Raw genomic sequence first — 72,089 nt, forward strand, 5'->3', positions numbered from 1 at the left:
AAACCTGAAGATCTGACCTTACCAAGCCTTTTAGATCCAACTGACAAATACAATATTCCTACTACGTTGATGACAAAAACTTTCATAGGCATCCATATCCATGTAAATTGGCAGAGAAACTTCCCTTTGCCAACCTACTTGTCAGCCAATACCCGCAGCTTGCTCAGAGCCTGCTATGATGGCAGTCAGGGCTAGGATCTTTCCACATTATCAACACCCATGTATTGGGTCCCAGTCCCTTTTGTGGATATGATTGAGTATTAATCTCTCTGTTAGCAGAAGAGAAATGCATAAAATAGCTACCTGAAAAGAAGTTGAAGCCTCCTCTACTATTTTCTATTTTTATCTTTATCAAATGATAGCTGCAATATGTTTGTATCTATTTCCCAACAATTATTCCTTACAAATTCATAGTTCTTTATACCCTGCTGCTGTAGCTGATGAGCAGAAGTTCACAAATGCACTGTGTGTTAGTATTATTGCCATCAGAAAACAATTTTCAGTCTGTATTCAATATATCCCATTGCACATATTAAGGTATAATTAATTTCATGGCTGGTGCAGAATGATTGAGTATTTCCTTCAATATCCTTAACAGGAACTTCTTTTAGAATGAGCTCAGTCATTTGATGTGCAGAAACAGGCATCCCTCTCAAATTCACATAAAGGTAACTTCAACAGTAAGAAGCATGTGCCTAGCTCCAGCACAGCAAAGGTGAAAAGAAGGTCAGTACCTTTCCTCTGACAGTTTGTATTTTTGCTTCACTGGGGAAGACACACCCATCCACTTCACAATAGCGATCTGCTGTCATTCAGAGATCGCTTCCTCCACATGTCCATTTTGTGTGCTATGCTGGTCATCAGCATGGCTTGTCAAGACCTTGCTTTTGCAGATGATAGGGCAACCAAAACATTGACAGCAATTTCTTAACTTCTCCTTTCTTTTTATGTTTGAAATAAAATTATCAGGTAGTTCTCAGATCAGTCTTGGCAAATGATAGAGAAACCTGTCATTTTGTTTTGATGTTATTTTCTGTATTTTTGCTCCAATGCAAGTACAAGTGAATTAGGCATGGCAGTGGCAGTGGGAAGGCACAGCTTCCAACATACGAGAGGAAATCTCACTGGGAGATGTTGTCTCAAGACATGGAAAAGGGTAGTGTGAGAATTAAAGTATGCATATTCCTTTCTATGGTGCCAGACAGGGAAAGAGTTGTGAAGACCAAAAAGGAAATAAAGCATCTGCTTATATCACACAGGTAAGCAGAAATATTTGCCTCTAAAAAGAGATTTAATGTGGAAAAGAAGGTCTGTATACCCTGAGGTCTAGGAGTCAAAATAACCTGAACAGATGGGTCTGAAGGATGTAACCCTAAAAGAAGGCTAGAGCAAACAGATCTATGGCAGATTTACAAGGTTGTACTGAAAGCAGGAGAAGTAATTTGGAAAAGAAAATTTACTATATGTTTGCACTCTAACAACCAAATTTGTGAACAGTACTTGCTAGATATGTTATTTTTGTTAGTACAAGATTTGGAGTCTGACTTGAAGCCAGGTGAGAAAAGAGAGAGGAATTCTGCTGTGGCAAGTTTTGATGGGGCAGCAAACAGAACTCTGCAAAGTCTTCCCATTTCTAGATACAATCTTTTGGGATTTTAGTAAACTTTATACAGAACATATACACTCCGCTGTTAGCAGGAACTCAAACTATCTCTTAAAGCCCTCTTGCCCTTTAAAACTGTATATCTTTAAATATACTGATACCTTTAAATATATGGATAAATAACTGTATATCTTTAAATATGCAGGAAACTGTTTGTGTAGTATTTCTCTGAAGTATGATCTCGCCTCAGAATTTTACTTCAGAAGACCAATATTCCTTCAAACAGGATTTTTCCACCCATTATCTGGCAGTAAAATCACTAGAAATCAAAGCAAATCCTAGAACTACAATATCAGAACAGCCCCATAATCACAGCAATGAAAATCGAGGTCTATGAACACAAACAGATCTTTCAGAAACCAAACTGGAGAGGTTTATTTTGCCATGTGAAGGTGAGACATGAGGCAAATATGGCTTAACTTTGTTAATTTTTTTTTTCTTCCATGGGAAACTGTAAATACACAATCTAGAAGCTCCTGACCACGCCTCTAGGTTTAAGCAAGTGTATTGAACATAGGTTGTATTGAACACAGGTTGTATATCTGGCTTGATGTTTGCTGACTTATTTCACACTGACACACTGCAAAAAGAGAGGAACTAACAATTAATTAAGAGAGGAACTAACAATTCAGTTCATCATCAGTACACTGTATAGTTTGTTTTACTATACTGCCAGGTACCCCTGCTCACAGTCCACAGCTTCATTTTGCAAGATAGAGAGCACATACAGAACAAGAATGTGGATTCTTCCACTAAACACCTTACAGGCAATGCAAGAGAGGACTGCTTAAAGACACCTAGATGAATAGAAAGGGATGTGAGGGATAAAGGATCCCATGGCTTGTCTACTATAAAGAGTTTTAAAAGGGGAACTTTTAAGCAGGACATGAGAAACACTTTATTCATGTTTATAGAGAATTTCCAGAATAAACTCAAAGCAAGTTTTGATGGCTGGACTAGTGAGAGGACATGATTGTGAGGGCCAGTGAGGCAAGAAACTAAACTGTACCACGGTAGAATGGAGCTGAAGATCACACAGAATTTTATTCAGGGAAGACACAAACTCAGTAATCATGCTTTTGGGGCATTTTTAGATAAGCTTATAAGCATGAGGAAATGGGCAGTTATAATCATCCCTCAATAAGGAGGTCACTGACATCTGAGCATGAGGGGCCTTGAGAAGAGGAGAAAGACATTCAACAGACAATAAGTCAAAATTAAAGACAATGCTCTACAGGGTTTACATACCAGGTACCCAGGAGATAATAGAAGGGTCAGGTGAGATTGAGTGCCCTTTAAGACAGAGTGAGTGAGAGTATGTGAAAATAAGAAGACTAGAAAGGAAAAGCTGTTGCATCTTCTCTCTGGTCTTCCTGCACTAGTGATCTTGAGAGGGAAAAGGCACCTAAATCTTACTTGAGTTACTGCACATGTGAAACTTCTGTGAGCAACGTATTGTATGTTCAGGAAAAGCAAAGTAATTAGCTGAGCAGAATTCATGGTTAAATTGTTCCTGCAAAACGAGCAAGCAAAAAGATTTAACAGTGTGTTAGAGGACTACAACAGAATATTGCTGAATCTAAGCAGCCTGCAATGCCTAAGGCTGTTATGACATATTCAGCCTCTGTATTGATAATACATTATCCTGTGGCTCTTCAACTGTCACAGCAAAACATGCAAACATATATAGTACTGTTAACAGTTAGTGTAGTAAGCTAATAGACAACATACCAATCCAAAGCTCTAACAGATGCTCTGACTTTTGCAGTGCATGAAATACTTAAATATTGTGATCATTAGCAGCCTCTTCTTGAGTATCACATGCAGTCTTGGGCACCACAATATGAAAAAGAGATAAAGCTATCAGGAAGTATCCAAAGGAGTACCATGAAGCTGGTGAAGGATCTCCAGGGAAAGTCTTATGAGGCAAAAGTCACTTGGTTTGTTCAGTCTGGTGAAGAGAAGACTCAGGGGAGACCTCATTGCAGTCTACAACAAGTCACAGGGGAAAGCAGAGGGACAGGATCTTCACCCCGAGGGTGGTTGAGCACTGGAACAGCTTCCCAGGGAAGTGGTCATAGCACCAAGCCTGACAGAGTTCAAAAACCATTTGAACAAAGCTCTCAGGCAGAGGGTGTGATTTTTGGTCCTGTGCAGGGCCAGGAGCTGGACTTCGGCGATGTCTCTGGATCCCTTTCAATGCAAGATATTCTGTGATTCTAACAGTCTGTGTGTGATTAACCTACTGAGCTGTATGCTCTTAAGCTAATAAATTCACTTTCCTCTTTCCTTTTTAATACACAGCTACACCCGAGCTTTTCAAGCTAGAGGGCTCACAGAGGCTATCTCAGGTTCTTCTGAAATGCAATGGCAATTATGTTAGCAAAAGAGAATCCCCAATAACTGTATAGCACTTAAATTTGGTGATCTTAAAACAAACAAAAAGTTCCCTGCTATTTTTCCTCTAAATTTGGATTTGGACAGAGTTACAACACAGCTAAGTGCAGATTTTATGTGTTATAATATCTCCTGAGAAGCATTTGCCCTCCCAAAGTGCGAAAGGCACCACATGGGTTAAAAGTGAAACAATTTATTTCTGGAATATTTTGTGGATGTCATATACATGAAGATGTCATGTCTAAACAGAGGGGCTTCTGCTACTGAAATAAATGGTATCTACAGAATCTATGTCAATATAAGAGGTGAAGTTTATAGCTGCTGTCATTTCACTCTCACTCCTGCTGTGTTTCAGCCTGTTTGAAAGACACCTCTGAAATCAGGGCTTGTACTGTTAAGGTACCAATTGTATGCCCTAAGAAATTTCTAGTGCATGCTAGGACTGGTTTCATAGGCACTGATGGGAGAATATCACAGAAAGGTGTTATGGTGTAAGTCAGACAAACCAGCCACTTTCTTTCATATGCATGTATTTGAAGCAAGAGTTATGCTAGCACTTTGATTTTCTTAAATGTGTATGGAAACTTGCTTGTTGTCATTTTAACAGCTGTGAAAGCTTGTAAGTGCACACATCTAAGGCTGACAAAAAGAACTCGGGTTTACTTCTATTAATAACAGTATACCTTATTAACACAAGAGGAAGTCTGGAAAATGCTGCAGTTACAAAATATCTCTAGCTTAAAATGTGCACAAATGACCCCAGTTATTATTTCAGTGAATGGTACCATGATGGACAGCACTGGCCAACATGTGGAAAATTATGTTTTGACTATGGTAAGCTCAGAGAATGAGAGTCAATATGCAATAGTGGTGTACCATACATCTGCTTTATTTGCATATATCTCCCCCCAGCAGGTAGGAACATCCACAATATCTAGTTGCATTTTATTTAAGGAGTGATGATAATTGAGATGGAAAAGTCTGTGAAGGGGCAGAATCTATTTTAAAGCACTCTAGGCTTTCCATTGACTTCACCTACCTGGCACCCACCATTAAAGGATGATCTGGACTGGCAACATTACTTTCTGTAAATTGGACTACTTGGCAGACAGTAGGCAGAACCACTCTGTTAATATTATGAAAATTGTTCTCTATCCTCTCCATCCCTATCCCATTTGTCTTATGTTACATACAGATGCTGGGACCAAGAGAGGACTGTAAGAATTGTTCCTGACCTGTACATGTCTATTATGGTATTTATGCAAGGTTTTTGAGAAGTTGCTGTATCTTCATTGGTATCATAGCTGGACGGTTGGTGAATTAGTTATGAAACTCCTCTAGGATTTTCCAAGAAGAAGTTCTTATTTTACCATATGTCTCTCTTCCATATTTATGAGACCAGCTGACTGCTTTCATATCAAAATAAACATGAAGGAAGACTGCAGAATATAGAAAGCAGAAATGGTTGCTTAGCCATCCACCTTGAATTCTCTGAATGAATACAGACAGAATGGTAAATGCAGGTTAGTTAAGTTGCCAATGCTCAACATAATCAGATTGTAAGTTTGCAAATATTCTGCTGCAAATATTCTGTAAGTGATAAATGTAACTCCATTTTAAAGTCATAGCACATTTCAAGCAAAAAGACTTCTTGTATTACCACCACAGGCTGTAGTTGTATCACTCACAGTTTTGGCTGAGATGTCAGTGGGCATTTAAACCCCAAGTATGTATGAGGTAAAGCAGAATGAGTAATGTTTGGGATGAGCATAAGGCATGATTGTTATTAATCTCTTCATACTGACACTGAGCAATGTTCACTTGCTCCAAGTAATTTGGCAGTCCCAGCTGCTGAAAATATTTATATATGCTCTGTGAAAAAGACTCTAACAGACTGTGGTTATAAAACATAAATTGTTCAAACCAGGCAAAAGTAACTTCTACTTATTTCCATGGGACTAATAATTCACACAAACCTGTAATTTATTGCAAGTTATGCTTCCTGTACTTCCTGCAACTTGTACAGTATTGAAGCACAGACCTGAATGTGGCTGCAAAGTCCATGCGCAGTTTAATTCAGTTTGAAAAACACACACACACACACACACACACAAAATACTGGGCATTCAAGCAGATGAAAGAATCTTGATCAAACAAGCTGGTAAGAATAGCCTGTTTTGGCAGAAATTTTGACAATCTTGTGGCTGAACAATGAATGCTGTTCTCAGGCCAAGTCCAACTGTACATCATTGCTCTAGGAGCAGCGGCACACCACAGTCCATTACCGTTTTAGCGTGCAGTAGCTATACCCCATGGATTTTTTCCGATTTTCCAACCACTTTTACACAAACTCTTGGAATTGGAAAATCCAGAGGTTTCCTACCGCAGCCAGAAGCACTTATCAGTACTATAACTTCTTGCTGCAGCAGGCAAACTGCAAATTAAATTGTTTGCTATACCTGTTGCACTATACTTTTTTATGTTCTAGTCCTTACATTTCTTATTTTATTAACTGTGTTTACCCATCTTCCTAAAGACATATGTTATCCCTGGGGACCTTGTACAATAGTTGCATGCATCTAACCCATTATCTCAGAAGTCAAGGGCATTATTTTGCCATAGGTTAAATATTACAAGCTACAGTGTATTGGGTTACTTTCACGATTCTGCAATGGTAGCAAAGCTAACCTACAGCTATCAGGGTGCCCTGAAACACCACTGAAGAGTGCTGTGTTTAAAGTCAATATAGAAACACAGGTAGATCTGAGCTTCAGACAGACAAATTATTATGGTTTTTTGACACTAGACTTCAAAGAAAACTAGATTAAAAGAAAAGGAATTTGTGGAGTATGCTCTGGTAATACCAGACTTTTAAACAAAACAAACAAACAAACAAACAAAACAAAACAAAACAGCCAATGACAACAGAAAAAAAAAAAAACAAAAACAAAAACAACCAAACAAAAAACAACAAACCACAACAAAAAACAACCAACCAAACACAAGAACAACAAAAAATCTCCAAACCCTAGTCCCTTTGGTTGGAATACTCTGCTCTGGTAATTCCTTGTCTGAATTGACACAAAGGATGCCGACCTACAAAGGCAAAATTAATAGGGCTCCAGAAAGAGAGAACTATTGTATATGTCCTAAACTATTGTATATGTCATTGCTTGTGGGCACCTGTTGTATCTGTCACCATGGTCCATACTGACAGTGGAGGAAAGTGTTTTGGTGGCCACCACATATTATTTTCTTATAGCTGCATATCTTTTTTTGTAGTCCAGTAAATACTGAGGACTCTTCCAAGCCTCTGGAAGATACTGAGTAGACGAGGAACAACAGAAGGAGGAGAAGAGGGAAGAGCTGCTTAAATTGTGTAAAGTTAGTATTTCCAGCACATCATTGCTTTGATATACTTATCTTTAGATCTCTTAGCAATTTATAAAACTGTGGCAAGGCAATTTGTTTAAGATTGCACAACAGATGTATTGATCACAGTTGAAATCTATCATCCTTAACAGACACCTCTTTTTCTTCTGGATATGTTTTTGAATTCAAAGTCACAGCCTTTAATCTGGATGTATTCAGGAGATTATTTAAAAGGAAATGGCTGATATGTACAAAGTAAGTGATTGGCAACTATTTTCCTTTACCTCTCCTACCTACAGTTTTCAGTTAAAAACTGACAGTAATTTCTGATCTTATGTAAAGCTTTTTCATGTGTTTCTGAGATGATGAAAATCATTCTTATCTATAGTTTGTATACCTGCATACCAGTAAAGATTTCTTTGTAGCCACTAAATCCCATAGCCAACAGTTAAAATCCCTTCATATTAAAGTATCATGAGGTCCAAAAATGGTAAGAGAATATCTTTTCTTTTGGGCAAACAATTAGCTACATGATATAAAGGTGAAGCTTACACTAATAAGGAACATGGAAGAAGATCCAGACTAGCTGAGAGGGGATTGCTTTTGTTTTAAACAGTAAAACTAATAGGATTCAGTGTAACCATTGTCTTTATTCCACATTGTTCACACTGTGTAGCACACGAGGATACAAGTAACCTCAATGCATTGAATTAATAAATTAAATACTGCTCTTGCAAAATCCAGTTCTAAGAAAGCAGATAAGACAGTAATAATAATTATACTGATTCTAATACAGGATTTTCATTTTTCCAAACTCTCATTAAGCTAAATGGAGCACTAGGGGTTTTTTTTGGTTTTTTTTTTGTTTTTTTTTTTTTTTGTTTGTTTGTTTTTTTTGTTTTTTTTTTTTTTTTTTAAATCTTCTAAGCAATGAAACTGATGATTTACAGTAATAGCTTTGGATTTATCAGAAAATAAATTCTGTTGCATCTGAAGAGACCTAAGATGTGTTCAGTCCTATCTTTAACACTGCTTGACAGTGTCTCCCATGGAAATCAATAGGAGCCATTCTAGGTACTTTTGTGGATGTTGGATCTCTGTTGGAGATCTGTTCAGTGATATCTGAACACTATGGCATTTGAAAAGCTCCTGAAAAATAGAGGAGCACACTTTAAAAAAAATCCCCAAATGCAGGCTTACATTTTTCTTTCATACTTTAACATACAACTTTTTAATGTTCTTGAGACTACTAGGAGACAAAGGTAGGCAACATTATAATTTAAAATCCCCTTTCCCCTCTCCCTTAAAAATGCACTTACACTTCTACTTTAATTTGGTAAATTTATTTCCTAAATTCTTTGTACAGAGCCATAGAGAGGGATATTTTTCAACAGGTTTAAAAGATTATTTCATAGCTCTCTGCATTTTTCTCAACCTAAATTTTATAAAATTTTTTCTGTATATGAAGTGATGTCTTCAAAAGCCAATGTTAGTCAATGAGCCAGTATTATCTATGCATTGCATTATAAATTATGGGCCCACATCTGCTTCCCTAGTGAGGGGCAATATTCTTACTGACTGTGAGGAGAATGAGCTCAAGCAAATTTTTAGGTGGCAGTTGTTCCCAGCTTCATTCTTTTTCGTAACAGGCCTATAATAGTCTCAAGATGTTTGTATGCACCTCAGGTAGCACACATAAATGTGAGAAATAAAATCCTCCCTGCAAAAATCCATTGTATTCTGCAACTGGGCAGTGATCAATATCCCTTATCTGCATTTATGAACAGAATAATTGTTCTTAATAGGCAGGATCATGCCATCTCCATAACTGTGATGCCTTTCAGAACAGGCATTTTGATGGCCTAATGGGGTATCTTCTCTCCTTGAAGACCACGTATTTTCATTAACTTGACATTGATTCAAAGTTCTTTTCATTCCACCAGTCCTTTATACAATTATTTGTTCATTGCATCCCTTGCTAAGGGCTGACCCACATAAAAGGGGAAGGAGATGTTTCTGTAAATCAAGCAAAAGAATAGTCTGATTTCCAGAAATTTAGGATTAGAGCTTTGGTAATGTGAGCAACTGAGCAGTTAAGACTGCATCATAATGCAAATACACAGAGGATCACAGTGAAGATTACTAAAGTAACCTTAATTCTTCCTTCTTTATCCATGGACGCCTTAACTTCAAAGCACTACTTTTCTTTTAATGCAGGCTTTTCGCTGTTGCAATATTCCAAAGACAGGCAAGCCAAAAAGAACACTATAACCATCTAATTTGACCGCCTATATAAAACAGGACACAATGTGACTTGCTGCTGTTACTTTGAGCCAATTAACTGGGGTGTGACTAAGCATAACTTTGAAAGGCATCCATTTTTTCACTTGAGGATTTTGAGAGATGAAGAATCCATTAGTTTTCTTGCTGGTTTATTCCAACAGTAAATCATTCCCTCTGTTTAGAAATAAAGTATGCATCATTGCTTATCTGAATGGATTCATGGTCACAGCTTCCAGCTACAGACAATTCAAGTCTTTGGACTAAAGAGCCCTTTATTTGCTCAGTGTTTTCTCTCCATTAAGCGTTGTAGTCTCTGTAATCAAGTCATCCTAATGCATACTTGTTGAGGAAGCTAAACAACTAATGGTTCTGAAGTCTCTCACTCTAAAACACTTCCTACAGCCCTCCAAATAATTTTGAAGCCTTTTTTTTTAATCCTCTTCAGAACATGAGAACCAGAAATGTGCTGTATTTCAACAGGAGATGAGAGACTGATACCCATCATAAGTCCAAACCAAAACCATGCACACCTACCTCAGTTTACCCATTTATATCTATATATCTATATATCTATATATCTATATATCTATATATCTATATATCTATATATCTATATATCTATATATCTATATCTATTCTTTTTCTTGGGCAAAACTTATGCAGCCTTTTTGGGACAGGTACAGACCAATTAGATTTATGAGACTAATTCTATTTTATGATATCTGTTACATTCTGCAAAACATTAAACACAGGGGGAAAAGCACACAAAAACATGTGGTAGAAGTAAAGCAGACAGCAAGGAAAACACTTTGCCACTTCCCACTGTTCTAAGGTCGGGATCCATTGCAGGAGCACTGGTCCTTCCCCCAAGGATGTTCAGACCTCCTCAGCCAGGGGGACCCTGCTAGTGCTGTTGCCTTTACTAGATCTGTGTCAGTTCAACCTTAGATTTCACCTTCCTGCTTCTGGTTTATTTTCTGCATTTGAGGCTGCTAGACAAGATTCCACCTTCTGCAGCATTCCATAACCATGTGGCAAAAAAACATAAGCAAAAAGTGATATCTAAAACAGCCTTACTGCTACTACAAAATGAGTCACATCTCAGAGTTGCCTGAAGACAATGTCTTCTTTGGAAAGGAAAAGGTTATAAGCAAGAGTAAGCACCAGAAGAACTTCAATTTCTCTCTCTGTGTTTGCTACTACTGTGTGTATTCCTGCCATTAGAAGGAAGATGGTTTAAATAATTGACATTACAGAAAAAATTAATTCTTTCTTCTGGACAGCTATTGCCACCTTTAATATTAAAAATTCACTTCAGGGAAGAGAAATGGATACCAAAGTTATTCTTTCTTTTTGTGCACTTTTAATAACTGGTAATGAAGGTCGTGTGCTTGTCCATGGAATTGAAAAGCCAAACCTTAGTTCCTTAATTTTGTGTGACATCAGGAAGACTATTTTAGCTTTCTAGGTTGATTTCTTCCAATAAAATTAATCAAACACTTCTTCCATGATCTATTTTTTTTTTTTTATTCTTGAGTGGGTTACAATTAATTATATTTAATTGTTTCAACAGTGCACAAAAGGTTGTTTTTTTGCTTCTAACTGGAGTACAGTTAAGCTCAAATGGTCTTCTGTGGTTATGGTGGGTTTGGGGTTTTTTGGTGATGTGTTACTGCAGCGATCTGTAATGACTGAGCTGTGAGATGAGATCACTTCTGAATTCTACTTTCAGTATCATAAAATTGTTTCCACATTTTTTGCAAATATTCAGATTCAATAGTGAGATTGAAAATGCAGGTGTTAACAGTATAAAAGCTTTCTGATCTCCTTGGAGAAAGATGAAGGCTTAAAATGTACAAACTGAAGGCTTAAAATGTACAAACTAAAATAGCAGAAGTGCTCTCCATTCTAAAATTCACACATTTAAAATGTGAAAGTCTGTGGTCATTAGCAAATGTGCAGCAAAGCCGATAGCCTGCACATAAAACATCACACATAAAGCCATAGAGCTTGTTCACTGTAACAAAACTTTCCAGCTCTCTTTATGGATATCAATGCCAAAATATGATCAACAGCTTGGGAAAATGTCAACAGATAAGTGCCTGCAATGAACTAGTGAAGCAAGCAGCTGTACCACCTAGAAGCAGGCAAGCTGTCTTTTAGGGGCAGCCTAATTCCTCTCTACTGATGGCATTCTGTGTGAGATTTATGAATGCAGGAATACTGGTCACCCAGTGATTTGAAACTATTATACTCTATATTGATTTTAGTTTTTTTATGGAGCATTGACTAACAAATATAACAATGGGGAATTAAATGGGTTGTTCTTGCTCTAAACAATAAACATCTAATTTTTAAAAAAGCATGAAGTTGATAAAGAATAAGGTTGGAGGGGACTGAGAGCTGTAGCTGTGAGATGACTGATTTTTCAATTATAGTCTATCCATAATTATGAGGAGCAGTTTCCAATATTCAAACACAAGATAAAGGCTTGGGGTTTTTTCCAAAATAAATACATCACAGTAAATAGTACTTGTTTGCATTTGGCAAGCTTGGCTCCTTTCAGAAAATGCAGACTATGCTATGTCCAAATGATTCTATCATTAGGAAAAATGTCTTCAGTAAAAGGATCATCAGGTATTGGAACAGGCTGCCCAGGGAACTGGTTGAATCATCATCCTGGAGGTATTTAAAAGACATGTAGGTGTGGTGTTAGAGACATGGTTTAGTGGTAGACTTGGCCATACTCGCTTAATAATAGGACTCAGTGATGTTAGAGGTTTCTTCCACCCTAAATGATTCTATCATTAAAATTCAAATGTGAATAAAAATCACTTTTGCATAGGCATGATGAGATCCATGGTATCTTGGTAACAATGACTCCAGCTCAAAAAAGAGTTAAATTGTTCTGCTCTGCCCATTCTCATGCCAGCAGATAATTCATCCAAAAAAATTTGTGTGCCCTACTTACACAAACAAACCGGACAGTGCATAAATAATTCACAGAATGGCAGCCTCTTTTATTAACTGCATACTGACAGACTCTGACAGAAACATGAAGTATGGCTGAAAACACCATATAGGACCAGGTTGTGTATGTACTCTGTAAATAAAAAATGTACCTGACCTGTGAATGAGAAATTTGTTCTTTTTTGATAGATCAGACATGAGGAAGCTGTTTTACACTCCTGGACCAGCTGTTTCTTAGCAGTATGTTATACTGTTGACAGGACTGCAGTACAAGCAAGAATGAAGCGCAGATACAGCTCTCACCAAGTGAGCATTAACTAATTCACCAAAAAGCTTTCTATTCTTCCTATATACTCTGCCTTTAAAGGTCAAGAAATACCCAGGTTAAAAATGAATGTGTAATTTTAAGCTTTTGTCCATCTGATACCATCTTTACCTAGGATGATAACATATATATATAAATATATAGCCCTCTCTTTCTTTCTTCTCTGGGACCTCTCACATCTGTCCAGTGCTCTCTTTCCATTGGGTGCTGTGAATAACAGTAGACACTGCTACTCTCTAAAGTCTCTACCTGTTGCATTTCTTAGCTTCAGCACCAGAATACAGGATCACAACTGAATCAGGAAGGAAGGAATCAGGTAGGAAGAGAAGGGCACAAAAGTAAGGAAACACAGAGAGAACACCATGGGGAAGGAAGAAAAAGTGAAATTTCATTATATGCTTTTGGCACTTGGCATTGGAAAGTGGCATCCATTCTTCTTCACTCACTGTCCGTATGGTTCTAATCAAATAAGGGTGTCAGCAGAGTCAAGAATTGGGCTGAGAGTAAGGTAATTGTCAATGAAGGAAAAAGAGAAAGAAAAAAAAGGGAAAAATAGGAGGATAAGTGAGATATGGGGGAGAAATAAATAAAAATATTGAAGAAATAGCGTCCAAACCCCTAAACATTAAAAAATATATACCCCTAAAAAGGGTAGGGGGAATAGGGATTGGACATGGAGACAGAGAGGATATTATTAACAGGGACAATAATAGGGTGTGTGTAATTATGCAAATTACAGCTAGACCTGACTAGACTATGGGATGTCTTGTGCATGCACAGAGTGTGAACTGCCATGTTCACATGGCCACATCTTTTTACCTTCTACATTTCTTGACGACCATCAGTCTCCAGGCATTACTATACATGACTGTAGATAAACACACCTTAGCAGTAGTAGTAGAATTAATTGGTAATAAAAGTGTAACATTAAAATGCTTATCTACTTAGACTATAACAGTATTAAGTAAGATTTTACAGATCAGGTTCTCTCAACAGGACTTGTGTCCCTTCAGGCATTGGTGCAAACTGCAAGTTCCAAGTGCTGTTCAGTCATTTGGAGGGTGGTATGGGCTCTCACCATCCATTTGTACAGCTTAGCCAGGGGCTGTGCCACCAACTTCCATCATCTATGCTCCGCTCCTCCCCAGTTGTCTCTACTATTTCCTCTTTCATGGGGATACTTGAAAATACAGGCACAAGTTAGTGATGCGAAAACATGACTAACTCACGCGCAGATTTCTGCCGGGAAATTTGCCAGGTTGCTATGGGAAACACACACTGCAAGGAGCATCTGCTCCCTGACTTCCCTCCTCTGTCCTAACACATTCACTTACACTCTCAGGAGGCTTTGCTGTCCTTGCTGACACACGGGAATATACTAGCAGGGTCTATGATTCCCTTTCACAAATATTGAATGGTTCGTATGTTCACCTTCTTTTGTGCACTCAGCCTGACAAGAAATCTGACCCACAGAAAATGTGTCCATGTATGACGGTCAATTCTGCAAGACCAAGATACAATCTCAACACATGAAATCTGGCCAAAATATCACGATGTTTCTGTTGTCATTTGAAACTCACACAGACATTATAAACCTAACCATTTCAAACACACAGGAATCCACTCACAATATATATTTTACACTGGTCATCACTTAGAAAGCATTAGATGGAAGCTTCAGTCTTGCCTGCATGCCATCTCCAGTGCCTTATGCATGGTTACACAGAGTGGCACTTGTCATTCTTCACTCCTGTTACACAATTTTCTAAACAAAACACGCACATCCTACAAAGGACTATTTTCCCTTACAGATATCCCTGCAATCCAAACAGTCTGGAAACAGCCTGTTGGTTCCACATAGCCACAGCATCTATAGTCTACTTCATCAGAGAGGAAAACAGCAAAACTACCTCAAAGTCTAAATGTTAATATGTGCTAGCTGGGCACAGGATAGTTTAATAGGAAGACTGTTTCAGTCAGATAGATTATTCAAACACTTTTTCTGCAGAAGGGTATTTTCCAGTAAATTGAAAAAATACTTGATTTTGGCAACTGATATGACTACACATATTAGCCCACAGACATGCTGGTGGAGATGCAATGGGTTTTATTCTTATGCTTCACCTTCAATAATACGTATTTCAATCCCAGGTCTTTTCATCCAGAATTTTTGTGACACTTACATTTTGTCTCTTATTTCCAAAACCTAGTGCAACATTCATATGTAATGAAAAATATGACATACTCTACTGTGTTTGTGTGACAACCTTTTGGTAGTGGGGGGGGGGTTTGGGAAGCAGAGTGAACTTCTGTGAAAAGTGCTAGAAACTTCCCCTGTGTCTGACAGAACCAATGCCAGAAGAATCCAAGACAGATGCGCTGCTGGCCAAGGCTGAGCCTATCACTGAGGGTGGTAATGCCTCTGGGATAACATAGTTAAGAAGTGATGGCAAAACCTGTGCAACAGAGAAATAGGAGGGAGAATACATGAAGGAAGCAGCTGTGCAGACACCAGAGTAGGTGAAGAAGAAGGGAAAGGAGGTGCTCAGCACAGGAGCAGAGATTTCCCCTGTAGCCTGTGGGGCAGCCCATGGTGAGGCAGCAAATATTCTCCTGCAGCCCATTGAGAACCCCCAGATGGAGCTGGAACAATCCCAAATGAAGCTGTGACCCTGTAGGAAACCTGCATTGGAGCAGTCTTTTGGCAGTTGTAGACCCATGAAGAGAGAAGCCCACACTGGAGCAGGTTTGCTGACAGGACTTGTGACCCTGTAAGAGACCCACACTGGAGCCATCTGTACTTAAATCACTACATCCCATGGGAAGGGTCCCACGCTGGAGCAGTTTGTGAAGAACTGCAGCTCATGGGGAGCACTCGTGTTGAAGAAGTCTATCAAGGGCTGTCACCTGTGGAAGGGATCCCATGCTGGAACCAGGGAAGAGTTTGAGGAGTCCTCTCCCTGAGCAGGAAGAAGTAGCAGAGACAATGTGTGATTAACTGACCAGCCCCCATTCCCTATTCCCCTCTGCAGCTGGCAGGGAGAAGGAGGAAGAGAGGAGAGAAACTGGGAATGAAGTTAAGTCTGGGAAGAAAGGACAGGTAGAGGAAAGGTGTTTTAAGATTCAGCTTTTATTTCTCATTACTCTACTTTGATTTGACTGGTAATAAATTAAAATAATTTCCTCAAATGGAGACTGTTTTGCCTGTAACAGTAACTGGTGAGTGACCTCCTCCTGCCCTAATATCTCAATACACATGCCTTTCAACATACTTTCTCTCCCCTGCTCAGCTGACCCTGACTTTGGTGGGCACCAGGCATCCAGCCAGAGTCAACCCACCACACACCGTTAGACAGTAACAGTGATTTTTTTTTTTTTTTTTTTTTTTTTATTCTGAGTCCGGATATTGAACATATGCTTCCCCTATTTTAGTATCTCAGTGGGAGCTGCTAATGCAACAATTGAAACACACAGAAACAAACATTCACCAGTAGCCTAAGATACAGAAAAGCAGAGAGAAAGAATGGATAGCTGTACCTTTTGTAAGGTACTGGGTTCTTTTTTCCATTACTAGTTTAATTCTGATTACTCACAGCAGAACCTGGCACTAAAAGCAAGGCATATCCACACTCTGTCAGGCACAGATAGAGCAGGGAGAGAGAGCCTTAATAAAATGAAGTGGTGCCATTTGCTGGTCAGTGTGGTAAACCAGCAGCTATGTATTTCTCAGGAGTAATAAGGTTATCACAGGAGTATTTGGGACACTTGAAGAAAGAAATAGCACATCGTGAAATTGTAAAAGGGAAGCTCCTTCCACAGTGGAGAGAGTTCTTTTACAGGATTCAGAAATACTTCAAAGACTTCATGCAATCATTGAATCGTTTGGGTTTGAAAGGAACTTAAAGCTATTCTAGTTCCAAGACCCCTGCCATGGGCAGGGACACCTTCCACTAGACCAGGTTGCTCAGAGCCCCATCCAACTTGGCCTTGAACACTTCTTCAAGAAATGGGGCATCCAAAGCTTCTCTGGCCAGCCTGTTCCAGTGCCTCACCACCCTCACAAGGAAGAATGTCTTCCCTATATTCAACCTAAATATCCCCTCTCAGTTTGAACCCATTACTCCTTGTCTTATTTAAGACAGTTAATTCTGCCTTCCGAATGTAAATTACCAATGTTACTACAAAAACAAGCCTGGAAGTTTTGACTGCCTAGGCAAAATAGGGAGTTCATTGCATTATATTTAACAGGGAGTGGGAAACAATTATTTTAAAAACCCAGCAAAACAAAGTGATCCAGCTGGACTAAAAGTCAGTACATATGTTAGTGCATTACACAGAAAACCTCTCAGAAAATAGCCCAGGAAAGGGAAGGAGTTATCAACCCAATGAAAAAAGTCGACTTGTTGCTCCCAGGAGATGACTCCACTATTCCAGTGACTTGTTTAATTCGCTGTACTTTCCAACACAAGTACTTACCGAGATTTTTTTTTCCCCAAGCAGACATGCTGCATTTCACGCTAGCAGAAGCACTGTAAAGCTTTATTTATGTACAAATTATTCCAGTGAAAGATGTGCCATCAGGGTAGCATCTCATGAGACGCTTTTTGGAAAGAAAACAGGAGGCGGGAGATGAGCAGTGCGATAAAAGCCTTTATTCCTTCCTAGCGATCGCGCTATGTCTTTTAAAATTCAACCCCCCCGAGTATTTGCACAAGGGAGCGCAGGCGGGTTTGGGCGGGCAGAGCTGTCCCGCTCTCGGTGGCAGGCATCCCTCATCAGGGGTAGCATCGCTCCCGCACCTCCCGCCACCGCCGCCCCTCCGCGGACGCGCGCGTGCGCGCCCCCGAGCGCCGCCCAACGGCCGCGCGGGCCCCGCCGCACCCGGCTCGGGGCCGAGCCCGCGCCGCGCTCGCCGCCGTGCGCCGCCTGCCGGGGGGAGGCTGTGCCCGCGCCCCGGGCTCGCACACGCGGCGGGCGCAGGCGCGGCGGGAACGGCTGCGGCCCGCGCGCCCCCGCGGCCCGAGGTGGGGGGGAGCCGCGCGTCCCCCGAAGCGGGGGAAGGGCGATGGGAAGCGGCGCGCCGCAGCCCCCGCCGCGCCCCCCTCCCCGCCGCCCCAGCCTCCTCCTCCTCCGCGCTCCCCGGGCACAGGCGCGCCCTCTGCTCGCACCGCGCATGCACGCAACCCCGCGCCCCCCCCCCTCCCCGAGCGCGCGCGCGCGCGCACTGGAGTGCTCGTGCAGGAGGCGGCGGTGACGGCCGGAGAGACGCGCGCAGGGCCCCCCCCCCCCCCAAGACCCCCTCCCCAAATTCCCCCCCATTCCCTCCCTCCCTCCTTCCCGTCCCTTCCCCCGTCCCCCTCCCGCGCGGCGGCAGTGGCAGCGGCAGCCCCCCCGCGCTCCCCACGGGAAGCGCGGCTCCGCGCGCGCGGGCGGGCGGCAGGTAAGCGCGAGCCCTTTCCCCTTTCCTCCTCCGCACCCCTCCCGCGCCGCGGCCGGGCCGCCGCTGCGCTGCGCGCGCGCGCGCGCTCTCCGTCGCACGCCCCCTCCCTCCTCCTCCTCCTCCTCCTCCTCCTCCTCCTCCTCCTCCTCCCTCTGCCATCCCTCCCCCGCTCGCCGCCGCCGTTACGGCCCCGGCAGCGCGCGCTGGGTGAGATGGCGCTGCCGCGGGCGCGCCCGCCGCCCGCAGCCCCGGCGCCGCCGCGCGCCTGCCTCCCGCGGGCGAGGGGAGGGCCGGCGGGAGCGGGGGGAGGACGAGGAGGAGGAGGAAGAGGACGCGTCCAGCGGCGGATGCGCACGCTGGGGCGCGCGGATCCCGCGCGGCGGCCGCCGCAACAAAGGGACGCGCGGCCGCGTCCAGGCGGCGGGAGCCGCGCGAGGACCGTTGGAGCGGGGAGGGAGAGAGGGATGCACGGACGGAAGGAGGGAGCGGGGCGCCGTGCCCGCGCAGCCCCGTGAGGCGGCGCGGCGGGAGCGCCGGGCTCGCTCCGGAGAGCGGCCGCCTGGCGCTCGCGGGCGCCCCCGACGCCGGGCCGGGAGCGCGGGCGGCGCGGCAGAGGCCGGGCTGGTCCCCGCCGGGAACCCGCCCGCGCCGCGCCCGCGGGTGCGTGGAGCGGGCGTGCGCCTCCGCGGTCACGGGCACGGCGGCCGCGAGAGCCGGCGCGGGGCGGCAGCGAGCGCGTCCCGAGCAGTCACAGCCCCGAAAACACCTCCCTGCGGCCCTTGCGGAGGTAGCGGCCGTGTAAAAAGCGTGTGGAGGAATAAATCTGAATTGCCCAGTGGAATAAGTAACCAGAGCTTTCTTAAATCAGAGGTGGAAACACTCTGGGCAAGTGTCTGACCCGCTCCATTCGGCAAAGGACTAACTTTTGTTCTTTGCCAGTTCACCCCTGTATACTCCGCAGCCCTGTTTTCAGCCAATTACTTTTATAATCAGTTCTCTCTTAGTGTCGACAGAATTGCAGCAAAACTGGATACTGTTTAACAGGACGGTGCATTTTCTGCTAGATTATTAGCAGCGACATTTCACTGCTTGCTTAAAAAGAAAGTATTTTTCCCATCTTGCAAAGAACTCTAAAAAGATCCCGTTGAAATAGTTGTTTGTCCTACCATCTTCAATGCGATACATTTTCCTGGGCCAGCAGAACCAGACAGCCCATAAATATATACAATATTTCTTTCCGGTTTTGTTTCTTTTTCTATATTTCAAGTATTTACAGACTTATTATCTGGCTATCTTAAAATTTGATTATTTAGGACTAAGAAAATAATTTTGATTGTCCTTTTTTTGCCTTTTTTTTTTCTATTTTTTTATTTTTATTTTTTCTGTTGCCAGGGACACTTTAGTGGAGGTGCCAAGCCTGCAGAGGTATTTGTAGGGAGCCAGGTGTTCCCAAACCGTGTGAAACACACAGCACCAAGAGTTGCAAGCCTATCATCATTCCTGTCATCTACGTCTGCTTCATATATGGTTAAGGATGCATTAGAATTTAGGGAAGAAATTCCCAGGAGATCTGTGCCAGGTGGCACAGGATTTGTTCCAAACCAAGTATTAAATTTCCCTCCTCTCCACTGTGTTTCCTCCTTTGGCACAATGTTTTAACAATGTATTTTATCTAACTTTAAATAATTGAAAATGCTGTCTTTTAACACTCAAAATAATTTTTGGAATAGATATTATCACATCTTGAAATGTTATTATCTTCCCGTCTTTCAGGCTGAAGGTGGCCCATTCTGAGATTAATTTAATAATCATTTGCTTAGAAAACTTCCTGCATTGTTCATGGTAAGGCTTATATTTGATATTTCAAATATAGTTTGTCGTGCTGACTTATTTAGAGTATTTCTTACACATTTTTAGTGTTAATGCTTCCTTTAGCTATAAATAATATCTTATGAGTTGGGTCGTACATTTACTGAGAATTGCAGTTTTAAAGAGAAAGTTTTCAGTTTTGTGTAACTGAATCAATAAAGTTTTGAATAATTGTAAATTGTGTAACCTAAGAAAGACCTTTATGCATTCACAATTTTAAAATCAGTTTCAGAGTAATGCTTTTAGAGTCTTAACAGGCTTTTTGTGGTCCTTTTATGCAAAAAAAAAGTTGGGTTTTTTTTAAATGATGGAAATTACTTAATCTCTTGGGATTTTGTGACTTAGACTGCTTTATAAAAGTTACAACATTTTCCTGTTAATTTATAGGAGTTTTTCATCAGTATGTCTGAAACCATTAAATATAATGACGACGATCACAAAACTGTGTTCCTTAAAACATTGAATGAACAACGTTTGGAAGGAGAATTTTGTGACATCGCTATTGTGGTTGAAGATGTTAAGTTCAGAGCCCATAGGTGCGTGCTTGCTGCCTGCAGTACCTACTTCAAAAAGCTTTTCAAGAAACTTGAAGTTGATAGTTCATCAGTAATAGAAATAGATTTTCTTCGTTCTGATATTTTCGAGGAAGTTCTCAATTATATGTATACTGCAAAGATTTCTGTTAAAAAAGAGGATGTAAACTTGATGATGTCTTCAGGCCAGATCCTTGGTATTCGGTTTCTTGATAAACTCTGCTCTCAAAAACGTGATGTGTCTAGTCCTGAAGAAAACACACAGTCCAAGAGCAAGTACTGTCTAAAAATGAACCGTTCTATAGGGGAACCCAATGATACCCAGGATGATGAGGTGGAAGAGATCGGAGATCATGATGACAGCCCATCAGATGTGACAGTGGAAGGCACTCCCCCAAGTCAGGAAGATGGTAAATCACCAACCACTACCCTGAGAGTGCAAGAGGCAATTCTGAAAGAGTTGGGAAGTGAAGAAGTTAGAAAAGTAAACTGCTATGGCCAAGAAGTAGAGCCTATGGAAACAACGGAATCTAAGGATTTAGGATCTCAGACGCCTCAGGCACTCACATTTAATGATGGCATAAGTGAAGTGAAAGATGAACAGACGCCAGGATGGACCACAGCAGCCGGGGATATGAAGTTTGAGTACTTGCTTTATGGTCACAGGGAACACATTGTATGTCAGGCTTGTGGCAAGACCTTTTCTGATGAAGCGCGTTTGAGAAAACATGAAAAACTACATACTGCAGACAGACCATTTGTTTGTGAAATGTGTACAAAGGGCTTCACCACGCAAGCTCATTTGAAAGAACACTTGAAAATACACACAGGTTACAAGCCTTACAGTTGTGAGGTGTGTGGGAAGTCTTTTATTCGTGCACCAGATCTAAAAAAACATGAAAGAGTTCACAGTAATGAGAGGCCATTTGCATGCCATATGTGTGATAAAGCTTTCAAGCACAAGTCCCACCTGAAAGACCACGAAAGAAGACACCGAGGAGAGAAACCCTTTGTCTGCAGTTCCTGCACTAAAGCATTTGCTAAGGCATCTGACCTAAAAAGGCATGAGAACAATATGCACAGTGAAAGAAAGCAAGTTACAGCAGCCAATTCCATCCAGAGTGAAACAGAACAGTTGCAAGCAGCAGCCATGGCTGCTGAAGCAGAGCAGCAATTAGAAACTATAGCCTGTAGTTAAAAACTAAAGCAGGAACTTTATCAGAATAATATAAGAAATGAAATGGAGCAAAATCTCTTGTTGATATACATTTAGACTGAGAATCTTTTCAAGAAAGCATATTTTTAGAGGATTTGAATGTTACATAGGAATACATAGCATCGCTTGGTTAGGTATTTTAAAACATTTCAGAGATGGGTATTCTTAGAATGTGAAACAGTTTCATTGTCACTAGCAGTATAATGCACTAATAACTGCTTTAATTCGAGAATGTGATCAAGTTCTCTATAACAGGGATCATCGCTGGCCGATACTTTGCTTCATCCAGTATGGAATACTGAATACGATGTAAACGTTGCAATCAATGAGAATCAGTGAGTTATGTTGGAAAATGCTAAGATCTCCAAAATCACAAACATGGAAAGAAACTATTTAGTTTTCATGATTCTTAGGTGTTATACCTACAATTTTTTGAGAAGCATACATCGAGTCCCTAAGCTTCTTAATTCCTCCTTTTTTCACCTAATGTAGGCTGGTACAACAGAATATAAAGGAGGATGGTAATCAAAATGAAATTGCTTCTTATTCCATTCCCTCAGATATCCTCCTATTTTTATAAAGGTGGCAAGTTTTAATGAAATACTTGCATTCTTGAAAAAACTGCATTATTCACAAGAATACTGGCTGGCAAAGCAGAAGCGTCATGGCATTCACCAATCCCTTCTGTGGGCAAAAATGTTTGCTCATTTATTTTTATGTTCACTTTTATGCAGGGCCCCAGAGGTGGGACTGGGCCGCAAAGGGAAAAGGGTGGAGCATGGAGGAGACATGTTCCTTACTCAAACCCAGTAAAAATCAGTAAAAGCTAATACAGCCTGAGATGTTTTTTTTATTATGCAACTTTCAGGTCACCTAACCTAGCACAGTGAAGGCAGAGGAGTATCTGCATGAGCAGGTGACCAGGTGTCACTCACTGCCAGACTCCTGAAGTTGCAGCCATGGGTGTGACATACCTGCCCGCAGGGCTCAGCTGGGGTTTGTGTTGTGGCTGATCATAGAACTCATAGGTCTTGTTCAAGTTTAAAAGCTTCCATCTTTTGACACACCACCCCTCATCAAGAGGGAGACTTCAGTGAGTGAATTCTGTTGTAATTGATCCTGGGTGAGTGTTCACTATTAGTCAATTGCTTAATCTATTTTTTTTTTTAAACCAGCTGGGGTACATGCTGATAACAATAGTTAACTCACAGAGTCAAGAAAACAAGTGGTCTTTGGATTGCAGTCTGCTACTTGTGGTCATCAAGAGAAGACCCAATAACAGTGGCAATGTAATCCAAAGGTATATCAACCCTTTATTTTAAATTTGTAAATACTACAGCTGTTGTGAAAACTTCATTTGAAGTTGGAATGGGCAAAAAACACACTCTTGGGCACACGGTTGGTAACATTGGTCACTTGCGATACCTATAGCATATCAAAGTGTTAGACCAGTTTCTGATAAGTTACTGTGTGGTAGATCACATCTTGCTTTTCTAAATAGAAATTTAAAATAGTGTTTTTGGAACTGTTATATGGAACTTCAATTATTGAGGGTTTTTATTTGGTTGAGTTTTTTTTTTTTTACAGCTTAATTTTATTCATGTATTCATCAGGTTAAGCAGTTATCTTAAAATGCCAGTAATTGTTCAAACGCTGGTCTGTAAATAAAACATGACCTTAATATTTTAGAAAATGTAAACTTTGGACCTTTACCAATATATTTTTTTAAAATGTTGCTTCATTTTGCATTCAGTAATATTAGTTTGTAAACAAACTATACATTTTGTACCTGTGCAACATCAGAGGATGTGTATTCATTGCATTTTATTGGTTCTCTTGAGGAACATGATAAATGACCATTGTTAAAATGTTTTACTGTATATGATCATAGATATAAAGATAGTAGGTCCAAAATAGGATCTACTTTTTTTTTCTAAATATATTAGTCTTGCTATGTTTTCTTATCTGAAATTGTGTGCACTTCTTCCTGTGTAAGTTGGGGTTGAAAAGACTGTACAAAACAGATCTGTTGTGGTAAGAGTTCAAAAATGTAAAATGTGAAGGAAGTAAATTTTCTCAAGGTCTGCTATGAAGAATGCAAGAAGCCATGAGCTTAAATTACAGCATTAAGCAATTATGTTAGGGAAAAAAACCCAAATTTTAAAGGATTTTAATAATGAATCACTAAAAGAGAATGCCTGGGGAGGTACTGCAATCTCCACTAGTAGTAACATTCAAGAGTGGGTTAGACAAACAAAAATAGGAATTAGTTAAATATGGTTAATTCTGCCTTGAAGCTGAGGGATAAGTGCAATAACCTCTCAAGAAAAGCCTCATTGGGATTTTTTTTTGGAAAGTAATAAATTGAAATGGAGCTCACTGGGGCAGCACACACTGGAGTGGAAAGACCAAACTCAAGTATTACAGTTAAAGAAAACTCCTGACTTTTGAGCACAAGTAGTCAGGGTGTGAGTTTGAAATTGTTAGAGAAAAGCAGGCTTGCATTAGAAGACTCACAGTGGAAAGAGTGAGAACATTGTGTGTTACATCAGAGTAGATTCTGCTTTTGCTACAGCTTATAGCTGTAAAAGTTACAGGTGTGGAGGGATGGAGATATCCTTAGCTGTATACATACTCTTGTTAATGTGTTCTAAACTAATCTGTATATTCTGAAGGAATGTTAGCCTATATATTGTGGCAGTGTGTCTGTGAAGTTCAGGTAAATTTGTCTGCATCTTACAACGCTACTGCTCCCGTCTCTCTCCTGTCTGTGCCAAAAGACACCATGCACAAAAGCAGGTCTTCATCAGCTCCAAGCCATTGAGGTTTTCCAGTGTGATAAACTGTAAGCTATGAGCTGTGTTCATTGAGGAATGGGCACATTTTTATTTTTGCTTAGACAAGGATGGCAACTTTTTTTAGTGTTTGAGACAGTGGATGAGATTCTGTCCAATTAATGGAAAATTTGCTGTTGGTTCTATTGGGGCCAGACTAATCTAACATTCCTTAGAAGGTTTTTTTAAAAGAGAAAAAGGAACAAAAATAACACATTTTGAACTGTGATATCTGCTTAATTTCTCATCCTAATCGTATTAGCCATGGGCATGCTGCTGATTATTTGGCACAACTCAGTTTGGAAACTAGAAGTTCAGGAAAGAATACCCTTCAGCCCTTCTCCACTCCCCAGCCCTTCTTTTACATACTACTCTTATCAATATTTTTAAAAATATTAGAAAATTAAGCAAATCACAATTGAGTGAGTACTTGTGGTTTTGTTATTCTGCTTTAATCTTTTAGAAAAGTTTAGACCTGGTGATCAGAGTTTCAAAGCTTGTTTTGTGACAAGGAATTCCTCATGCTCACTTCAGTAGCAAAAGTTTGAGGTCAGCTTCTATTTGTTCCAGTAAGCTACAGAATGCTAAATACTCCTCAAAATCTTGCCATTTAGGTAGCCAAACTGGAGTTCTTTTGAAGATCAGTCCTCAGTTTTCTAATACAGAGATTGCTTTCATGTTTCCATTAAGTGGGGTTACTTAAAATTAATAGAGTTGTGTGAAATACAGAATAGAGTATCAGATTATATCAGGAAGTCTACCCTAAAGTTAGAGTATACTTTTAGTGGCAGATTATCTTTTATTAGCTATTCTATTAATACAGACAACTATGGTGTTATAGAGGAGACAAAGCATTTATGAAAGAGACTACATCATCTACTGCGTGCAACAGATGACTTTTCTGAATGCAAACATTTACAGATAGGTACAGAACAGGATAATTCTGCCTGAACAGTAAAGACAGATCTAAGGAATTTTCATCTTTTTCAGTTAGTCCTTAGATCACAGTAGTGTGCCCAGTCAGCCTGAAATGTGAACATTTCATTAAAAATTCCATTACAGCAGTTGGTCTGTCATTTGTCTTCATATAGATCTAAAACAATTATAGTAACATTCTTATTCATTTCAGAACAGATGGAGGATTTCCATTAATAGATCAGTTAAATATATGTCATAAGAGTTGAGACACCTATTCTCAGGAAGTATTTTTAAATGTAATGCAAGAAATCTGAAATAACAGAATAGCTAAAAATAGTGATTTATACAGTGTTGATATGTTTTCCAGTGTTTTTCTCTCCACTGTCCTATGTTATTTTTATTTACATGCCCTGATCATTTAGATATTTATAGAACTCTGAAACTTGGTGAACTTCAGTGGTTCCAATATGAACAGCAATGTAACTCTTTAAAATAGAAATAATATTTTTGTATCTGGTTAATACATATTTTTAAATTTACTGGTATTTTTACTGTGTAGTAGCTAAGCATCTAATTTTTTATAGGTAAACCTGAAAAACATGTGGACTGTATGAATAAAGATGTACTACATCTGATCTATTTGGTATAGGGGTAACAAAAACCATGGTCAAAGCAGAACTTCTGGATACCTGTATCTCAGATTCCTTCCATGATTTTTTTTTTATAAGTCTGTACTTTGAGAGTGAGTTTGTAAAACAAATAGTACTAACAAGAAATTAGAATTCTTACCGAATTGAAATTCCAAATGTATTTTCTTTTTGATAATACTGAGCCATTTTAAAGAAGTATAAAGGACAGTAACTCCATGGCAATAAATAGATCTAAAGTTGTATTTTCATTCAGAAGTAAAATAAATTCATAAATAGGATACATTCAATATAGATAATATTTATGAAATCATTAAAACATGAGAGGTCTTTTTTGCTTTTTCCATCAGAGCATGAAAGTTTTTTATGTTTAGAAAAATGTATTTTATGATGTAAACCCATTCTGTTAAAAACAATAACCAAAACCACCCAAATCCTACAGTGCTTCTACTTGCAGTTTTCTGACCTCCTCCCAATGGCCTATTTATACATTTAAGTAATCTGTATATGCAAGCAACATAGAATATTTTTGTCTTTTAAAATATTTTAAAGACCAAGCTTCTTTGCATCTAAGTTTTCATTCTTCACTAATAAAAATCCTTTATTTTTCCAGGGTAGAGGATACCACAAGCACTGCTTACAAGAACAAAGCACTGTAGTGCAAATTGCTCAGACAGGAGAATGGAGTGTAGTGGAGCTCCACTGGCTCCACTGGTGGAGCTTCCACTAGGGTCAGTGGAAGAACAGCCTCAGATTGGAGCAGCTTAAGCTATTGTGGAGCTGCCCGCTGAGGCAGCAGCTTTGTGTTTTGACTGCCATAGTGAAACTGAAAATTGTTGCTAGAAGCGGTAATCTCATTTTCTCTTTTCCTTTCTTCCTGTTACCTTTTGCACCTGTTTCATTTGCCTTGTTTGCCTCAGATTTAGCGGCTTTTGTGCCTTTAGAGTAAGCCAGTGGAGTGATATTACATAAGAAAGCAATTCAGTGCTTAAGTGAGTTAGTTTTAAATTGACCTACCTTGTTGAACAAATTCATTAGGTTTGATCCAAAGTAAGTGGTAGGAGCACATTGCTGGAGTTAGGAGAAGGATTGGAGCAGGGCTTGCCCAGCTTTGGCATGACATTAAATACAAGGTGATGAAGCACAGCACGTGTTGCACAGTGTTTGTGAGAAGCTGCTAGGCAACAGAAGGCATCAGACACCATTTCTTTGCAACATCCACTGCTGGTAGACTTGTGGGATTTTGAAGAGGGTGATCTGTGTGTGTCACTTCTGCTTTTTCAGGAGAATGGAATCTGGGGGTTGAAGTTGTGGGGGCTATTTTTTCTCTGTCTTTTTTGTTGTTTAATCTACTACTGTTTGCCTCTTATCCAACAGTCCTGCACGGTCTTGAATAGTGGCAAATTGCTCAAGCTAAGGAGAAAGGGTTCTTAATAAAAGACAATAGGTATTTAACTCACTGAAGGACAAAATTGGAATCCCAAAAGTATGAAAAAATACATTTTTTTCAACAGAAGTTAATCTTTGCAAGTATTAGAAGTAAACAATATTCACTTCATAGTAATTTACATCTATTGTAGATCTGGTTTAGATACCATGCTGGGTAAAGAAAAAGAATCACTCTTTTTAGTTAATGCAGACAATATATATCCAAAGTTTAGAGATAGATTCTGTATTTTACTAGGTGATGTCAGCTAGACTGATTTTATCATAATTTGATTTTCTGCCTTTTCAGTTTAGGGTTCTGTGGCAAACCTAAAATTTTCAAATAAGTGATTTTGATTTATTTCCACCTATAAATATTAATCTGTTTAAAGGCCTGGATATAAAAATTGTAGGTTTTCTTACATTTCAACTTGGTTCTTGACATTAATGAGTTTTAAATGTAAGTCTTGAATTGTGTAGCTGAGGCATTCCTTGTTAAGAGTATTCCTTGTTAAGAATGCCTCCAGAAGGCATTCCTTGTTAAGAGTTGCCTTCTTTCAGTGTAAAGTTCTTCCCTGGAAATTACTTCTGTTCACTGATATTTCTCATGGTTCTCTATGCATTTAACAAGGATTTTTTCCCATTTGAAGTAATAGCATTTAAATATTTCCTTTTTACAAGGTGCTTTATTACAGCTATTACTGATTTTGATATTTTAGTAATTTTCATCCAAATTCTCCAGTAACTCTTATAACAAGCATGGCCCCTATGTTCTTGCTCTTAAAGTATAAAAGAGAACTTATACCAGGATTTGGAGACATAAACTTTGTAATACTTGTGTAAGGTTTCAATCTTTAACTTTACAGGACTGTAGAGGAAATCTTATACTCCTGAAAAGCAGTAAGATCTCTTTGACTGCTTGTATTGGAAAGAGTTGATTTTTAAAAACATTTGCATATGTTTATTCTATTTGTCTTTGTGGATGTTTTTAAATCTGAGATCAAATAAGGGAAAAGAATTCAACAGTTCATTTGCACAGTGGGAAGGAGCAGCTCTACCTTTTTGTATTTCAGCGGAGTTAAAGGTCTGAACATAACTGGGGTTGGTTACTAGACTAACAGTTGTCTACAACTCTACATATAGTAACAATTAAAACTTACAGTTTTTAAAGAGCCTGACAAGCATAGGCCTGGTTTGCTTTTGCTTGAGCTGTGCAATTCAGTCTACACAAAAAACCCAACCCTGAAATACATGAGAAATGCTTACTTTAAAATATCATTGCTGCCATCATAATCAGATGTATGTTAGATACAAATGTTTTAATTGAAGTGAACAATTAACACATTTTAAGAGTCTTAATCAATGTTTTCAATATGAAGTATAGGATTCATTTTCCATTTCAATAATTAACTTCTGTTCTGTTGTGTTACTTTCTTGTAGATCTCCCATTGTTTCAAGGACAGATTAAATGGAGTTAGACGGGAGCTCTGATTTGATGGATGTGATAAATTCTACCAGCGTAGGATTGTCCTATTATAGATGCTTTCCAGATGGACATGGATTATGCTCTGAGACTCTTGCTAACATAACTTAACATTTTAGAACTCTACTGTTTTAAATCATTTCTTTTGTATCAAAGTTGATGCTTTCAAACTTAATTTAAAACTAATGTATTTATCTTGTTTCTCTACATTGCTCAATTTTTAGCCATGCATGATGAAATCCCCATTCTTTTGACTTTATAGGACAAGTTAGGAAGCTACATTGTGTATTTACCATTTGTCTTTCGTATTGCTGCGATTCAGTATAATTTCCCCATTCTCAGTTCTTTAACAGTCTAAGCTATTTAGTAGCACATTCAAATTATGACTTTAGTATTTACATTTTACTGACCTTTTTTCTTTTTCTTGAGCATTAAATTAAGCGTTTGGTTTGATATTTAGGTTTACTTTTATCAAAATATATAACTGATTGATTGAGGACTCTAATAGTATTTTTTTTTTTTTTCTGAGTCTGGAAATCATCATTCATTCTAAAGCTGACTTTTCCTTTCCTTAGCTCATTGGCTAGCTGTTCTGCTGTGGGTCATAAATGCTTCTCTCCATTTAAGTTCCTTGAAAGCTTGAGAAAAAGGCCTAATTTTATGGCTTGTGTGTCAAGTTACACACACTAATAAGCTGTGGCATAATCAGAGTCTTAAAACAGTTTTTATAGAAAAGAGAAAGACGCATACAAAAATATTCATTTTTAGTGTAATAAATATTTTGCTGATAGGAACAGAAAAGGTTTGAAAATGAGAGTTTCATTTGAAGGACACTTCCAACTCATCCTATGCATTTTCAGTATGGTGCAGAATGGTATGGCCTGGTTCATGGAGACATGTCAGGAGACATGTCACACAACGCTGGTTGTGTTTGAGGTCCTTTAAAACCTCTGCCTATGTTTCACAGTGCCTCTGCTAGATCCAAAGTTATTAGCCAAGGGCTTGACTGGACTGAATTCCTTGCTGTATAAAAGAATTCCTGCGTGATGGAAAGACTCAAAATTTTGGACTGTGACTCATTCATCTGTCTTGGTGAAGGGACTGACAAGCAGCAGAGGTGTGGCAGGTGGGAACAGCTGTTACTTTGGCTCCACTGCGCAGTTGTGTATGCAGTAATATTTTAGGTGAGTCATTGAATCTTTTATTTAAACCTCCTGAGTTTATCTAGGTCTTTGTTTTTTGTTGATTGGCTTTTGTTTTGGGTTCAGTTTCTCTAATTTTGACTCCTGTCTATAACGGAAAGATACCAATTTATTTTTTATGGGACTGTTGGAAGATAATCATTAATGTGTGAGTGCAAGGTGTTCAGATGTTGTGAGGGTGGCAATATAATTAGCTAGAAATATTACCTAGATGGATATGGGTGTTTTGGGATATCTTTACAGGCTGTGAGAAGTCCTGGGGTGGAATGCATCTTTGTGATAATTTAAAGAACCCCAATAAACAAAACAAAAACACACCGCAAAACTATACAGCTTTTTCTCCTAGACTCTGTCTAAAATTTATTCATATTTGTAAATCACAGCCCTGGACACAGCCCTATGTAGTTAATCAGATTAATTAAGAAAAATGAATAGACCAATGAATTAAAATACTATTGGCTGCACTTATCTTTAATGGTATTCACTTTTTACTGTCTCGGGAAATGTTGCATGTTCTTGCTTCTGGCTTTCACGGTTTCATCTCTTTGGCTGCTGGAAATCTGTGCACCACTGTTCTTCTGAAGCACTCATGGAAAGGTAACTGGATTTTCATTTCATTACTTTTTCAGGAGAATTGCACTTGTGTCTATTTTTAATTTTCTACCTTCTCTGTTTATTCTCTCCTTGTGTCTGTTAGAGATATATTAATTGGATAGGTATTAAATGTTAGATTTTTAATTCTAGGATACTGACTATTATGATCTCTGCTGTACAGATTGCAATTTGACATTTCAAATAGTCCTCTAATGTTTAGATATTTCTTGATGACACCCAGTCACAATTTCCTCTAAACAGCTTCCTTGTAGTTTCAGATGTAATATATTGCATCTTGGCTAGTGAAGATTTTAATGTTAAGCTTAACCATAAAATTACAGTGTCTGTAATCACTTTTTGAAGACCATTGTGGTCTTAGCTAATATAGCAAAAGACATCAAATAATTCAATCAGTTTCCTAATCATATTACTTTTCCCTCCCAAAAATCTAGATTTGATTATTAATGTGTAAGTGTGGTAGGAAATAAAAAGGCTTAGACATAATTATTTCTCAAAGTTGGGTAAAAAAAAAAAAAACAAAATATAATACTTCTGAATGCATCTGATGTAAAACATATGAAATCTTTATTATCTCTCTATATTAATTTTATTATAGAATGTGTTCATTTATGTTTAGGTGATTTGTTCTGAATGATTCTTTTAGAAAAGAGTTTTAAATATTACCTGTAAAATGTTAGCTGTACGCTCTTGTTAACAAAACACTGAAATGTTTTGTCACCAGGTGGGAAGGCTCCTTCCTGAATAGAGATTTACTAAGCTTCTGAATCTATGTGACCAAATAATTGCTCTCAGCTCCATTAAAAATAAATGGCTTACTTCAGATCTAAATTCACAGAATTAAGAGTAGCATGGATGATTTAAAGTGACATCAGTCAACATGATTTTTGTAACTGTCTAGAAATGTTAACTGTCTGTTAAAAAAGTGTTAAGATTTTTAACAAAGTACTTTGCAAGTAAGCTAAGACATCTTCAAAAAAGTATTTGAAGATATATACCAAAGAATTTTTACGTCCACTGATGTTTTATGGAAATCACTCACTTAAAGATTAAGAATTTAAATTATATACAAGTCAGGGACTGTGTAATTACTGATAAAAATATATACAGACTTTTTAAAAGTGTTTTTGTGCTTCCTATTTCATACATGTTGATGGAACATCTTTAAATATATTTTGTTTAAAGATATAACCTCCTTTTTTTACCAATATGCCTAATTCACAAGGGATTTTTTTTTTATATAAATGGGCATAACTGTTGTTTTCCACATATCTGAAGTTGAATGAAAAAAAAAAATTAGTAGTGCACTCTTTGTTTTGGGGGTTGTACTGCATTAACTGCACACTTTCTGAGGTGACAGTTCACTATAGACCTCTGTCCTGTGCAGCTATTTCAGTGATTTTTGGATTAATTTGACCAAATCCAAAATCCAGAAATTAACTTTATAACAAAAAGAAGCTCGAAAACGTTTTTGATAACATTTTTCCCTCTAGTAGAAAACATTACTTGCTGTTAGCTTTTAATTTGAGCAACAAAACTGAAAACTCTAGAATAAAATGTGACTGGTTTGAGTTATTTATCAGATTAAATACAGGTAGCAGTTAAAGAAATATATTAATTAGCATTCTTGTTAATGAACTGTATTCTTTCACCAAAATGGTGTAGGTTCTGTTACCAAGCTGCATATACCCACTTAGAATTTTGCAGGTTTCTTACAGACTTTGATATCACTGAATAGTATTTATTGTTTTAAAAATATTTTGGCAAGATGCTCCACCATCTCCAAACACAATCCCTTAGAAGAATCCATATAATTTGAGAATATATGTGGTAGAAATACATCCAGTAGATTTTTTTTTTTTTTTTTTTTTTTTTGAGAAGTGCTTTAATACCTTTTTTTAATGATGGATAAATCTCCATCAAGCATTAAGGGCCACATAACAGATATAGCATAAAAATACCAGTGTATGTTTTCTTGCTGTCTTTTCAGATTATGGATCAATCATGATTTTCTAAAGATTACGGGGTATTCTTCACCTTTCTCTTAAGAATGCTGAATATTGCTGATTGCATTCACTTCTGTATTTTGTGTGGGATACTTCTACTAGAAATTCTTCTAATTGACTTCTTAGGTACCTTGTTAGTTCCCATACTTTAGCTGATTGAGAATAATGATAGGTGAGGATAGGTTAGACTAGAGATTTTTGAAGTCACATTTTTAAAGGGAACACCATTCCCGAGCAACCAGGGATATGTTTATGTTTGTTCATTCGGTTGCCATCTGAGAGAGATGAAACTAATCCCTGAAATATAAGACGGAAGAGGGAAACAAATAGCAATAAAGAAGCTGATATTGCTAAGAGAGATAAAAGGAATATCCAGAAACTGGATACTACAAATGGTAAGTGAAGATAAATATGGAAGGCATTCCCAAGGAGAAATGATGATACACACTTAAAAAAAAAAAAAAAAAAAAGAAAAAGAAAAAAACAAACAAAAAACCAACAACCCCCCCTCCAAAAAAAAACCAAAAACAAAACCAAAAACAAACTACCACCAGATGATTAGTTTAACTTTGACAGTGATGCCACTCTTGAGTCCTTGCTGAAGTTAATAAGCAATATTATTTAAGGAGGTCAGTGCTTTTCTGTACCTGTATTTTAAGAATAAGGCCTTATTTTGAGACTTCAAGTATCCCAAGTTAATTGGAGAATTCTGTGTTTGTGAAATGATTGACTATGAAAAGAATGAAATAAGCTTGTAGGAGTATCTTAGGTTATGAAAATGTAATTGGAAAATATATTGCATATTGCAAATATATACATGCAAAAATTTATGCTTTTCTTTTTAATGTACTTTCTATAATTTGCACTGATAATGTTTTTCAAAATCACTCTTGCAAGTTAGGCTTAAAGAGGAGAGTTAGTTTTTGTAAAGCTTGTCCCATCTGGCTGTGTGTTTCTCACTTCTGTTGTAGAAGTTCATGGTCCAAAGGAAATCTGATTATGGGTTGTACAAACAAAAGTAAATTAAACCTGAAACAGAAAAGATGGTAAGAAATTTTAAGTAGTCTTCTGCTGTTGACCCTCATCATCTTTATTTTATTACTATTCATTATTTTCTTTACTGTTTTGCCTTGATGTCATCTTTTATATACCGAAATATTCATGTTGCCTCTTAAAGTGCTGCTGTTGGGTACAGCTGGGTTAACGGGCCTGTGAAATCAGAGTATAAATTCCTCAGCATCTGAGTTTTTGGAATCAAAAATGCTGTGACAAAGTACGGTGTTGCTGAAGCCTATTACCAGTGGTGTCAGCTTGCAGTGAAAGCAGCGCACCCCAAAATGTCAAACAGTGGGACTGTTGTCGAGAGGGGTAATTAGGAACAATTAGCCAGTCTCCCTTGCCGGGCAGATCGCTGTTGCCTTTCTCCTTTTTGCCCTTACCCCTGCTGCCACTTCAGGGTAAGGAGTTATGGCAATGATGATTCCCTGGGGGGCGGGAGAGAGAGAGAGACGGGGGGAGAGTGTGTGTGTGTGTGTGTGTGTTTGTGTGTGTGTGTGTATGTGTGTGTGTGTGTGTGTGTCCGTGTCCGTGCGGGCGCTCCGGCCCCCTCCCCGCCCCGCCGCATTGTGGAGGGAGGGACCGCGGCCGCCTCCGCCGCCGTGCGGGGCCGGGCGCTGTCCGTAGTGCTGAGCCCGGCGGGGCCGGGAGCTGTCCGTGGTGCTGATCCAGCAGAGCCGGGCGCTGTCCGAGCTGCTGAGCCCGGCGGGACGGGCGCTGTCCGAGGTGCTGATTCAGGAGGGCCAGGGAGACGTCCGGGTGCTGATCCCAGCGGGGCCGGGAGCTGTCCGAGGTGCTGATCCCAGTGGGGCCGGGAGCTGTCCGAGGTGCTGAGCCGTGCTGCCCGGGCGGCACCATGGTTTTCGCTCCAGGTAAGGGCAGCTGCATCCCGATCCCAGCCGGGTAGCCTCGCAGGAAGGCCCCGGCCGTGCCGGAGAGCTGCTGCTGGGAATGGGTAATGGGTGAGGCAGAGCTGCCAGCAGGCAGGAGCAGGTAGGTTCAAAGGAGGTGGTTTAGCTTAGGATTTCTTTAGCTGTGGATCCAAAGGTTACAGGAGCCTCCTGTAGAAGTGTGCAGGGTGCTGTGCTTGTCAGACTGTACTAAAGGGTCACGAAGGGGGATGTGGCCTTTCAGCGACTGGAGAGTGAGTTCCCCTCTGCACCCACACTAGTGGCTGCCAATATGACCATCCCTGAAACTCATGGAGATAATTTACAAATTTCACTTTCTCTTTCCTCCCCCTCAAAACAAAATAAGTATTTGCAAGAAAGAGAACAGAAAGTTTGATTAGTCCAGTTTTTACTGGAACAAAATTGAAGATTTCAGCAGTTCATGTCTAATGTGAGATCTCACTGTATAAGAGTGCAGAATCTCTAGTGCATAGTATACTTTTGTGTTAACCCATAAAAGAAGCAAAACTACAGCAATTTTTAATTGGATTTGGTACATTCTGCTTGGAAATAGGCAGTTGGTTCTTCAGAAAAGGATGAGAGAAATGAGATGCCCAGTAGCTCCAGGGTGTAAATGTAAGTCATGCGTAATATCTTCTGTAGGGACATGACTTGAAAATAACTTCATTAAAGATGTATGACTTTCAGTAAAATAGTGGGTCAACAGAAAAGAGAAAGTAAATGCTGACAATGAATCACTATTAATACCTTTGTTTTGCAAAGCTAAGAGAAGTTTTATCTTCCATGAAATTCTATATCCAGTCTCTGAAAGGGTAAGAATCCAAAAGCTTTACACTTTCATATATTAAAAAAAAAAAATCTTGGGACTGACTTCGCTAACCCAATTCAGTTTAATTTTTTGAAAAAAAATGTTATCGCTTTTCAACAATCTCATTCATTTTGTCTATTTAACTGCCTGGTTGCTCTCTAATTTCATATGTTCATGTTTACATTGTGTTCTGAAATTGGGAACAAGTTATTTATCTTAATAGAATGGTCCACTGCTTTTTGTGATGCACCTTTCAGCATTAGTGGCTCTTTCCTGAACTCCTTTTGTCTGTCCCATTGTCACCATTAACTGTACAAGTTTTTGAAATGCTCTGTGGGGCTGGAATACTTCAGGAAGAGATTACTGCTAAAATAATGAAAACATACACATATTTTTTTCTCCAAAGGCTGACAAAGAACAAACCCCAAAGCTCATTAATAAGTGCATGAATTGTTTTTTTCACAACTGTAATCCATAGATGGAAAAGAAAATCTTATGTCCAAAACTGTTTTATGTAGTCATTCTTCAGTTTTCCTTTACTCAAAGAAAAGCCTATGGTCTCCTTGCAAATGTCACCATAAAAGACATAGGGCAACTAAATTTGTAAATCTGTAAAGGGAATTTGTAAAAGAGATGATAAAACAATCTATTGGGGTCAAACAGAGAAAGCCTGAGTAGATTCCAATTTTTATTGCTTTTCTTCCCTACAAATCAGCTCTGCCCTGGCATTTTCTCTTCACCAGATATTAAAAACAAACAAACAAACAAACAAAAACCCTAAGAGGTTTATGCATCTTTAGCATCTTCATAGTACTTAAGGCCATATGATGTAAAAATACTATAAGTCTACTAAGAAACTGACTTTCATTTCTTCAGTCAACTTTCTGATTTTATCTCACTATGATGAATGACCTCATTTTCTGTTCCATTTATTTGTTGGGGTATGAAGGGAGAGTAAGTAAAAGATTTATCTAACTGTAAATGGTTAGGGTCAGAATTATAAGCTTCCAGGATGGGATAGAAAAAAGAAAACAAAACAATCAAGAGGAAATTCTCTTCCAGAAACAAAAAACATGGAAGTAGTTTACCGGACAACAAAGATAAGATTTTGCAGATGAATAAGATGATGGTCTTTTTCTTAAGGTCTTGGATGTTATTTCAGAACTCTGAGTAAATGGGCTGTATTTATAAACTATTAAGTAGAAGCAGCTTATCAAGTTTAAATAACTTTTAAAAAGGTGAAGCCTACTATTTACTGAATACATACTTTCCTGCTAATCTTCAACTCCCTAAAACTTACATCTCCTATGTTGAAAAAATAACAAAACAAAGCAGCACAAAAACAAACTATCTCCAAAGAAGCCTAACTATTACTGAGATAGATAGATAGATAGATAGATAGATGAAAATATTATAAAATGGCGAGTATTCCATGCCAAAATAGGATCTCCTGGCTCATTTTAGACAGTGTACTGCCATTTGTAGGTATGCAAAATATATTCTTCATTTTCTTCATTTATTAATATTTTCCTTCCATTTTAAAATTAACATTGAGACTGTTCCAGAAAAGGAATTAAGGGTGCATTTTTTCTTTTCTTGGTTTAATTTGACTGGGGCTTCATTGAACTGTCTTGTGCTTATTGATTAATGATATGCTGATGTATAGGAAATGCAGTCCAAACTCTGTGAGATGTCTGAGCATTCATTTTCCTGGATAATTCACACATGTTGTGCTGCCCTTAGAATGGGGGCATGAAATTCACACAAGCTACGCATTACAAGGTTTAGTTTCTTTACTTTTTCTGAACTGAAATGCTTTAGGCAGTTTGAGAAGTGAATAACAATGTATTATTTTAAATTGCATGTAAGGATGGACGTACATATGAGACTGCAGTAGAGAAGCATGAAATTTCAAGGATTAGATCAAAAAGCAGAGGAAGTCATAATTTTTAATTGGCAGATCTTCTTATTAATTTTTTTTTTAAATTTCTTTAGAAAAGAATGTATTACAGAATTTAAAAAAATATCAATGTGAGATTAGCCTATAAAATATTGGTAACAATAAATAATTCCACAGATTAAAGATATGCCATTGTGAGGTAGGAGATGAAGAGGTATTAAATCATTTATTTGTTCTAACCCATTAATAAAAATTAGATTATGCAGCAAGGTTTCTGCTTGCTCTGTACAAAGCTGTGATTTTTTTTTTTTTTGTTTATTTGTTTGTTTGTTGGCATAGTTTATTTTAGAAAGGAATCCATTTTGAACTGAATACCTCAAGAAAGATTGGAATATTTACATTGACAGGTTGTTTCAGGTCAAACATTCCCTTTCTTAAACTTATGTCTGCTTTGAATTGTGTGATTTTATCTTTCAGGTGAATCTTGTTATTTGTCAGTGTAATTTGAAGAATTCCTTTTACCTGACAGTTTCTCTATAACTAGAAACTCAGATGCTTTACTCAACACCCTATAGTTCTAAAAGAAGGAGGAAGATATAGAATTAATTTTTGTATCAATATTTTTGTGTTAAAAAATGTGTGAACACAAAATTTAAAGATAGACATTAGAGAAGTCAGAATGTTCATAGCTCAGTGCCTTTTTCGTGCAACAGCAACACCAGTAGGCTTTCAAAAAGCTTTTCATCAGTGCAGCTGTTCGTAACATTTTTAAGCTGGGAGCAACACTGCAGACTTGTATAATGACACAAGATCAGAAATGCATCCTGTACCAAACATTTTAGGAATCTCATTTCACTGCAATTGAAGACATAGCAGCTGCATACTGAAACAGATGTTCTTACTGGTCTGAATAGTCCTGATCTTCTCCAGTGGAAAAGCTGGGATAACAACAACCTGTTGTATTGCAGAATGTGAAGATGTGAAATTTCTTGATATAATTTTTCTTTGTTTGATTATAGTGTTACAGGTACTATTACAGATTCCTGACCACAATATCCAGATCAAGACAGTACGGAAGGGCCTGTTCATGAATGCAAAAATTGCTATCAATAACTTTACTTCTTTGAAGGTACCCTGTTGTGGGATATCTCCAGTGTTTGTGCTGACTGTGGTACTCTGGCACTCAGTTATGAAGTGTCTTTCACCCATGAGAACAAGACAGGACACAGTCCTTGTCCTTATTAACTGCTGTGCTACATTCTGCTAATGCTCTAAGTTTTGCAGTCCCCCCAAAAAATCCCTAAAAAAAAAATGTAAAAGTGTATACATATAGAAATCTTATTTGATAGCTTCATGTTGATAAAGTCCACGTGTAAGACATAATTTAAAAGTGAAAAACAAAACTATTTGCCAACCTCATGCAGTCTGATATAATGGAGGTTTTGTCCAGTATTTGTTATGGTTGTTAGTGAGTATGGAGGCCAGTTGCTGCCCAAAAGTGTCTGAAAGCATTTACAGCTCTCAACAGTAGTTCAAAGTGTTTGCCACCTGGTAGGAAGAAATCATATAGGAGGAAATTCCTTATTCTCTTTTGCTGAAGAAAAATGTTTCTTGTGCTGACCTTTTCCCAGTGACACATTGATCTTTCCCCTGCTGTGAAACTCCACTAACAAACCTCATTAGTGAAGTGAAAGAAATTTAGTTCATAGATATTCAGAAACGTGATGAAATTAGTAAGTTAAGAAAATAATCAACAGTCCTAGGTACAACCTTTCTTTAAAGTATGAATCAATATTGTGTTTAAAAATGGCACAGAATTTATTTTTTCAAATAATTTTTAACAGAACTGAAAGCTTGAATAAGTGAGGCTGGCACCTTTCACTTCGCTGTCACTGGATTAAATCCTATTCAGGTTAGGTGTGAGAAGAATTGTGTTGTCACAGTGGCTGTGTATGGCCTATATTGAAGGAGTTGTTCATACTTGGGGGATAGTGGTAATAAGTGATATAGTCCTTATTAACATCCATACTGGAACTGTTTATTGAGCAGGAAAGTCAAATTGTGAATGTAGAAAAGGAGTGAGTTACACTGACCTCTAGAGTTTGTTCGTCCAAGTCATTATTCTTGCAGGTGAATTGCTCTCTTGTACTTATTATAGACATAAATAATATCATTCCAATCTTATCAATTTTATTGTGCTAATGGAAATAAATGCCCTTACAGTAAAATACAGTGAAAGACAGATTTTTTTCTATACCTCCAATCTTGTCTATTAAAGATTTTTTTAAGGATATAATTGTATTATGTTACAAATACTAGGTTAAGCAAAAATAATTTGCCAGCAATGCATTTAAATTTATTTATAGCTTTTGTGAAGTTTTTGGATGCCAACTGCATCATGTTTTTTACATAATAACTTAAAAGATTCTACAGAACTTTAGTGGATGTCAATTGGAACAGAGTCTTTACTGATGTTAGTAGAAATGAAAAGCAGACCTGAATAGCCCTAAAGTGCTTCAGGTTCCTTTAGAGTGCATTGCCATGGAAGTCAGGAGAGGTGAGCTCTGTGTTGCTGTTGTCTGCCCTTGCAAATCCTGTAGTTGTGTTTCCAGAAGATGCTGTCTTCCTTCCTTCAAGAGAATTTGAATTTTTTTTTGCCTGAAGAAGTAAATTGAGCTATGTTCTACTCAGACACTTCACTAGTGGTGAAGCAGACATACCCTCCTGTGGATTACTTGTGTTTGCTTCACTTTGTAGTATGTATATTTGATAGAATAACCAACCCTATATTTTCTGTCTTTGGGCAGTGAATCCACTCATGATTTATCAGTACAGAGGGGTTCCATTAACATTTCTGTTAAATACCTGCAGGTTGACATTACATTTTGTCTTGAAGTAAATTTTCTTAATATAGCAGAAAATATTTCTCTGGGAAGAGAGAGAATCAATTCCAGGAATGGAAAACAACCTGTGATGGCATCCTGTTGTAGAGAGATTCTATCAAGATTACAGCTATGAAATTAAAAATACCAAAAAAGGGTTTTGCTCTTTAAAGATGCCTTTTAGGTTTATATAATCTTTGATTTACTTTCTGTCATGACTTTGTGTATATACATGCATGTGCCTAAGGGAAATGTGTATTTCCCCAGGGAAATGGTCGCAGCACCAAGCCTGACAGAGTTCAAAGGTATTTGGACAACACTCTCAGGCACATGGTTTGACTCTTGGGGATTGTCCTAAACAGGGCAGGAGTTGGACCCAATAATCCTGATGGGTCCCCTCCAACTCAGCATATTCTGTAACTCTGAGATTCTACATATATGAATACAAATAAATAAGTATATATAATCTCAGCCTCAGTTGCTAATAGCTGTATTTACAGCTTTCATACTCCACTCACATTCTACAATAAACAGGGAATTTTTTCTGTACTGCTGTGCATGTGCAAATTTATGGCTTTTTTTGGGGGAATGATGTTTTTCCTGGGGGGGTTTATTGTGGGGTTTGGGGTTTATTTTAGAGCTAGAGAAGAGCTCTGCTTCACCTGACATTTGGCCAGACAATTTTTGACTTTGAATAATCTGGTATAAATTGAAATATATGTAAAATGTAGCAGGATGTTTTCACTGGCTAAAGCAGAGTGTTTGTTGGCTTCTTACAGGTTATGTAACCTTTCCCCTATTTTCTACACTTAAAAAAGAAAAGCAGGTTCAAATATTGCAAATTTTAATTAACCCGTACGTAGTTCTTTAAGATCCACAAAAAGTTGTAGAAATACAAAAACAGCAGCTAGCAAAATAAATTCCCATTGAAAACTTGCCCTTTGCTTATGCTCTGCTGTGGTGGATGTTGTAAGTCTTCTAAAACAAAAGCTGTTTTTGAATGGGGGTCAAAATGAGCTTTTTGATACAGATTCAGAAGACCTACATAAACGTTATCTAGATTTCTGTGCTTAATGTTTTCTTTTTAGATAGGAATCTCTGAGCACCTGTACTGTAGAAAATAGAAGGCAGAGGGGGTCAGATGATGAGTGGTCCCCACCTTGGTACTGGTGCTCTTTGATCCCTTCATCAATGACACAGGCAGTGGGATTGAGTGCACCCTCTGCAAGTTTGCAGATGACATGAAGCTGAGCTGTGCAGCCGGCCTAGCAGAAGAATGGGATGCTGTCCAGAGGGACCTGGGCAAACTTGAGGACCTCATAAAGTACAACAAGTCCAAGTGCAAAGTACTGCACATGGGTTGAGGCAATTCCAGAGGTGAGCAGACTGGGAGAAGTGTGGCAGCTACCTGCCACAACCTCAAGCCGTTGAGAAGCGCCGGCTAGTGCTGCCTTTGTGAGGCTGGGTGGCCGCCACGCGTGTGCGGGCACTCCAGGGTTATGGTGTCTGCCTCCCTGGTAGTGCTGAGCGCTGCGGCGTGGGTAACGCAGCTTTGGTAGCTTCATGCTGAGAGGAGGCGAAGGGACAAGAGAAGGACACTTTGTTTGCGAGCCTGAGAACGTTTATTCCTCCATGCGTGGTCAGAACAAAATGCTCTCAGAGCAATGCAATGCAAAATGTCGGAGAACAAAGAACGACAACAGGTTAAGTAGGGGGTGGGTGGACAGGGGTGGAAACCTGGCTCACCCAGTGGGGACAAACGATAGAGAAATGACAGAGATTATAACAACCAATGGTAACATAACAGAGGTGGGTACAGAGTCTTGGGACAAATAGAAAGGCTATGGTGGGGTGATTGATACAGAACTTCCATGAAGAAGCTGGGGGTGGTTACTCGATTGACACTCAACAGCGAGTGACAACCCCTGACTAACAGAACCAAACAAGGTGAAAACAGGGAGAGGTTACAAGACTGATAGGTAACTGGATCTGAGTGGCAGGAACTTTCGGGGTAAACAACTTGGAGCAAGCCACTGTGAGGGAAAAATAGGGAAGTACAAGGAACAAACCTAACATTAATAAAACCCCTAGCTGAATCAACCCAGCCTACAACAGAGAACTCATTGAAAGCAGCCATGATGAGAAGGTCTTGGGGCTACTGGTGGATGAAAAACTGGATGTGAGCCAGCAATGTGCTGTTACAGCCCCAAAACCCAACCATATCCTGGGCTACATCAAAAGTAGTGTGCCCAGCAGGTCAAGGGAGGTGGTTCCCCTACTCCTCTCTGGTGAGATCCCACCTGTAGTGCTGCATCCAGCTCTGGTATCCCCAACACAAGAAGGGCATAGACCTGTTAGAGTGGGTTCAGAGAAGAGGAAAAAAAGATAAACAGAGGGCTGGAGCACTTCTCCAATGAAGGCAGTTTGAGAGAATTGGGGTTGTTCAGCTTGGAGAAGGGAAGACACTGGGGAGACCTTCAGGGAGCCTTCCAGTGCATAAAAAGGGCTTATAAAAAACAGGGAGAGTGACTTTTTTATGTGGGCAGATAGTGATAAAACAAGGGGGAATGGTTTTAAACTGAAAGAGGGAAGGTTTAGATTACATATTAGGAAGAAATTCTTCACTATGAGGATGGTGAGGTACAGAAACAGGTTGCCTAGAGAGGTTCTGAATGCCCCATGGCAGGGGGTTTAGAATTAGATGTTCTTTAAACTCCCTTCCAACCCAAACCAATCTACGAGTCTATGATATGGATCACCTGTATCTGTGCCACTGGACCTCTCCCACCTTGGAAGAATTACAGCTTTTGGTGTAGAGAGGTTTCTTATTTTAGTATTTGAAATGTGTTCTCTAAAAGAAGTAGGAAAATTGTGCAGATGAAGAGAATATAAATTTTTCATTAACATTGAAGCAGCTGGTCCCAGATGCTCTTTAGGGAATATCTTCTTTTTAATACACTGAACTGCAGCCTAAGACTCAAAACCCCTGTTAAATTAATCTTAGTTTACAGTATTAAATCCAGAAATATTCCTTTTGGGACCAAAATCTGAGTATCACTTTTATTGTGTGGTTTGGGTGTGGCAGAATTGTCAGTGACTAGTATTTTGAACTATGTTCAGTCTTCAAAGCTGAAAGACGCAGTCCTTAAGGAGTGAATTTATTCCTATATGTGAAAATACCTAGAAAATATATGGATTGAAGTGTATAATCTGGTTTTACTTAATATTATTGAACTATGGCAAGAAATCTTACTAAAACATTGAAAAAATGCTTAAGCATAGATAGGTCTCAGCAATCTCCTAATCTAAAAAAAACTAATTTTCACTGGCATATTTCAAATAGTATGGAATAGCTTGCCGGAGTCGGTAAAAAGATAGCTTTATATAGAAAAAAAAAAAAAAAAGAAAAAAAAAAAGAAAACTCCCCCCCCCCCAAAAAAAAAACCAAAAAAAACCCCAAAAAAACCAAACAAACCAAAAAAACAAAGAGAATGCCAGATATTCTTATCTCTTAAGAAAGAATAAAAACTCAGTGGGAAAAAAAATTACTAAACCTGAGCTGAGATATATAGCTAATGTCTGAATAAAAAGGTACAATGAAGTATTGCTCTGTAGATATTAGTATGTCCTTTGAGAAAGCTTATCTAAATTTCTGCTCTTCTCTTTTGCTCTTATATTCCTCCTCCATTTGTATTCAGAACAGAGTTATTCCAGCTTCATTCTTAAAATCTATTTTGAAGAGCAAAGTAGTCTGTGCTGCCCCCCTTCATGATACAATTCCCCTTCCATGCTTGTTGGACAGCAGGAATTGGGAATGAGGTTAGGTCAGAAAATAAACCTGGAACTGAACCTCAGCTTTTCTAGGGAAAGTCAGTGTTGCAATCCCCTGCACACAGCATGTCAGGAAATTGGAAAAACACAGGATACTACATTAAGGTACTTCAGGCATTTCTGATATGTTCAGTGTCCTCTCTTCTTCCTCAAGGAATCAGGGTAAGTGAGTATTGCCTCCTGATGCTTGACAGCTATTAGTCAGGACCTCACTGGGCTCTATTTTAGAGTACAAGAAATGGTACTGGACAGAATTAACTCTAGTACAGTTAAGAATACATTTATTACTTTTTTTTTTTTTTTTAAGATTAAATATACAACTTCATTGTAGGACCTTTTAATGAGATCTCTGAGTTGGCCTTGTTACTGACATTGAGACAAATTTGGTTTCTAATTCTGTAAAATAGTTTAATGACTCTCATGTGCAAAGCTGGTTTGTGCACATGTGTATGTGTTGGAAAGTCTTCAGCCCTGGCTGATTGCCATGTTCATTCATTCTGGATGTAATTAACATGACTCATCAACATTTCCTGATTGTGAATCTCTTCTTCAAATGAGGCTTCTTGTGCTGAAATCCCAGCACTGTGGGAACTTAGAGGGGCAAACACTCATACCAGCACCAACCTCTAAAGCAAAATCAAAGAAGGAGATTTTTTTTAACCACTTCAATTCACAAGTTACAAAATATTTGCTAGAGGAGGCTCACCTGGAATTTCCATGCTGTGGCCAACAAGATGGAGAGATGCATTACTGCCTAATGACAAAGGGAAACTAAAGAACTGAACCTGGTTTCTTGTAGAAGAATATAAATATTGATGTTACTGTTAATTATTACAACATTTGCACATACATGATGTCATTACAAACCTGCCAGGTTCTGTAAGGTTTTTCAATATCTGTGGTTTATAAACATAATAACATGCAGCTTTTTGCTGTATATGCAGCTTTTTTCTGTATACACAGCTCCCATCCATCCACACTGGACCTTCTGATGAAGAGTAATCATCACAGTCTTGTCTATTTATACTTTCATTCCATTTAAAATTTCCATTAGTACTGTCAGCTGGGTTAAAAAAATTGCAGTAATAATTTTCAATTCCAGAGATCAGTATTTTTCTTGAATTATTAATAATAATAATTTAATTTTATTTAAAAACTAATTCTAGTGTTGCAGTGCTGCAGGAAAAAAAAATCATTAATTATTGCAATCCAAAGCAATATATTGCTAAAACTAATGGTAAGATTTTAGTTAAAGACTATACCTGCTTCTCTTATGTAAATTTGAAGAAAAATATATTTCCTTCTTGGCTCTTTCAGCTTCAATATTGTTGCATAAATTTAAATTGTAGCTAACAGCAGAATGTATTATGCATAATTCTGAGTTTTCAATTGGTCAGAAGTTTGTTTAGGGGAATGTGATTTTTATTCTAATTTTTAGATACAGTTAAAGTTCAAACTGGTTTATACAACCTACAGGAAGAATAAACATTACAAGTTTTGAGGAAAGGTGAATATAAAGGTCTTTAACTCCTCCCCACTGTATATTGACAGCATTAGTGGATCTGGGATAGACTTGTATCTTTGCAAAATCATGCCTGTCATAGCTTACCTGCATGATAATATTCCAAATAATCCTAGGAAAATGTACAGTAGGGAGCTTAGCGGTTGATTCAAACATATTACCCATTATTGAGTGTTACTTATTAGGAGTTTTTATAAAGGTGTAATAAATTTAACTTCTACCTAGCTGAAAGGAAATAGCCCCAAGGGATATCAACAGAAAGTGTGGGAGACTACTTTGATTGCAGGCTGGAAAGGAAGTGATTCAGGATACTTTGAAGAAAGTGAAGTGTAAAAATGAGAAAAGGCTCATGTGCAACCAGAGTGAATTTCCTAAACATTTGATCTCTAAATGCTTTTTCTCTAGTTATTTTTTTCCATGTATACCTTTCTAGAATATTACATAGTGTGGAAAAATCTCAGAGTATGTAAAGTCTTACACACAAGGAGTTCTTGGACTTAAACTAATATTAGTTATTCTAAATGAATACTTGGAATTTACTTCAAATATTTTTATTCTTTTTCCAAACTTCTACCATATTTCCCTTCATGGGGAACATCCTCAAGCAAGCCAGTTTCAAGGCACTGATACATGCCACTAATTTTAGGTAGAAGTAGAATATGTGGCTGATTCCTGCAGTCAGTCCAAGATTTTGATGTTTTTTGGCTCTCTCAAACTGTATTTGGGATTGCAGAACCAGACCAGTGTTTAAAAGTCACTTTTCAACTGCTGAGTTAGTTGGCATAAAATTTCTGGAGAGTAGCACTAGGTAATGAAAACATGCTAAAGAGGCTTCATCATGTGTTGATGATAAAGTTGCTGCCTTGTATTTAACATCCCTTAACTGAGATATTTCAGTTCTCTATTTACAGAATTGGGATGCTGAGTATGAGGGGTGAGCATCCAAAGATAGAGAACAAGTAAAGATTTTCTAACTTTTCAAGAGAAAAATATAGTCTTTAGAGAAGGAAAACTAATAGGTAGCGTCTGTTTCTGGTGTTACTCAAGTTTTTCCCAGAAATTACTTCAAATGAAGTACTTCCTATTTGTCATGGAATTTTAACTTAACAGTTATACTTCAAATCTTAAAAAATGGTAGATAAAAATTAATTGTATTTTATCATCCTAGTAACTCTTATTTTGATTAGCTAAGCACCAAACACCTAGCCAGCAGGAGCTATGCCTTTTTATTCACTTGACTGAAATTGTGCAGTTTATAAAGTGCCTAATTAATTCTATAGGCACTCAAATTTCTGCCTGGATGTCCACAGCAGTCTGTATTTCAGCAAGGTGGACATAGATATGTTCCAGCTCTGCCCCTTTGGGATTCTTGTATGAGTCATCTCTGTCTCTGCTTTCCTTTCTTCTTGCTCAGAGTAGGTCCAGTGTATCAATAAATAAATGAGCTTCTGAGAAAACAACTAGCCAACTGCTTTCCTTGAAATGAATAATTAGAAGAAGAGGATGTAATGGAGATGCTTTTTTGGGAGATTGCTGTTTACTCATTCAGGAAGCGGAAAAGTTGTGATTTATCACAGCCTAACCAGCTAAAATCGCAGGAATGGAGTAGGTTTGTGTTTGGAAGGGACCTCTAAAGGTCATCTTGTCCAACTCCTACTCAAGCAGTGTCATCTAGAACCACTTGCCCAGGATTCTGTCCTGTTGGACCACCTGTAATAGATACCATATACCCAGGGGAGCTGGATGTTTGTTTTTGACTGGTTGAAATCTCTGGCAGTCCAGCTCCTACAAATAATGGTCCCAACACAGGCTCAGACCTGGGTCAAACACAGTGTCAGATATCACTCTCCAAAATAACTATAATTTTTACTTGGTTTCTAATTTAGATGGTCCACACAAGCTGCTGATGGTCTCATTGTTCACATCACCCCAGGCCAACAGCTTTGATTCTCTCTGTGTCTGAAGCCATTTATCTCTTATTATCTGGGTTGCTATCATCCTAACCATTTTACACAAATATTAATTAAGTTTATTCAAGCTGCTTCATTTCCTTTCTGTGCATACCTAAACCCTCAGAGGCTGGGAAGAGGTAGTACAGAGGTTTTGGGTTCTCTGTTCTTGGTTATCTCAGCAAATAAAAGAATCATCTAATGAGTTAGAGCTGAACAGACATACTCTACATCTCACTTATCTCTGTGGTGCTTTCAGACAGGTTTTGATCCTGAATAAATAACTGAAAAGTCCAGGGAGAAGTGCACTAGAAATCTCTTTTTTTCAACTGATTGTTGCTATGGATGACCTTTCTAAAGTAAAAATATTTAAACATCAGATTTTGTAGTTTAATTGGCAAGGACCAAATAAATAACGAAGGATCCCTAAGGAGAGCAAACAGTAATTTTCAACAGCGATGTGCTTAATGACAGTATGTTTTCAACGATAAATTCTGGGGGTTTGTGGCTTTGAGGATTGGCAAATTTTTTTACATTTCATATAACCTCATTGTCTTTTCCAACATAATCATTGGTATTTAGAATTTCATGTTTATCCCTGCTTTTGTTAATACATTATCTTCTGAAAATCAGCTCTGTTGACTGATCTTTTTCAGCCAAGCAAGAAGACTAATTAATGTGCGATAAAATGTGAGTTCATATTTGAGTAGTAAAGAATTAGCTATGCTGTATCTGTTAAGTAACATTTAATTCCATCCAAAACCACATTGTTTCAAGTGCTGAGGAGTGGAAAAAACTGAATCAGGGAAGCTGACTGTGCCAAGAATTCAAGTGATTTTTTCAGTCAGCTTTTCCAGTTTAAAACACTTTTCTATGTTTTCACAGATTTTAACCTCTTACTTGTCTTTACAGTGATGAGTACCCCAGACCTGGACACAGTACACCAGAGTCTGACAGGAGCTGAGCACAGGGGTAGAATCACCTCCCTTTGCTCCTGGCCATGCTCTTTTTGTAAAGAACAGCATAATTTCTGGGCTACAAGCCATCTCTTTTCCAGCTTTTTGTCTACCAGTATCTCCAAGTACTTCCCCACAAATCTGCTGGTAATAAATTCACCACCCAGTCTGCATTGACATCAGGCATTACTTTGACCCAGGTCCAGGACCTTGTCTCTTCTCTCAAGCATATAGCGTATTCCCTAAGGAAACAAGTGATTCTTCTTTTCTTTCTATGTTAAGTTTCCTTAAAAAAAAAAAACAAAACAAAACAAAACTGAAAGAACATTGGGAATTCATTACAGTTTCAGATATGCACCTCTCATAAAAGCACCTGATCTTTAATTCACTCTGATTTCTCTCAGGACACAATTCTTAATATATGTAATTAAAACAGATAGTAAACTACAAATCCTGTGTAATGAAATACTTGAGCATAACAGTATTTCATTAAAAAAGAACTGAGATGAGTATCTTTAAAAACTTTAAAATCAAATCTAGTGATGTCAGTAGCACCTAGTGTAAGCATTTCAATTAGCAACTGATTTCCTATATGCCAATAATTGTATGTCAGAATTATTTTTTTAATCAGTATCAGCTGTGACCATTACAGACCATTCTTTACTGTCCAAATTACCACTTATGTTAGGAGTCAAAACACTTCTAAAGAGAAACCTCTTAACATAAACTACTCTTCTTCATTACCAGATGTCAGTAGTCATACTACATTCCTTCATTTTTCTCCAGATTTTAGCACTTTAGCTAAACAAGGAAGTTTCACATAAAAATACGTATTTGACAGGTTGCCACAGAAAATGTTCTCTGTTTTACCTACAGCAATCTGAGCATTTCTTAATGTTTTGCAGATATTTTTGAAAATCTATCTAAGGGTTAATCAACTGCACTAAACAAAATCTTGTACCTTGAAGTCAAATGGGATTTGATGGATGAGGGCTTTCAATCTGAAGTAAAAGTAAAAAGAAATGTTAATGAAACAGTGTTTTTTTCTATACGGTGGTGAGGGAGTACATGTCAGGCTTGCAAAATAAATTCCAATTGCCTATCCAGAAGCATAGCCCAAGTCAAAATAGATGTGAATCACAGCTGCATCAGAAAACCTTCCTTTCCTGTCTTACTGCATAACACATCTGTTCTTGTTTCAGCTGTGAAGTCACAGCTGTCCCCAGTGCTAGGGAGTGGATAAATGAGCTGTATGACTCAAAATCTCCCCCTTCATTCAGTCCTGTGGTGCTGAGCATGCACAGGCACTTTCCACCCTAATTCATCTTCTTCAGTATTGGCAGGTTTCCTATGTAATAAACTGTCCCCAGTTACTCTGTGATTTTGTTCCCCCTCCCCCTCTTTTTCTGCCCTTCATGTTTTCATGGACTAGCCCCAGATTCTTAGCTCCCTTTCTTTTTTGTTTGGCTCTGGCAGGTGAGAAGCCAGGGACGGAGCAAGATGAAGTTAAGCTGCAGATTGCCAGCAAGCAGATTGTGCAGACTGCTATCCTCCGAGCAGTGCAACAAGTTTCCCAGGAGAGCCAGCAAAAGGAGAAGCGAACAAACACCGCTACAAGCCTCCAACTAGAAAGAGGAAAACTTACCAAGAAGCATGAAAAGAAGTAAAGGAGCTGATTGGGATTTTTCAATGCCAGTCTGCAAGTGTTTTCAGCCTTCTCTTTAGTATCAGCTGTATTGCTAGTGCAATGCTACTGCTGTAAAGCAAACCAAAGTATTATCACACCTAGACATAGGGTAAAACTGCAATAGTCCTCATCTGAGAAATATTTAAGTGCATTAGATGAATGACTCCATATTTATGCAGTGCCTCTAAACAGAAACAATAACCATAGCTGTAAAAGTAGTTTCAAGCACAAGGTCTTATGATATGAGCTTATTCTAAAAAGCTTGTTGCCAGTGCACTTTCATGCTAAGTTCTGCGTGCAACATTTACGTCAGTTCAGCTGGATGAACTCTTCTCTGAGTTACTGGGTTCATTGAGGTTGTCTTTGCTGAAGAAATGATTCATTTTCAGGTGTAGCAGAACGCTTTCAGGCTCCCTTGAAGCATGGGTTTGTGCTTTGATTAGACATGAACTATGTGAAATGGCAGTTTAAAGTGGATTTGGTAAGTCCTGTGAACCAGTTTATTTTTTCATCTTGGGGGAAAAAAAAAAGCAATCAGTAAGACTGCAGTGACTGTGATCTATGACTATGATCATATATCTATGATCTATGTCTTTTTTTAAAAGAAGTTAAATACTGAAGTTTTAGTCTACTTATTGAAATACTTCTATACTTCTGCATAAAAATCACTTGTGCCTCAACTATTCCTTTTAATTTTCTTGGTATTGAAAGAAAAGGAACTGATGTGAAGATAAGGAGTTGGCCAGCATTTGCTCCAGTTTTGCAACTTTGCTGGGTCTTGATTTACAGAAAGTGAAGACTGAAGTGTCTTAAGAAAAAAGGAAGTTGACTATATTAATATCTTTAAGGATGAAAATATACAGTATCTGAATTCTGCCATGGTAGGTATTTCTCACCTGCTGGGTGTAAAGTGACTTTAGATATTTGCAGTTGTTACATAGATTCAAATTAAATAGCACTGCGTGAAGCTGGTAATATAGAGCTTATCCTTTCAACTGCTCTATATAGCTGAAGAAATCCATGATGTTTCTGAAAATACAAATTAAATAAATGTACCCTTCACTTTTATGCTCCCTTTGCATAATGATGACTGCACTATTATACATCTGAAATGAATAACAGTATATTTAATTCTAGAAATGGCTTGTAGCTCTGCTCCAAATGAATTCCTGTAGTAATACACCTGGAAATACAAAGATGAAGATGCCCTGAAAAACTTTCTTAATGGCTTTTCTACTCAGCTAGATGATCCTCAAAGAGACTGTGGGTTAAATAATTGGCTATTACTGTGTCCTATTGCTTGTGTTAAACAATTTTGGGATTCCTTCTCCTGGATAGAGGCTTAGTAATGAATAACCACATACTGTAATATTAAGTCTTTGTAATCTGCTTGGTTTCTTTTTTTTTTTTTTTTTTTTTTTAATTTAACAGCACTGACTCATACAAGATAGTGATTTAGCTCAATCTTCATTCACTTAAAAATGCAAAGAGGAATTCAACATAATTGAAAGTGTTCCAAATCATCTAGTAATGAAAACTGACCTGGATTGCAAGTACACAGGTGGTCCACTTCTGTAGACACTGGGTGAATTTTTAGTCAAGTGAACTTTGAAAGGTGAAAATATTTGGGTCTTGAGGCATGTATGTGTTTTTGTAATAGTAATTTTTTTACCATTAGCTTTTTCACCAGTTCACCTTTGTTTGGGAGGTAACTCTTTTCTAAGCACTCTTTACTTTTTTGCTCTCTGAGAGCTTAAGGAAACTGATCATGAATAAAGGCTCAGTTCTGAGGCTGAGGAGCAGACAAGTCTGGTGGATGAGAGAAAGAAAACCTGTTGGAGAAACTCTGTTGGAGTGACTCTGACCATGGTGTTTGCCATGGACTCACTTACAATGCTGCAGGAAGGAGAGATATAGAACATCTCCACTTCTTTGAAATTATTTTACTTTTTTTAATGCTTTTTGTCCCCAGGCACTTGAAATATGTTTGGGTTTGGGTTTTTTTATTTTGATTGATTGGGGTTTTTTTGGTGTGTTTTTTTGGGGGGGGTTGGTTTTTTTGGGTTTTTTGTTTTTTTTTTGTTTGGTTTGGTTTTTTTACTGATAATTATGATAATAACATTCATATAGTTTTGAAACTGTTTATTTGTATGTCTTTTTTTTCTTTAATTTATCATTTTGGCAAAAGAAGGATTTCAAAAACCAGTGAATCTGGGCTTTTGCCACTGCTTCATATGAGCCTATTCTGCTCCTCCTCCCACTGTGTGCTTCTACAATATCCCTTTACTGTCCCTTTGCTACTGTCCTATTAGACACACTATTTATTACTCAACTGTTTAATAGTCATGTCCATCATTGTCAGAATACCAATGCCATCAGAAGTCTAATATCTTGGAAAATCAAAAATGGTTGGAAGCCTTGACTTGTTATATGCTTACTAGACAATCTCATGAAGTAATGTGTGCTCATGAGGTTTGTAGTAATGAATGCATTATTCAGCACAAAAAAAGTACATATCTTAGAAATATAAGGCAATCAAAAAGGTATTTATAAGTATTTAAAACAAACTCACCACTTATTAACACTTACAGTGGTAAATAAAATATTGTACAAATATGTGAAATTATATTTATCACAACTCCAGAAGAACAGAGGAATCGTGTGTGTAGCTATCCTGCACTATGCTTGCTATGTTGTCATTCAGGTTGATTATAACAATTTTATTACCATATTGCACTCTTCTTTGTAAGGTTAATAAAGCAGCAATGCCCAAATGGAGATTCACATGGCCACAGCAGGATGTTGTAACAGATTACTAAATGCCACTGTACATCAAGTTTTTGGTCCTGTGTGGTTACACTGGAAATTCCTGCTCTAAAATAAATAAAACCAACAACTGTGACTTGGAAACAGCCATATTAATTTTTATCATTTCAGAAAAATAAAAAAGCATTCTGTGATAATACGAGTTGTAAATTCTTGGATGTTTATTCAATAGCAAACAATCATCTAGAAATCTTACTGTCTCTACTCAAATAATGTATGATTATTTTTTTCTGGTGACATTTTTTAAGTGTCTCAGATTATAGTATGTCTACAATGGTTAGTATATAAAATTGCTATGTAACTATTCTCAATATGATTACCGTGAAATATGCTGCAGTTGTTCTTTAAATATGTGCCTATGTCAAATGCACAGTTAATGTGTCATTACTGAAGGCTTTTCTAAAAAAAAAGTTTAATTTCAATTCGTGGAAAATATAAAAGGAAGTAAAATGAATTTATGAAAGTATATGGAATTCACCCATTCCCTTGGTTATCCACTCAGTTCTTAGAAGAAATTAAATTAATGAAAACCTGACTCTTGACATAACGTAATTTTTCACAATGGGTTCCTGCAACACAGGGATCAAGTTGCCAAAACAGTTTGTGGGAGCTGGGGGGAGAACCTGAACTACTGGTAAATGTCTTCTTCACTGCTTCAGTAAGGAGTGAGCAGCAGTATTGATAGAGCCTGATAAATGGGTTTTCTCTTCATTAGGCTTTGGTGCCTCATGGTGTGGTCTGGCAGAATCTTTTTCCCTATTTTGGGGAATAGATTTTTAATTTGTGATATGTCCTGCTGTTCAAAACAAGTGCAAGTAAGATCTCTATTCTTTGCTTCCAGAACTTCATTCACAACACCAGGTGGACATGAATGAACTTTTGTTTTTAAAGATCATCGTCCCTGGATTTAGTCAACATGCCCAGTGATTTCTTTAATCCCTAAGACTGAATGGGTGAGCACATATATTATCTGTGTGCTCAGAGAACACCAAGAAATAGATACATATTTTAAATTCATTTGCTTCTAAGCTGTTCTTGTCTGCCAGGCAGATTTTCTTTGTTTAATTAACATAAGCAGCTTTTCTTTTCTCATCATTTTTCCTCCAGTGACTTGCTACTTGGATTTTGTTATACGAGCTTGCTAGTTTTAACACTAAAACAACAATAGTTCACAATTATAGTTTGGATTTCATTAGAACCTCTGTGGTGCTACATGTTCCATTTTGGTGTGGTGTTCATCTTTTCTTTCACTAAAGATGAGTAACAATAAATGATGTTCTAAAGAAAAGGGAGTTTGTGTGGGAGTCTTAGTTGTGTTGGCATTTTTGTGGCTTGCTTTTTTCTCCTTCAGTTGCCTCTAGCAGAAGACCACATAGGGCAAATCATCATGAATCATTCACACTCACCATGATAGTAGCTCAATGTAGAACTTGCACAGAAAGAGAGAAAAATTAACTCTTACATAAGCTGGAAACTGAACCCAACTATTCTAGCTGATTCTAAAATGTTAGAGTAAGACACTCCTGATAGCTTTAAGGAAAATATTCCATGTGTGCTTTGAGAGTTGAACCCCATTTAGAAACACAGTCTAAATTAATTAAAATGACAGTCTTTAGTGAAGACTGTAATTGCTTGCTTTGTGATATGAAAATGAGTACTACTGTATTGCTCTGAAGATTTAAACGCTACCTCCTTGTGTCTGTGGAAGATTTTGATTTGTGCCTTTTGGCGAGGTGACCCATTTGCTCCTGCCCTATGGAGAGAATTAGCTGCTCTTCTGTGTGCATGTGAATTCCAGAAGGTTTAGCTCCTGTCTTCAGTTGCTACAGTAGATGCCCTTGCTTTGTATTTGCTTAGTAAACATAACTCCTACTAATGCTTCCCATGAAGCAGCTCATTCTAAAAATCCTGTTACAAGACTAACTGTAGAAGCCGTCTGCTTCCAGAAATGGGAGAGTGAATATAATAAATCTTCTTTGCCTCATTGGAGAGATAATGGCCCTTTGCCACATCTCCCTGTATGTGTTTATTTACGAAGAGGACAACTCAGTTAGCCAATGTTTCCTTGCTATCACTGGCTGATGGTTTACCCATAAAGTTTAGCCAAGTGATCTTCAATATTTCCTTCCAAGGAAAAACTGCTCTAGGAACAGTTTGCCCTGACTTGTCAGAGTTTATTAGACCCAGCTGACTTCAGCTGATGACATACATTATTTGGTTTTTTATGCCCTATAGTACAAGAGCAGACTTTCAGGTCTAGTATCTACATTGCTGAGGATCTAATAGTTTTCTTGGTACTCCACCAGCTGAAAAAGTTTATATATCTTCATAAAGTAGAACTTAAGGTAAAACTTTTCAGATCTTGTAATTCTTCCCATCATATTTCCTAGAATCATAGATACTTTTACACAACTACTTTGTTTTACTGAACATTATACTTGCTAAATCTATAGGCAGGAACAGGGAGTCTTGTTGTCCTCCTCTGTTTCGATCACTGAGACCTGCAGGGAGTGTCAGAACTGCACTGTTTATACCAATGACCCTCTCAATTCTGAGCTGCTTTTGTGGCTCTTCTCTTCACCTCACGTTTCTTTATTTTTATGTATTCACTTCCAGAAATCAGTCAAATTAGGAGATTCACAAAAAAGGGATATGTGAGATACCAGTGGTGCAAGAACTAAGTATGTCCCCACATCATTCTCAATTTTATAGCTTTTCAGGGTCAAGAAACATTAATGTCATCAGTTCAATTAACATGGAGTAGTTACAAGGTGATTAGTTGAAGATTGAACTCAATAATCTCAGAGGTCTTTTCCAACTTAAAGGATTCTGTGATTCTGTGAAATCAGCCCCAGGTCATACCTCCTTGTGGTAACAAGCTGAAGGAACACAAGGCTTGAATTCTCCATTTTTTCTCAGCACTTGAGACACTGGGATGCAACCAAGTGAAGAGCTGTTTCCATTCAGGAGGTATACAAACTCTTCCTTCTAGTTGCTAAAGGTGGCTTCAAAGATCAGTACCTGTGTCAGGTGACACAGCTTGCTCATCACTGTCCTCAGAGGAGCTGAGTGTACAAGAAAGCAACGTCTCAAGCCAGGCTCTAGGAATAACACTTTGCAGAAGACCCTGAGCTTTCACATGATCAGGATAGCAGTATTCCTCCATGAGAAAGAGAATCAAAACAAGACCCTCCTTCTGGGGGACTGTGTTGGTATTTTGTTCGGTTTTGTTTCGTTTAAAAGAGAAAAAATTAAGACCTTGAGTGCCCCATGCTCACTACCTCACTAGCAGGCAGGAAAGCAAACACAGTACACTAGGAAACATTTCAAACAAGTTGGAAATTCAAGGCCACTCTTCAGGGTAAGTAACCTCAAAAAAAAGCATTTTCTTCAAGGCCAAAGTAGTTACTTGACCACTGCTTTGGTAACTTGACTTGTGCCTTCAGACTTTCCCCCTCTTCCTTATAATGTAAGGAAATACTGATTTATGCAGGGTAAAGTTAACCCCCACTGTTTGGTTATTTTAGTTTTTTTCCCTGCTTATTTTTTCTTTAATTAGGCCATACTTTTGTCTCTAAAGGTCACTTTTAAAATTTTTTTTATCTAAAAAAAATGCTTGGAAAAAAAGGATTGGGTTAGTCCTGTAGTCTCTGTTTTAATCTCTGTGTTGCAGTATATCTGAGGCAACATATTTTTTCTCAATTTAGGCAAAACCCTCTGTGGTTTTTTTGCATCTTTCATTCTTTAACAATTTTCTCTGTGCCTGTGCTATGTGCAGAAGTAGGATCATAAAACCACTGCCACATTTGAATTTTGAAGCTGTGAAAACTGATGTAAAATCATCTATACTGAAACATTACTTCCTTGAAAAAATTCCTTACTCCTGGAAATCAGATTATACAACTCCATCTGCCCTGGTAAGAATTAGGTTAACATCTATTTTGCCTGCTGGCAGGCTAGAAGACTTTTTCTTTCTTTCATTTTTTTTTCCCCTTAGCCCTTTCAAATATCTACATCTGGGGCTATTGACATGATTATTTGGAAAGCTAAACATCCAGCTAGGGAGCATGGTGAGAGACTGAGGATTAGGATCCTAGCTGAGGTGAGGGGACTGCATACGAAACTGATGACACTTAAGCCCAGGATCTGCGTGCCCTGCGACGTGGAGGTACAATAATAAACAGCCCATATCCGATGATGATGTCCGGATACTACAGCTTTCAGAGTGCAGATGGTGATGCTGTCAGGAAATATCAGCCCTCACTCTCTGAACGTCTGTCACATTTCATTAGGGTGCCCAAATGACTGTTTTCCTCCACGGCTGAGGCTCAACAAATGAGTTCTACTGCTAATTGCCATGTTCCTTATTATTTTGTGATCTTTTCACTCAAGCACCTATATCTACAGAAGCAAAAAATACTTTCACATAGGAATTTTCATGTTGTTGGTAACAACAAATCTGTCATCATGCAGGGCGATGCCAAATGCTCTGCAGAAGGCCAAAAGAAACCTGTTTTCCTCTCAGTATGCCTCTCTAGAGGAACAACACATCAGCCTAAGGCTTCAGTGTACATTTGCAGACACCTACAGGAGACAGAAAAATCCTCTTTGTTTTGTGACTGTCACTTTGGGTATTAGACTATACTGTGTCTTGCCTGTTGTCATTTTGCCTCTACCTTGGACTGAGACTCCAACAGTGGAGTCACATGGAGAACAGGGTTATAAAGGGATGTGATGAAGCCATGGCTTTGGCCTAGCTACACAAGAGCAGAACTAAAAACCCTATTTCCTGCCCAGTCTTTCTAGCATGGGGTAATAAAGCAACAGGACTGGGGCCCTGGCCTCCTCTGTTACATTTCCTTCCTTATCAAAATATAAAATGACACCACCAGACCACCAACACTGAAAGGAACAGGATAAAAGGCCATAAATGGACACAAAAGACCCTTGAAAACACCAGTCCAAACTCTGAGGGGACACTTAGATCAACAGGGGTGCTCTGAGGAAACCGTTTTCCTACAGATGCACCCTACAAATCTTTATTCCTTTATGACATAAATCATGGTATGTTTTGGGATAAATGAAACAGCAGCGTCTTTTGGAAAAATAAATTACTTACTAACAGAAACTTGCCCAGACCAGAGCAGATCCTCACTACTCAGTCTTTATTCCTGCTTTATGTGTGCGTTATGCATGGAAAAAGAGCCCTAAACCCCAAATAGAGTAATTTTGCTGTAAACACTCCATGATAGCTCACATCACACCCCCGTTAATTTTTTTGGGGGTTAGGGTTAATGCATGAAAGCAGAAAGCCTGTGATGTGACATGAAACCCGCAACTAAATGTAATGGTCAGTCAGAATTGTTTTCACAGTCAACTCCATCTCAGAAGTCTTGCACACTGCTCCTCATTGTTGGTGGTTTTCTGACTAGTTTTCTGCTTGTATTTGTGGGAGAGAGAGACAGGTTGGTGCCAGTTTTTGTCTTTTTTAAAAAGTCTTTTGCTATTAAGGGGAAACCATTAACTTATCTGGAAACAAAGAAAACTTGTTCTGTCTGGAGCTGAAAGAAATCAAGGGGTGAGAGAGCAGCTGCACTTTTGTGCTCACAGTTGGTACATGGATAGATTCAGAAGCTGTTAGTAACTTCAAAACACAAAGATTTCTAAGGGTGTTTTCTGGAACACATCAGAACAGGAGTAGCTGATAAATATTCAGTAGGCTCTACTTTTGACAGGCAACTTTCCTGGTACTATAAATGAACTTCTTATGATCTTACTCTCTATCACCCATAGCGGTCCCAAAATCTCTTATGAGCAGCTTCTTGGTTTAACATATATTCTCAACTGAACCTCCTAGACATAAATCAATGATAGGGAGAATTTTTTTCTCTAGCAAATGGGGTAAGGGATTTTATAAGTCATCTCTTTTCGCACACTAGCTCTACCTGTCTCTGTGCAAAAAAGGCAGCCTGCCAAGTTAGCCATTATGCATCACTCAGGGCAGATCAAAAAGAAAAGCCAAAGGCTCCAGCTGGGGTTTAGAAATTGTACATGCGTATGTTTTAATTGCTTTAAAGGTACATAATGTTCCTGTAAGAACAGCACCTGGAGGGGCACTGGCTCTAGCTCATTCCCATTTTGAAGTCTGCAGTCTACCTGTTTCTAAAATTACCTTAGAAGAGTCATGTAAATAAATCAATAATTTGAATGAGCTATAGAATATTTCTCCTAGGAGCTGAGAAAATATTATTCATGGTTGCCTTTATTTCTGAAGCCAGTTACAGTTAATGAACCCAAGCTCTTAAAAATCCTGGCAGGATTCTCACCATCTTGAAAGAAGTCTGGATTTTACCCAATTACACTTCCAACACTGGCTTCAAAGCTGCAACTGCTGCTTTCACATTGTACAAATTGCAGTCCATATCTTGGCAACAAACCTTATGCAACAATGCACAATGAGCTCAGCTGAACCCAAGTTACCCATCTATGTGATCATCTGGGGTCAGTGGTGAAGTTTTCTTTGCCTGACTTCCTGAGAAAGTGAGGTTTACACGCTCGCATTAGCTGTCAGGACTTGTGCCTCCTGAAATCTTTTGTATCTGTTGGCCCATGCAATGAAACCTGACAGAAGGGTCTTGGGATGTGACACCCCTTCCTGCTCGGAGACAGAGCGTCCAGGGAAAAATAGTGGGGAAGGCTCCATTTTGAGGGATGCTTTAAGGAAAAAGTAGTTCTCCTGAGCATGCCTGAGCTACACACTTTATATATAACTTGATTACTCTAGATCTTATTTGTAACAGGTCTTACTTCATTTTAAGACATCTCAGTACACTTGGACTTTTGGAGATTAGGGGGTTTTCTTGAAGGTTTTGAATTCTTTACATAAATTACAGGAGCACTCTTTATTTGATACCTAGACAGAAATAATATTTAAGCAAATATTTACAATATTATTAGATATTGTGATTATTATTAGATATTGTAATAGCTAAGCAAATATTTACAAAAGGCAAATATTGTCTCCATAAGTACTTTAACAAAGGAAATGAAAAATCAAAATTCACACATTTTAAAGAGAGAAAAAGAGAGTAAATTCACACATTAAAAAGGAGAGAATGATTCATTACTAAAATATGGGAAATCATTCACTGCATACACTATTCTTCATATAAACATGGTATTTCCTGCTTTTATCAGGTTTCAATAATTCTTAAAACTTAGTAAGACACACAGACAAACCAGAAAAGTAGCTGGATTCAATTTTTTTCTCTAGTACCAAAATACACAAACGAATTACACTTCTTTCTTTTTCTTCTCCATTGCAATTATGAGTTTTAGCCAAAAGATTTATCTACAACCAAATAACTTGTTATTAATCTTTGTTGAAGCTCACTCTTCAAAGAATGCATTACATTATGTGCTGCGGCAAATACAGGTTCTGATTGGTCTTAACATCCAGAGTAACTTCTCATCTTGTAAAATAAATAGTAGTATTATTTATTTATTCACTGAAGAATACTCTCAATCCTTTTAATATATAAAATACAAATTGCAGCTCTACATTTTTACCTGATGTACTGACAGAAATACCAAGAACATAGAAAACTTGTTAAGATCCTTTAGCTGCAAATGCAAAAGTAACCACTCAGTGAAGATATGCCTCAGGATTTCTGAACATTTAAGCAAAACATCACTTGCAGTCTGAAACAGTTGGAAAATGACTGAAAATCCAAATGATGACACCATATTTTCCCATGAAAATTCTTTCCTTATTAGTCACTGCTACTGGATTTGCCATAGTTAAATTACTGTAGTCATTCTCTAAATTTGTAAATATTCCCAACTCTTATAAATATTTTAATAACTCTTAGGAATTTTTTATTTCTGTGAATTGTGGCATCAGAGGAATATATGCTTTTGCTAAAGAAGTCTTGAATTCCTTTCTACAAAGAGATGCCAGCAATATAAGAAATTGGGTTTTTTAACAGCCTACATAGCTCTGTTTTTTGTGGATTCTAGAAAAAAAGGCTATTTCATCCGTGTTTGCAATGAACCAGTCCAAAAAAGGTCAGTATCTCAGAGAGCTTTCTGGCAGAGGTTTTCAATTTAGTTTTCAATTTAGTTTTCCTTTTAAACGTTGTTTTAACCTCAAAAGCACTACCTTTCCCTTGTGAGCCTTTCCCAGGGTTCCCATCATGGAGCCCTGCAGCTTCCTCAGCAATGCAGGTGGCACTGCACTCTGCTGTGTCGTGCCATGCTATATCACAGAATCCCCCTGAGAGCTCTCATGCATTTTTGCATGACTGGTAGCTCTGCATGGAAATTTTAGGGAGCTCTTGTGGCAGCACCACCCTAGATACAGCTGCTCCCATCCTCAGAATGGTTTAGAAATCTTCCCAGCAATCTTTCAGACTTTTTAAAAAAATTTAATTTTTTTTCTTTTTTTTTTTTTTTTTTTATTCCATCATTATTTAATTTTGTTGTGTGCATTTAACCAGGCACTGGCACAGGTTGCCCAGAGAGATTGTGAAGTCACCATCCCAGGAGATATTAAAAAGCCATCTGGACACAGATGTCATCCTGGGCAACTGGCTCTCCATAGACTCTCCCCCCATGCATGAGCCAGGGGAGGACCAGCCACCTCCTCCCAGCCCAAGTAAAGCAAAGGCCAGCTCGTGGCCCAGGGAGATGGCCATGAGAGAGAGCCAAGAGATCTATCATGGCTGGTGATGGCAATTTTAACATTAACACCCATCTGCAAGGAATCAGTCAGACATAGGCAGTGATTCTCCACTCTGCAATTTTGATTATAAGTAACTGTTCAAGTCTTTTTCATATAGTTGATGTGACAGGTCAGTTACTGCAGATGTTAATGTTTAGTGCTCTTATTTCAAAATCAGGTTGTCTGCCACAACAGGTCTGTATTATTCCCCTTTGGTGATGTAGACCAGGACCCTTTTAAATCAATCAATTATAAAAAGAATATTTTCCTGTGCCCTGTACTAAAGGAAATGTATTCTAACTCAATGCAAAAGGGATAAAACTATTAAAAAGAGATTTCCTAGTCCAGAGAAGGCTCTTGGGTTTCATTCAGTCTTACATTACAGTATTTTATGCTGAAATATAAACTTTGTTTCAGGAAATTACTAAATTCAATAGGACAGAGTCCATAAGTAGGACTGAACAAGGAGTAGAACTTGTTTCGGTGTGTGTCCTCCTTAGCAGTACTGACTAAACTCTTCATTTTCTAAAGCTGTGTTTGTAGTCCAAAATGCAGGGCGTCGGGCAGTTGCCATGTGAAACACAGCATGGCATGACACACTGGGAAATTACTAATGGGGCACTGTCTTGTGATGCTCAGGGTTTGTCCATAGTCAAAACTTGTACTTCCACTGAGACTCCCATCCAGAGGGGACAAGTAACCCATGGGAAGCGCAGAGGGGAGAAGATGAGAGCAGAAGGGCTGGGCCCAGCCAAAAACAACTCAGTCCTATCACTCCCAGGTGATCTCCAAAACATGGAATGGAAACAGTCCTGTAGATGTGCACCACCAACAGCCCAAAAATGTGATAAAAGAATGGCAGAGCCAGGGCAGCCTTTCCCACAGCATCAAGCACTCTGCCTTTGAAAAGGAATGGACACAAACAGGTGAAGTGCAATGGAGGGCTGGTGTTGAGAAGCTACTATTAGAAAGCCTGAAATAAAATTTTAAATTATTTAATTTTAAATTATTTTTAGGTAGAAAGAATTTAATGTTATTCAGTGCAATGTTAATCAAAATATAGAAAAAATTGTTATTAAAATGCACGGTTTATGCTGAATGCATTTAATAAAAAAAGTGACTCAGCTTTCTGGAGGAAAAGTCTTTATATTAATCACTGATATTCCCTGCAGGGGGAAAAAACCTCAAACAGACAGCAGTTACAAGACAGAGCTAAAGCTCTATTAAATGGGTTTAACCTCTTAATATTGGGCTTTTTCTGGCCACCAAGAACCGAGCCATGTGGGAAGACTTTGAAAGTATTTGCCTAGCGTGAGTATTAGGAGATAGTAGAGAACAGGCATATCTTCATAGTGAATTTTTTTCAAACTTAACACAAGCTAATTGTGGAAGTAACAACTCTGAGATTGAGTTACAGAGTTAGTAAAGATATTTTTGAGATATTAGTTAGTAAAGATGTAAAAATCAAAATAGTGATGCTTTCAACTGTAAAGTTACTACAAAAAATTTGAAAGCTCCCACTCAATGAGTGGGAAAACAATCAAGAACTAAACCTAAGAATGGTCCAGCATCTTGTGGATGCATTTGATCATACATTGTGAATCATACAATGTGCCTAATTTCACAATGACATTGGCTCCAATGTAAAATACATATTTTCTGTTAATTAAATTTATTCTAATGCTAAAGTGGAATTAAGTTACCTGTGTGATAATATGTTTGTCCTGCTGGTTGTAATTTTCTCTGTATTGGTCCCCCCCTCACCAAAGGATGATTTATCTCAATTTCACTGTCATCTTCTTAATGAAGTTAGCCAAGATCCAAGTATTAAATTACAGAGAGCACACAGGCTGACCATTTGGAGGTCTAAGCTCTTTAAACAGCCTGTTCCTTTTTGGGGCAAACCTTTTTATTAAAGATTTATTTTCTCTGGCCTTTGAGAATTACCATCAATTTGAAAGTTTTTCTAAGGCTATTCCCTGGGAAAGAGAGAAGTGGAATCAATCCTTGCTGCTGCAGACCTGTTTCTTGTGATATAGTTATCAGGCAACCTTTAAAGAAATTAGATTGTAGTCAGGTTTCAGACACAGCCATATTATATAATTTTTTTTCAATGTGACTACAGTTTGGTTTATTTTGGATCTGTTCAAAATGGCACAATTAATCTACCAGTTATAAGGGTGGTGAAAGGCTGCTGCTGCATGCTGCAGAGCAAGCTGCACATGGGGGTGAAGGAAGAACAATCCCATGGAGCAGCGTCTGGTTTGGCTGGCCCATTTGGCTGATGCAGCTCTAACCAAGTTCCTGCTCTTCAGCCTTGGGTGTCTTCACAGTCTTGGCATTTTCTGAACCATTTCCTGAGATGAAAAGAGACCTGCAAATATGAATCCAAGAACACTGCTTCTACCCCAAGCACTTTTTTGATCTGACAATTTAATTGTCACTGGCAGCTCATGGGCCATTTTCAGAGGCCCTCTCTTCAGTGTTTTTCAGGCCAAATATTAAAAATAAAATATTTTCTCAAAATTTAAATTATTTTTAATGCTGTATCATAGGGTTAGAGAATGGTTTGGGTTGGAAAGGACCTTTAAAGGCAACTTAGTACAAGCCTCCTACCATGGGCAGGGGAACTTTCCACTAGACCAGGTTGCTCAAAGCCCTGTCCAGCCCAGACTTGAATACTTCCCGGAATGGGGCATTCACAGCTTCTCTGGCCAACCTGTCCCTGTGCCTCACCACCCTCACAGTGAAGAATTTCTTCCAAATATCTAATCCAGATCTAGTCTATTTCAGTTTAAAGACATTTGCCCTTGTTGTATCACTACATGCTCTTATCAGAAGTCCCTCTCCAGCTCTTTTGTAGGCCCTGTTGGGCACTGGAAGATGTTCTAAGGCCTTCCAAGGACTTCCTAGATCCATCTCTTCTCCAAGATGAGCAACCCTAGTTCTCTCAGCATGTCCTCATAGGAGTGGTGCTCCAACCCTCTGATCACGTTTATGGCCTTTCTCTGGACTGAATCCGACAGTTCCACATCTTTCCTGTGCTGGGAATGCCAAAGCTGGATAACGAACTCCAGGTGGGTTCCCACAAGAGTGGAGTAGAGGGGCAGAATCACCTCCCTTGACCTCCTGGCAACATTTCTTTGGATGTAGCTCAGGATATGGTTGTGTTTCTGGGCTGCGGAGGTGCATGGCTGGCTCATGTTGAGCTTCTCACCAACCAATGAGGCAATAGCTGAGGTTTTGAAAAGTGTATAGCTTCTCTGAACACAAGACACACATCAGTTGGTCATTAATTAGATCCCTGAATTAACCTTTGTTATAAATGGCTTTCCCTGATTTATGAACACAGCAAATTTGGGTTTTTTTTCTGCTTACTCTGAGTATGTTTTTACAGTGCAGTCTGGGGTCTTGAAAATTAAACATTTTAGGTCAGTTTGTGTGAATATTAGATTCAAAATTTGACTATCTTGAAAGAAGAGGAAGTTTTCCTGTGATTCTTTGACTGCCCATCATTTCTGAGGCTGGTTTGGTTTTTTGTTTGTTTGTTTGTTGTTTTTGTTTGTTTGTTTGTTTGTTTTAAATTTTTTTTTTTGTTCTACTTCAACTGCTCTCCCAGACTCTAAACCAGCTGTCTCTGATTCTTGTGGAGTATCCAACTGAAAAGAGACAGTTTGACAACTGCAGTTCAGCCTCCCACATCTCTATCCCATCTTTGCCAGTCTGCTCCAACAGCCCCAGAATATTTTATATGCCCTTGGTTGTACCTCTGGAACCTGTCATTGTCTCTTCTAGAAAATTTAGGATGGGCTGCAAAGCTGGGAGAGGTAGTAAAAGGCTTTTTAATGGAACCCAGCTACAGGTAGCAGTCCTGATCAACAGCAGTGGGTCCCTTTACTTTACACAGGAAAAAACAACAACAACAACAACAACAACAACAACAAAAAACAACAACAAAAAAAAAACCCAAAAAAAAAAACCAACATCAACTGAATTATGTGGTGGGTACCCCTCAGCCCTGCAGGAATATCCTTCACTTTTGTTTTTCACCTACTGTTGTCTTTACAGATCAGATCAGTTGGAGCCATGCTAGCATAGAAAGCCAATGAGGAAAACACAGATTTTCGGTAGTATTTGGTATTTCTTTTCATCATCTGACAAACAGAGAAGGTGCTTGCAAGTTCCCTCAAAATAAAATGAAATCATTTTGATGTTTAAGAACTATGTTAAATAACTTTTTAGGTTGACTGCTCTGGAGGTGAAATAATGAATTTGACATTTAAGGATAATGATAGCAATGGCTGTGCTCAGTTACTGAAACTGAGAAGGCATTTGCTTTATTGACAGAGGACTAACAGCTTTATTCATATTCATTCCAAGTCAGAGGCAAGTATCCTATGATAAGTAGCTCAATAGTACCAATCCCAATTTATAATAAGAAACTGTTAATCATACATGACACTCCCTGATGTAGAACTGAAGATTTATAGTGCAGAGAATACATGAGGATATTAAAATCTTTCACAGCGAGCCGAGGAGGAGGTAGACAGAGGATACTTACTTAAATGTTAATTAAGAATTTTCCACATCAACACACCTTTTCCACTTCTTGCCACTGCATATTGAAATACCACAGGATACTTCAAATCATCATTTTAATTTTGTAAATTTAGCACAGTTCTGAGTATTTTTAATGTCTTCTCTAGATAAAAGATCATAAATCTTCCAGATGAAAATTCTATCCAAACAGACAATTAAATTATTTCAATTATTTTGACACCACTGGGCTAACTCTTTTGAATAACCCTTTTTCTAATTCTGATGTATGATGCAGACAGAGGATGAGGGAAAGAGGGGTTTTTCTTCTTCCTCTTGGAAACAGAAGAAGATGGATTTGTTGAAGCCTGTGGGAAGAGGGGAGAGAGCTTTCCGTGATAAAGATGGAGGAGACCACCCTGTGGTTAGTGAAAATTTTGTACCCAAGCATGGGGTACATATCATCACAGGAAAGACTTGGCCTGAAGAAAAAGTGAGCAGGAGAGTAGTCAATAAGCAGATTCATGTACTTGCAGTATTTCTAGTAGAAATTGAGTCCTTTCAGAAATGGCAAGAGAGAGATTTGAGCAGTTATTGAATTTATGTAGTGGATTTTGTATAGCTGGAATCTGAATTTCTATGACTTTCACAGGGTGGCAACAAAGCCACTGCATTACTCTGAAAAGTAAAATAACATCCTCTAAAATGCTGGTCAGGAAAAGGACTTCTCAGAAGTTTTCTAGGGGAAAAATTCTGGAGCAAGCAACTATTGTAAAGCTGGAAAGTAAAACTTGTTCTGAAGGCATAATGCTAAATAGAGCAGGCTTCAGAGTTGGAGTCTTATGGCTGATGTATTAAAAACCAAAAACAAACAAGCAAAACAAACCAAACAGACAACAACAAAACCCCAACAATAACAAAAGGTGTTTTCCTTAATAATGGCATCTGGACAAATCTCTCTTCTAAGTGGATTCTCCAGTGTCTAGTAATGTAGGAGCTCCCACTGCAGACCTCCCCAAATGGCCTGTGCAGCTAGCTGTTTTCACAGACTTTGCAAGAGCCTAATTTCTCTGTTTGCTAGACCTTTGTTAAACCTAAATGAAAGCAGACAGCAAACTTGACCTTCTCATTTCTTTTGCACTGAAAGCTTTTTAGACATGTATCTAGAAAAGCCTTAATTTGAACATTTCTTTTAATGGAACCTGGTAATGATGTTTTCTGGTAATAAAATTTCTTCATCTCACTTACGAGCCTGCTAGTGATTCCATTTGTCATTTGCATTTTGAGAGGCTGTATTTTGTCTGACTTCTGACACATTTTAATGTGGTCTGAACTCACAAAATTTTGGTCTCGCATACTAGGAAAATCAGGACCTTGGAGAGATGGCAAATCAAACACAGAATCAGTCAACAAATTTGAAGTTTTGGTTTATGTTCATATAAAAATTAAATTAAAAAAAAAAAAAACAAGGAGGGAAGTAATGAAGCCTGTGAGGTAGGAAAAATACCTATTAGTAAGAGTGGTAGAATTTAGACTGCGGTAATTTCATCAGGCACAACACTTATGTAGACTTTTTGGTAGGCTCTACATCGCAGTCTAAGCATGGTCAGGCTCCAGTTTAGGTTTTTTTGGGATTATATTTGCCTACAGAATCTCTAAACCAAAGGTCTGTTTCTGGGTGCTTGATTATCCAGACCAGTGTCTACTACACACTTCCAACATAAGGCTTTATTTCATAGCAGGGATGGAGAACACTTCTGTTCCCAGGTCAGTTGTTTAAAAAAAAAAAGTACAGGACAGTTTCCAATTCCTGATTATTTCAGGCATCTCTCACCCTCATGGATTATGGGTAAATATTCTTCATGAATAAAAAGATTATGGTACAGTTAAATATTAACAACCATCTGCACTCTGTTGATTTTAGGTCAAAACAACAAGAGCACAGCTTTATTCCTTGGCTTAAGGGATGAAGGACAGTGATTGTTGAAACTTTTTGTATATGGTTAATGTGGGGAATCCTAAACCACAGACTCATGAGAAGATTTAGGTTAAAAAGTGTGAAATGTTATGCAAAGCCCCTCTGAATGGTCCAGGCAGAGCAAGTGGACAGTGTATGTTCAGCAGCATAAACCTGTGCCTGGATCTTTGGTGTCCCAGACCCTGCAGGCTTTGACAGCAAGAGTGCCTCAGCCAGAAATTCAGGGTAGAGTTCGTAATGCATTGCTCAGCCCAGGGGAAGTAATATGTGCTACCAATGTTTCCACGAGCTTCTTAGCAATGTATCACCACGTTACCGCTGGAGAAGGCTGCAGGCTGGTGTGTCAGGTCAAGTAAAACTGCAATGCCATCTTAAGGTGGTGATTTCCTTCTGAATAGGGAGCTGCAAGATGCAGGGCAGGGGTTGTGCTGTGCCATGTCCCTGGCCCCGTGCCATGCTCCTGCTCACACTGCACTCACGTTGCTGGCCACACAGTCACAAGGCTTGAAAATGATGGCCCGGGGTAAAGAGCCACAGCAGCTTGACTCATAGAGAGATACATTTCTTTAACCAAACAGCTCAAAAACCAGGCTCAAGTGATTGTCTGGTGACTACTGTCACCAAATTATGAAGGAAAGGAAGGAATTGATGTTATTTTTGTCACAGTGAACTATTAACCTTATACATGTAACTGGTCATCACTAAATGCTGGGAATATTTAAGGGTTACCTTGGGAAAAAATGTTTGAGTGTCCAATAACTTTTTGCTTTGAACTGATGTCATTTGGATTCAGAGAAGAGAGAACAAAAATGAAAAGGGTAGGGTTATTTTTACAGCCAGAAATATGGTATTTTAATTTTAATTAGGTGAAGAAATTGAGGAGATGCTTAGAGAGATGGAGGAATAAAGGGTAAGAAAGGACAGAGACAAAAGAACTATCAGGCATAATGTTCAGAGAAATAGTTATACCTGTAATACTGTGTAATTATTAAAAATACATTGTCCCATAATGATGCCAATAGGACTTGGCATCATCTGCTCCTTAGCTTTTGTGACAAAATAGTAAAAGCTGCTCATATTTTTCTTAAAGTATTATATGACTGAAAATGGTCCAGTAAAAATGAATTTCATTAACTCTTTGAGGAATAATGTGGCACCAGGCACAGGTAGCTTCCTCCAGAGAACAGAGACAGGCTTTGGGGGACTATGACAGAGAAATTCGAGTGAAATCTTGACCAAAACTGCAAAAGAAGTCTGTGAGTTGGGTTATTATTGTAATGAAACTGCTATTTTCCCATAGAACAGCACAATGGAAGGTCTCCTTTGTTTTCCCAGAGGGAAGTTGCTGTGCCCCTGAGAAGGAGAAAAAAGCATCTCTCTAAGTAACTTCAGTCAAATCAAATCCAACAGCAAATAAATTTGCAAGCAGTGACGTGTGACATGAAGTTTTCACACGGTATTTAATTAGAAACTAAATTTATGGTCTAGCTGTTACACAGAAATAACATCCTAATTCATTTAAAAGCTTAATTGAAAGTCACTTCAAAGGATTCCAGCATTCCTTTCTCAAAATATTTAAGAGTCTGTGTCATTAGGCATTGTAAAAAATGTTTTAAATCTTTTTTCACAATCCCATGCGTCCCAAGCCTGATTGTAGTTTCATTACTAAATCATCAAGGACAGAAATGAGTCTCTGGGATAAAAATTCCCCTTAAGGTTTTATGGGTTACTGATTATATACATACCAAGACCATTCTACTATGTGTTTAAAAGAAATAATAAATTTTTGCTGATCTCTTTGTAGAAGCTAGAGCACATTTAACTTTCCTTAAGGAGAGGTATATTGTAAAAACAAGGCTGGCACTGGTTATTTAATGCTTCATAAGCATAAAGCTGGGCCAGCTCACTTTCCTTTGAAACTCAGTTTTGGTGCTTGGACTTTTTGTTTTGTTTTGTCCTTCCTCATTGAGGTGTCAGACACCTCAGCTGTTCTCTGTGGGCATTTTTGGGCAGCCCAGCTGAGAAGGGTCATTGCTGTGGCTGTTTGAGATCTCTTGAAAGATCTGATGCTTTCAACACCACTTTTGGGAAATAACTCTCCAAGACTTTCTTAGCTGTAGGGTTTTTGGACTCAGTCTGGGGAAAGGCAGTACTGGAAGATTCAGGTCCCATGAACTTTAACAGGCACAGAGAATGAGTGACACCTCCCAGAAGCAGCAAAATAGAGCAACTGGGAAGAGGACAGACAGCTAGGAATAGTTTAGTTGGAAGGAACCCTCTGGAAATCATCTAGTATTTGTATTAACAAGAGGTTGCAGGATGATGCTCCTCCTATGGCTGCTCTGGCATAGAAATCCTCACAATCCTCTGCTGAAAAATTATTTCCACCATGACCCTGAGAAGCATTTCAAAAATCTTTCTCTTCAGGGAAAGAGTTGTGGCCAAGTGGCTTTAAGCAATCATGTTTCATAAAGCTGTTGAAAATACATACTGAACTTATACAGAAAACAAACTGACAGAGAATCAGTCAAAATATATCAACAGTTGCATATATTTTAATTCCTTATATATTTTTGGTTTTTTTTTTTTTTTTTTTTTTTTTTTTTTTTTTTTTTTTTTTTTTTTTTTTTTTTTGTCACCCAGCACTGCTGACAGAAGTATCCCATCAAACTGTTTCCTGACCTGGTGGATTTTCCCCAATTCAGAAACAGATCTTTTACATCCACTTTGGAGTCTGCACTAGAAAAGCAAGAACAACTTGTTCAGGGAGAAAGTAGTTATTTGCACACTTCATTATTATTCATAGATTGATGTGTGTGTCTAGAAAAGGGCAGTGGAGATTGTGGAGAGTCTGGAACACAAGTGTTACAAGTGCAGCTGAGGGAGCTGTGGTTGTTTTGTCTGACAAAAAAGGAGGCTCAGGGGGGACCTTATCACTCTCTATAACCTGAAAGGAGGGTGTAGTGAGCAGGGTGTGTGTCAGTCTCTTCTCTCAGGTAGCAAGTGCTGGGATGAGAGGAAATAGCCTCAAGTTGCACTAGAGGATGTTTAGATTGGATATTAGGAAAAAATTCTTCATGGAAAGGGTTGTTGACTCCTGGAACAGGCTGCCCAAGGAAGGACTAGAGTCACCGTCCCTGGAGGGATTTAAAAGACTTGTAGATGAGGCATTTGGGGACATGATTTAGAGGTGGACCTGGTAGTGCTAGGCTGAGCAGTTGGAACTGATGATCTGAAAGGTCTTTTCCAGTCTAAATGATCCCATGATTTATGTGGATGCACTAAGATAAAAGTCACATGAAGCACCACAGACCAATGAATTGCTCTAAA

The 72,089-nt window shown here is 38.5% G+C and overlaps 2 protein-coding genes across 2 annotated transcripts; both read left to right on the forward strand.

Annotated features, from left to right (window-relative positions):
- Positions 1–18,330: 18,330 nt before the first annotated feature.
- ZBTB14 (zinc finger and BTB domain containing 14) lies at positions 18,331–24,032 on the forward strand. Its single transcript, XM_053997937.1, has 3 exons — positions 18,331–18,450; positions 20,224–20,292; positions 20,707–24,032. The coding sequence occupies exons 2-3, from the start codon at positions 20,290–20,292 to the stop codon at positions 22,048–22,050; spliced, it is 1,347 nt and encodes a 448-aa protein (XP_053853912.1). The 5' UTR covers positions 18,331–18,450; positions 20,224–20,289; the 3' UTR covers positions 22,051–24,032.
- A 17,961-nt stretch (positions 24,033–41,993) lies between these two features.
- AKAIN1 (A-kinase anchor inhibitor 1) lies at positions 41,994–50,677 on the forward strand. The gene is made up of 2 exons (XM_053977324.1): positions 41,994–42,111; positions 50,487–50,677. The coding sequence occupies exons 1-2, from the start codon at positions 41,994–41,996 to the stop codon at positions 50,675–50,677; spliced, it is 309 nt and encodes a 102-aa protein (XP_053833299.1).
- The last annotated feature ends 21,412 nt before the right edge of the window (positions 50,678–72,089 follow it).

This window comes from Vidua macroura, chromosome 1 (genome assembly GCF_024509145.1).
Source record: "Vidua macroura isolate BioBank_ID:100142 chromosome 1, ASM2450914v1, whole genome shotgun sequence".
NCBI classification, from domain to species: domain Eukaryota; kingdom Metazoa; phylum Chordata; class Aves; order Passeriformes; family Viduidae; genus Vidua; species Vidua macroura.

What these genes read in the sequence shown, in the direction of transcription:
- AKAIN1 (XM_053977324.1), top strand. Translation starts at nt 41,994, where the DNA reads ATGAAGCTGAGCTGTGCAGCCGGCCTAGCAGAAGAATGGGATGCTGTC. An exon ending in GTGCAAAGTACTGCACATGG is followed by an intron (nt 42,112 to 50,486) that starts GTTGAGGCAATT and finishes TGGCTCTGGCAG; the next exon opens with GTGAGAAGCCAGGGACGGAG.